General features: G+C 46.8%; 1 protein-coding gene and 2 pseudogenes across 1 annotated transcript; all 3 read right to left on the reverse strand.

The window, feature by feature from the left end:
• Positions 1 to 20,917: 20,917 nt before the first annotated feature.
• Positions 20,918 to 42,521, reverse strand: MATN1 (matrilin 1). The gene is made up of 8 exons (XM_066638789.1): positions 42,431 to 42,521; positions 36,563 to 36,909; positions 30,228 to 30,450; positions 26,361 to 26,486; positions 24,554 to 24,961; positions 23,175 to 23,327; positions 22,576 to 22,656; positions 20,918 to 20,970 (listed from the first exon to the last, which is right to left on the reverse strand). Exons 1-8 carry the CDS (start codon positions 42,519 to 42,521, stop codon positions 20,918 to 20,920), a joined length of 1,482 nt encoding a protein of 493 aa, XP_066494886.1.
• On the reverse strand, positions 22,119 to 22,232 carry LOC136662063 (5S ribosomal RNA; annotated as a pseudogene).
• Positions 42,522 to 65,914: 23,393 nt separating the features above from the next.
• LOC136661825 (5S ribosomal RNA) lies at positions 65,915 to 66,034 on the reverse strand (annotated as a pseudogene).
• Between the last annotated feature and the right edge of the window lie 6,055 nt (positions 66,035 to 72,089).

Consider the following 72,089-nt stretch of genomic DNA (forward strand, 5'->3'; position numbering starts at 1 on the left):
CTTAATAAAAAGCTGGGTCAGGAGCTGGGAGACTTCACTTCATTTCTCCCTTGATTTCATTCTTGCTCCTGCTTCCAGCACTTTCAACCTCTCTGAAACCTGTCTCTGTTGTCTAATTCTTGCCATGGCTTCTCTGCCACACCAACGCAGCATCTCAGGCTGCTCCTCAAGTAGCACCAAAATGCTACACCACCACTGGTCTTCTGGGGGCTCAAAGGAGCAAGGAGCTCAAAGGCAAAGGAGGCAGCCATTTTGGTGAACCTCTTCTGAATTGCTCCTGAATTGCTCCTGAAACATGAAGCAGAGATGAGAGGGGGGAGCAGAACCATCCTGGCGAAGTGCAGCAGATGTATTGCACACTGTTATTATTCGATGTGCGGGCAACAGGGCTGCTCTGTGTGGAAGGATTAACAAGTGATGTTTAGACACAATCTATCTGCAGAACTGTGCCCTTGTAAGGACCACCAGAGCTTGTCTTCCATGCAGGGCCAGCTGTAGGACCTGCAAAGCCCAACTGGAACCATTTTTTTTCATAGCCGAGGTCTGTAAGACTCTTACAGCGTAATCCTATCTTGCACTCGAACAGGCAAGGCTTGTGCTGCATCTAGCGTGAGATAGGGCTGCAAAGTGGCTCAGCCGAAGGTATTCTTCCCCTTACCCCCGGGTAAGCCACCGCAGCCCCTATAGATCTCCTCGGACTTGTGCCACCTCCTGAGGTCCAAGGAGAGCAGAGTGACTTGAAACTGCTCCATGCTGCTTGGGATTCATAACAGCCGGATCCCAGCCCCAGTGCCCAGGGGTACCTTCCCCCTCCCCTGGAATGCCTCCCTCCTGCCTCTTCCCTGCCTTCTCCCCACCCTTCAGAGTCTTGCATTGGCTGAGCTCAGCTGACGCAAAGCTCGCTTCCCTCCGTTGGCACGGCGGCTGAATTCAACCTCTGCAGGCTGGTGCACCTCCGAGCGCCGGCCTAGCCAACTCTCGAGGAGGTGCGATTGCGCCCTTAGAGATACAAATGTAATATAGGCTTTATACCTCTGTGATAGAATGGAAAGCAATTAAGATGTGCAATTAAAAAGTGCATGTAAGTACTCTTAAGAATTCAGAAGAAAATTACAGTTGTTGCTGTGTGCTATAAAACCTGCAACGTGGCGTTGCAATGTTTCATTGGGTGTATTTGACAAGATTGGTCCAATTGGCTTAAAGCAGGCCCTGCTTCCATGGACTCTATGGCTGGACACTCAACCCCATGTACCAAATGCAATGGCTTTGGAGTCGCCTGTCTCGCTCTGCTTTCAAAGCGAAGAAGGTGTTTGGTTCAAAACGCACGAGACAGCACAAGAATTGTCTTGCAATTCTGCTACAGACTCAGTTCCAGCAGCACATGAAATGTAAGTTGAGCACTCCCCTGTGGTGTAATTGGGCAAGTACAGGCAGATTTCCAGTTTGGGTGATCTCATGTTTTGTTTTGTTTAACTATAACTCTTGGATCCACTCACCAAAAGACCCATGAAGGTGACATGAGGAATGACCTGCTCCTATCTACTGCATCCCATGGCCAGGTGCTGCTTTCTGATGCTCTAGATCAGGGGTGCCCAAACCCCAGCCCGGGGGCCACTTGCGGCCCTCGGGAGCTTCTAATCTGGCCCTTGGGGAGCCCCCAGTCTCCAATGAGCCTCTGGCCCTCTGGAGACTTGCTGGAGCCTGTGCTGGCCCGATGCAACTGCTCTCAGCATGAGGACGACTGTTCAACCTCTCACCTGAGCTGTGGGATGAGGGCTCCTTCCACTACTTGCTATTTCACGTCTGTGATGCAGCAGTGGCAGCAAAGGAACGGCTAGCCTTGCTTTGTACAAGGCCTTAAGCTACTGCAAGACCTTCATTCATTCATATAAGTTCCATCTCTAATATATTCATTTATGTAAATTTATTCAAATTTGAAATGTAAATTAATTCATTCCCCCCCCCCGACACAGTGTCAGAGAGATGATGTGGCCCTCCTGCCAAAATGTTTGGACACCCCTGCTCTAGATCACCACCCTTTTCCTCACTTCCTACTCCCCTTCACCTCCTTTTCTTTTTCTAAACAGGAAGCAGAAAGTGAATAGAGGCAGGCACCCCCACATGCACAAAGGCCTCTGTCCCTACCAGTTTGAGTGAAGGACTGGCCCTGAGACCCTTCACATGCTGTCTAATTTAAGTTCGTGGAAGAAAAGAGCCAACGAAACAGAGTTTCTAAGGAGACTGTTTTATTCAGCTACTCATCTACGGAAGGAAAGAAGTGGGATTGTTAAAGCTGATGGGCGCACAACTCTGAGGGTTGTTCTCCTTATAGAACGTGTATGTACATGTTTATGGATCAACAACTGGTTCGCATCCAGCTAGCTCTGCAACACCGCCAAATCTGGGAAGAAGAAGTGAAGATTAAATAAGGTTTGTCTGAATTTGCGTGAAGCTCTTTCATGGCACATGAGTTTTACGTTTCCCAGCTCTGTTTTTGCCCAGGACTGCTAAATCACGTGGCAAAATGTGTGTCTTGCTGGCTGGTTGGAGGGTCTTGGTGGCTGGCTGGGGAAGTTGATGTTTCCTGATAAACTCCACAATTTATTTTCCAGGGAACTTCATTTTGGGAGTGAGAGGCGAGATCCTATTCTTTTTTGGGTAGGCAAAGTCCCAGCAGAGCTGCCACTTGAATGCCACAGAGCTGCACAGGCACTCTCTCCGCCAATTCAAACCCTATCTTTTTAAAGAAAATGCCTCCCCCTACCTTCGTGCATGTACACCCCACTAGCACTTGGGTTGCCTCCTCCCTGTCCCCACCCTCTGTCCTGCTGCCTCCATCCTTCCACCACTTCCTGTTCCTTGGATTTGTAAAGCAAGAGAGGAACGAAGGGGAAGTGTGCAGGAGAATAGAGAGGTGACCCAGAATGTCTCCAGCCCCAAAGCTATGCTCTCCTCCACACTTCCTCTTCTCACTCCAGGCCCCTATTCCCCTGTGTATCCAGCAGGAAGTTTTCCTTTCCACTCTTTTGCTTTGCCTGCCCCCCTCCCTCCCAGAGAAACTCTCATGTTGCATTTGACAAAGACATTTCTAAGGCTGCAATCCTATGCACATTTTCCAGGGAGTAAGTCTCATGGAACCCAATGGGTTCCAGTGTGACAGATTCATGTGCACAGTGCCACTTGGGCCTCTTGCCTACCCAGTGCAGCAACTCAGTCCACGTTCTGTACAGATACAGCGCATGCAATGTGCTGTATTCCACTCAGACTCAAAAGGATGCAGCTTCTTATCGAAAGGATCGGCGCACCCGACTGGCTTCTCCAATTTGCCTAGGGAAGAAAGTCCAAGATCAGTTTTATCCCTGGTAGTTCAGTTACAAAACATTCAGGAAAACCAGCACCTAAATTCAAGGGTTGATCAGCATGACTGCCATTCAGGAAGTGCAGTGATCGTACATAGAACCACATCATTAGAGTTGCTCTGTTGTCTAGTTGCCAGGTTTTTTTTTCTCAGCCTCCTCCTTTTCCTTTTGAGATACTGAAATGGAGCAGGTGAAGCTTTCCCTGGTATGGGAACCGTTTTGATCCTTGCAGCAGAAGTGAGACTGTAGGTGTAGGTGGACCAATCCAAACTTTTACATTCATTTTAATAGTGATGTACAATGAATGAAAAGGATAGATGAGCAATGATGAATAAAACAGGTCTCTAAGAGAAGATTCTCCTATCAGATTCTCTCCTGCAGTGGTTCCCAAACTTTTTCAACTGGTGGCTCCCTTGACCTACTGGCTCCCCACTTTGGGCTACAATCCTATACATTGCAGAGGGTGGCAAGTTTATCACGAGGTTAACCTGACTGGTTTCCACAGCTATCTAGGGAGCCATGGCTCACAGTTCCCACTGCTCTAGTGGAATAATAATAATAATAATAATAATAATAATAATAATAATAATAATACAGATATTTATATACCGCCTTTCTTGGTCTTTATTCAAGACTTTATTCAAGGCGGTTTACATAGGCAGGCTAATTTAAATCCCCGGAGAGATTTTTACAATTGAAAGAAGGCTCTATCTTTCAAGAGCCACAACAATTCAGATGTTTCATTCTGATCTGGCCTCCATCCTGGCCTCTATCCTCCCCCGCTCAGAGCAGATGGAAATAGCTCGGCTCAGCTTGTCAGCTGCTTCAAGGTCACACGGTGCCGGTGGCCTCGAACTGGCGACCTTGTGGATGTTATCTTCAGGCAAATGGAGGCTCTACCCTCTAGACCAGACCTCCTGCCCTCCTGGAAGGCATGATGACACATAAAACATAAATCAGTACCAGCCCATTGGAATACTGGCTGGCCTGATCTCAGAAGCTAAGCAGGGTCAGGCCTGGTTAGTACTTAGATGGGAGACCGCCTGGGAATACTGGGTGCTGTAGGCTTATACCACAGTTTTTCGAGACTGAAAGTTGCCAGCCAACCAGCAGAACTGATCAGAAATCAGTAGCACTGGACTTCAGTTTGGAAATTCCTTTTTCCCCAAGTAAGAAACAGCAGTTTTTAAAATGTAAATTATACATTTACATTAATACAGTACATCTATATATAATATAAATTACATACGACATGTAACCAATGGCAATCAGAACCTAAGGCTGCAATCCTAACCACACTTTCCTGAGAGTAAGCCCCATTGAACAAGATAGGGCTTACTTCTGAGTAGACCTGGTTAGGTGTGTGCCCTTTAGAAGCTATAAAATGAAATATTGAAGAACTAGAATTTGCTATACACAGAATAATTCTAGGCCCAAATTAGAAGCCATTTACCATCCTTCATTAGCGGTGTGGGTAGGGAATTAAAGCAGACTCCGTGAGCGAAGGCCAGGGTGAGGCACAGGACAGTCAGGCTGAGCAGAACTTTCTGGAATTAAAAAAAGGGAAGTAGGCAGAAGGAAAACAATCAGCACAAGATGTTCTATTCCTGTTTGTGAGAATCTCGCTCTATCCTGTGTAGTTGATGTATCCAAAATGTAGTTGATGTCGAAATTGGGTTTTGTGTGTTGTTTGCGTTTACGGTGCATGAAAAAAGCATTTGGTGTGTTACTGCAGGAATCCCTCTTCACATATAGCTCTATTGCCAGCTTCCTGGGGGCTTTTGGGAAAAGCCTGACCGGGGCACTCATGGCTCTTCCTGCTCACTCCCTGATTGGGCACAACCACCGACATTAATTAATGCTGAAGCTTCAGGGGCCATCCTGAATCTCTGTACCCTCTGATGGTCTTGACACCTCAGCCAGCATCTGATCCTACCAACCTCTGAAACCATCACTGTTGGCTACGAGAATGTGGTGGACTTCATTAACAGCCCAAACCTAACCTGCTCTGATGCAGCAGATTCATGCTGCATCTTATGCAAAGATCAAGCAGGCTGGAGGTCTCCTCCAGATAAGGAGATATTGCGATACAAGGACATCTGCAAGAGGGATCTGAAGGCCTTAGGAGTGGACCTCAACAGGTGGGAAACCCTGGCCTCTGAGCGGCCCGCTTGGAGGCAGGCTGTGCAGCATGGCCTTTCCCAGTTTGAAGAGACACTTGGCCAACAGTCTGAGGCTAAGAGGCAAAGAAGGAAGGCCCATAGCCAGGGAGACAGACCAGGGACAGGCTGCACTTGCTCCCAGTGTGGAAGGGATTGTCACTCCCGAATGGGCCTTTTCAGCCACACTAGACAATGTTCCAGAACCACCTTTCAGAGCGCGATACCAGAGTCTTTCGAGACTGAAGGTTGCCAACCTAACTTATTTTATTTTAGAGATTTGTAACCCGCCTTTCTTTCCAATGAAGGCCACTCAAGGCAGGTAAGGCCTGTGCTGATTCAGCGACAACCCTTTCCACAGTTTCCTGTGAGGAAGCTGTTAATTAGGTTTGCATGAAGCTCCATGCGTAGTTGTGATGTTTCAGACAGCCCAATGCTACAGGAAGAAGAGACGGAGAAGATTGCATGGGGTAGGCGTGAAAGAGGAGAGGGAACATGTGAAGTTCTTGTCCTCCTATGCTGAGCAACTCAGCATGTATGCCTTGCCAACTGACACAAATCCTGTTACAGCCTGCTCAGTGTGGCAACTCAGGTGTATGCCTTGCCAACTGACACAAATCCAAGCTGCCCTGTATCAGGTTTTCAGGCACAGGACAGGACAGGATTCGGTATGCACCTATACCACCAATCCTGCCCCCTCCTGGGACCGAACCACCCTTACTCCACCCTTCCCCCACCCAGTTACACCCATCCCTGCCACCCTCTGCTTTTCCCCAGCCCCTGCTCTCACTGCTCCAGTGTGAATTTCCTCCAGATCTGGCGCCAGTGGGATGGCACGGGCCTTCCTCCTGGCACTCCTAACTGCTAGGCCAGGACTTCTCATTGCCTGAGGGCCCTGGCCTCTGCCCCCTTAAGGGGCAGGGGGAGGCAGCAATGCGATCCCCAGGATCACGTCCCTAAGGGGGCTGCAGGGACTGGCATACACTTACCAGTCCCTGCAGCAGCCTCCCAGGAGCGCGGCGAGCCCTGCGCGACCCTCCACAGGGCTGCCAGCCTTCAGGAAGTGAAAGCGGAGCAATCGTGCTCCGCTTCCAGTTTTGCGAAGGTGGGGCACGATCGCCCCGCTTTCACTTTCTGAAGGCTGGGGAGCTCCGTGGACGGTTGTGCAGGGCTCCCCACACCCCCGGGAGGCTGCAGCAGGGACTGGTAAGTGCATGCCAGTCTTTGTAGCGACACGATACAGGGACTGGTAAGTGCAGCCCCCTTAGCGACACGATCCTGGGGACCCCTCCGCCCCCACAAAAACTTAGAGCGGCTCAAACCCTGCCCCAGAGCGTTTGAGAACCGCTGTCACAACCACGCTTTACAGCATGATTGTGGCAGCCTAGGTCAGTGCAGCACTTGCCACACCACAGCGACGCCAAAATAGGATTACGCCGTAACCAAGTCAAAGCATGATGTGCTAATTTGCAAAGGCATGGCCAATTGTCCACTCACCCCAGTGGCGTTTTAGAGCTCTGTATCCATTGGTTGCAGCTATCAGCTGAAGCTGTTAACTGCATTCTGATTAACTCCGAACTGGAGGGGCCCTGGAATATCTCCAAACTCTTCCAAAGTTAATGAAAAGGTTTGCCATCACACCTGGCCTAGGTCGTCTCTGTCCCCTTTCTGAATGAGGCACTCAGAAAGAAAGAATTGTGCTGATTCAGCTACAACCCTTTCCACAGTTTCCTATGAGGAAGCTGTTAATTATGTCTGCATGAAGCTCCATGCGTAGTTGTGATGTTTCAGACAGTCCAATGCTACAGGAAGAAGAGACGGAGAAGATTGCATGGGGTAGGAGTGAAAGAGGAGAGGGAACATGTGAAGTACTTGTCCTCCTATGCTGAGCAGCACTGCAGACATCTCCTGCACAATTACAGCCCTTCCAGCATCTTCATCCAACGCAGGTCAAAGAAAACATTGTCCTTAACGGGGCCCCAAAAGATTTTGCTTACCATCCTGCCGTTTTTCTGTGCAGGCAGCAAAACCGTCTTGGTGAGAACAGGTCCGACAGCAAGAGAGAGGTCTTTGCCAGTGAAGGCAAGAGAAGGGGCTGGCCAACTTTATGCAGGTGACAGGGGGGAGTGGCTAAAGACAAAACACCTCCCCTTGCCCAAATGCTCTGGGGGAAGTCACATTCTCTTCCTCGTAGCATGTTTGAATAATAATAATAATAATAATAATAATAATAATAATAATAATAATAATAATAATAATAATAATAATAATAATAATACAGGTATTTATATACCGCCTTTCTTGGTCTTTATTCAAGACTTTATTCAAGGCGGTTTACATAGGCAGGCTGATTAAATCCCCGTAGGGATTTTTACAATTGAAAGAAGGTTCTATCTTTCAAGAACCACAACAGTCCAGGTGTTTCACTCTGATCTGGTTTCACATTCTGGCCTCCATCCTCCCACGCTCAGAGCAGATGGAATCGCTCGGCTTCAGCTTGTCAGCTGCTCCAAGGTCGCACGGTGCCGGTGGCCTCGAACTGGCGACCTTGTGGATGTTATCATCAGGCAAATGGAGGCTCTACCCTCTAGACCAGACCTCCTGCCCATGACCCTCCTGAATGAGAAGCAAATACTTGCTTTAGGCTTAGATGGTGTTTGTATAGAAATACCTGTGGTAAAGGTGACTGGCTCTTAGTTTGGTCAGAGGTGTGCAGCAGGCAGATATGCAAAGCAGCTCAGTGATTCAAGCTTCAGGATGAAGGGATGGTTGTGAGTCCAGCGGGGGGCGACAGGCCATGATATGTGAGGACCATGTGCCCTTGGACAGGCAGAGCAGAATTGTAGGAGTCCGAATCAGGGGCAGGCCAAAGGGAGGCTATATGGTTGAAAGGAACAAGGACAGGATGACCAGATACAATGGTGGACACAGTGCCTATACCTTCAACCATTATACAGAAGAGGGAATCGTGGCAGGTGCAGCTCAACATGGAAGGTTTAAAAAGCTGCACCTGTCAAGGGTCCCTCTTCTATATAAGGGTTGAAGGTATAGCCACTCTGTCCACCACGGTATCCGGTCAGTGTGCCACAGCACAGTGGCTGAAACTGGCTACTCCAGAGCAACAGAGCACAAGCCCACTCTGTCTTCCACATAGCAGCCCTGGAGGTATCGTGGACACCTCTTCACAGAGTCCACAGAGATGGCTATCATGGACCCCCCTTCACAGAGTCCTGCTTACCATCCTGACTTCAGTTGGCAAACTCTTCCTGGTGAGGAGCAGCTGTGACGGTCAGCGAGTGTCCCTTGTTAATGTCCCTAGGGAGGGGTCCACTGCTAACATTTATACAGTCAGGAAGGGAGGAGAACAAGCCCAGGCAAACACTCCCTTGGACCTGCTGCTTGAAGCGAGTAAACGTGGCAAAAACTGGTTTGAGCGGAGGAAAGTCTGTGGTGCTGCAGAAACCGGAGCTTGCTCTGCAGGAAGAGTTTGCCAGAGTCCCTGACAGGTTCTGATCTCAGGAATTCAAGAGGACAAGGAAAAATCAGAACGTTCTCATTAATCACCAGACGAGCTGGATGGCGATGAGTGCCACAAAAGCATCGCAGCCATGTAGGCCAATCAAGGAAGATTGTAGCACATCTCCCTTGCCACAGAGAATGGGGGAGGGGAATGAAACACCCCTTCTTTGGAGGGGGTTGTGGAATGCAGATAGTCAGGTGTATATTACATAATTCGGTACTGTTTGTTGTTAGTTGGCAACCTTCAGTCTCGAAAGACTATGGTATCGCGCTCTGAAAGGTGGTTCTGGAACAGCGTCTAGTGTGGCTGAAAAGGCCGACTCGGGAGTGACAATCCCTTCCACACTGGGAGCAAGTGCAGTCTGTCCCTGGTCTGTCTCCCTGGCTATGGGCCTTCCTTCTTTGCCTCTTTGCCTCAGACTGTTGGCCAAGTGTCTCTTCAAACTGGGAAAGGCCATGCTGCACAGCCTGCCTCCAAGCGGGCCGCTCAGAGGCCAGTTTGTAGGTGCATGCAAAAGTCAGGAGGCTAAGAAGCTTCGTTGTAGATGTGGATTGTATTCCCAGTGCTCAGGAGAATAACCTCCTGGAATCTTGACTCATTCAGCTTCACCAATGAAGAGATTAACAAGAGTTACAGATAACAGTTATTGGGATTCCAGTTAACAAAATATAGACTCTCAACAAGTACAGGAATCACCTGTCATAAAAAAAAATCAGTTGGCTTTGATGATAAACATTCTTTTCCCACAACTGCCATGGTGCACTGGAGATTTATCCAGGCCACTGCCATCTTGGAAATGGGGACTGAATGCAGTTGGTGGGGTGAAAGAGTGGGTCGCTGTATCAGGGATGCTGATATTGTGGCCTGCCCGCACTGCAGGGGGCTGAATTCAATGATCTTGCAGATTCCTTTCAACCCAATTCTTCTAACAAGCAATGAGCTCTTGGTGGGGTCCAAGACATGCTGACCTGGATCAAAATGTCCTCCTGGACATAATTCCATGTGTATGTAGTGTCTATCTGATCAGTGTGGAGTCTGATTTTTACATAAACTACAGTAATCTTTGTGACTTCTGACAGCAAGATAAGAACCAACAATTTGAATCTACAGAGAAGCCGATTTTGGCTACATGTGATGAAGGAGATCTCCGGCACCAGAAGAATCTCTCTCCTGCAGAGGTGGGCTTTTCCTGGGTGCCAGTGATGAAATGTCTTGAATTATTTTGTGCCATTTCTGTGTGCCATGGACAATCTAGAGCCAGACCAGGCTGAACCTCTCCAGTCCCAGACTGCAGGACAACATCTATTCTTGTGTTTTGAGCTGCACCTTACGGGATAATCTGGACTATGTTTCTCCAGAGTTCAGATCAAACATATCAACCTCTGTTTGCTCTTCATACCCAGTTCATGCAAGTTACACACCTTGGGAACGGGACTGATTAAGTCATTTCTCCTGCTTGTGTTTGCCCAACATCCTTTCTGTGTTTCCACTCCGGACCACATGTGCCTTTCAGATCACCCCACTGAGCAGTGTCCCCTGTCTTTGTGTTTTGTCCCTGCTGAATGCCATTTTGACTGTGTGCTGACACATTTCTGATCTTAAGGCATGTAATCCACGTACCTCTTAAGCAAAGGCCGCCAATGCAGGCAGTATGAGGGAAGGACCAACCCTGAAAAGACCCCCTTCACATTTTATGCAATTTAGGCCCAAATCCTAACCAACTTACCAGCACAGGCATAATTGTGCCAATGGGACGTGTGCCCCATCCTGCAGTTGGGTGGTACTCATGGAGGTCTCCCCAAGGTAAGGGAATGTTTGTTCCCTTACCTTTGAGCTGCATTGCCTTTACGTTGGTGCTGGAAAGTGGGTAAGGATTGTGCCCTTAGGGTTCATGCAAGAAAAGAGCCAAAGTAATAGAGATGCACAAGAGATGGATTTGTTCAGCTACTCAAGGATGAACTGGGATTGTTTCAGTTAAGAAAAACATAGTCGTACACCTTCTGGTAGAAGTAGCCACACATTTCTGGATGAAGAACTGGTTTGCATCCAGGAATAATGGGAATATCCCCATACCTGGAAAGAAAGAAGTGAAGATTAGGTCTGAACTTACAAGTGCATCTGTGCACTTCTTACAAGAAGCCCTTTCATGGCACATGACTTCTATATTTCCCAGCTCTGCTTTCGCCCAGGACTGTGAAATTACCAGGCAAAATGTCTGTCATACAGCAGCCTGGCTGGCTGGCTGACTGGAGGGTCTTGGTGGCTAGCTTGAGAAATCTTCATTTCCTGATGAATCCCACAATTTATTTTCCCAGGGAACTTCATTTTGGAAGTGAAAGGTGAGTTCCTGAACTCTCTTGGGCAGGCAAAATCCCTGCAGGTCTGCAACTTGAATTTGGGCACAGGGGCTCTTCCTGCCAATTTGAACACCTTCTTTACCCTCACCTTCAAACACGCACACCCCACTAGCACTGTGGCTACCTCCTCCTCCTCCCCACCCTCTGTCCTGTTGCCTCCATCCTTTCACCTCCTCCTTCTCCTTGGATTTGAAAAGCGTGGAGGAGAGGCGAGTGGTGACCCAGAATGTCTCCATCCTCAAAAAGTTGGGGAAAAGTCCCAGCAGCTCCTTGGGACTACTCAGATTGCCACCAGAAAAATAGCTAGTGCAAAACCAAGTGGCCTCATAGTGGTGGTTTGGGACCAGAAGGGGAGAACGGATCCAGCAGGAACCTCTGCTGTCATCGCCCTCTTCTGGGCCCAATCCACGCATTCCCTGCAACCATGCCCTTCCCCTTTTCCAACCCCAAGCTCTCCCTGCCCTGGATTGCTGCCAGTAGGAGATGCCTGTATCGACTTACACAAGCCTGGCCGCAGGCACCTACTTCCACAAAGTGCCTTACAGAACTTTTGCGATGGCAACACATGCTAGATCAGTGTGCCTGCTATGGAGGCTTGTGCCCTCATGTAATCGGTAGCGGTTTAGGGCTCCTGCCTTACCTGGGACAGCAACTCATTTCTTTTTTACCACATTCACAACTCCATCAGTGTGCCTTATACCACTTGGACCCCAGCTGATACCAGCTTAGCAAGAATCGACACAATACTTCACACTCTGCCTAGGAAAGAAGCCCAACATCAGTTTCATCTCTATTAGTGCAGAAACTACAGTGCCAAACATCAAGGACAAGGAGAACTGCCATTCTGTAGAATGCAATGATCATACATACCACATCGTGAGAGCTGCTTTATACTATAATAGATTTTTTTTTTCCTCTGTGGTTTCCTGTTCCTTTGAGGCACTGAAATGGAGCAGGTGGGTTCCCGCATGGCTAACCAGCCAAGTTAGAGAGGCTGTAAAGGGCAAGGAAGCTTCCTTCCATAAATGGAAGTCTTGCCCTAATGAGGAGAATAAAAAGGAACATAAACGGTGCAAAAGAAATGTAAGAAGGTGATACGGGAGGCCAAGCAAGACTATGAGGAACGCATGGCCAGCAACATTAAGGGGAATAATAAAAGCTTCTTCAAATATGTTAGAAGCAGGAAACCCACCAGAGAAGCGTTTGGCCCTCTGGATGATGAGGGAGGGAAAGGGGAGATAAAAGGAGACTTAGAGATGGTAGAGAAATTGAATGAGTTCTTTGCATCTGTCTTCACGGCAGAAGACCTCGGGCAGATACCGCTGCCCGAATGGCCCCTCCTGACCGAGGAATTAAGTCAGATAGAGGTTAAAAGAGATGTTTCAGACCTCATTGATAAATTAAAGATCAATAAGTCACCAGGCCCTGATGGCATCCACCCAAGAGTTATTAAGGAATTGAAGAAGTTGCTGATCTCTTAACTAAAAACTTGTCCCTCAAAACGACAACGGTGCCAGAAAATTGGAGGATAGCAAATGTCACACCTATCTTTAAAAAGGGAAAGAGGGCGGACCTGGGAAACTATAGGCCAGTCAGCCTAACATCCAGACCGGGTAAGATGGTGGAATGCCTCATCAAAGATAGAATCTCAAAACACATAGATGAACAGGCCTTGCTGAGGGAGAATCAACATGGCTTCTGTAAGGGTAAGTCTTGCCTCACGAACCTTATAGAATTCTTTGAAAAGGTCAACAGGCATGTGGATGCGGGAGAACCCGTGGACATTATATATCTGGACTTTCAGAAGGCTTTTGACACGGTCCCTCACCAAAGGCTACTGAAAAAACTCCACAGTCAGGGAATTAGAGGACAGGTCCTCTCGTGGATTGAGAACTGGTTGGAGGCCAGGAAGCAGAGAGTGGGTGTCAATGGGCAATTTTCACATTGGAGAGAAGTGAAAAGTGGTGTGCCCCAAGGATCTGTCCTGGGACCGGTGCTTTTCAACCTCTTCATAAATGACCTGGAGACAGGGTTGAGCAGTGAAGTGGCTAAGTTTGCAGACGACACCAAACTTTTGAAGTGGTGAAGACCAGAAGTGATTGTGAGGAGCTCCAGAAGGATCTCTCCAGACTGGCAGAATGGGCAGCAAAATGGCAGATGCGCTTCAATGTCAGTAAGTGTGAAGTCATGCACATTGGGGCAAAAAATCAAAACTTTAGATATAGGCTGATGGGTTCTGAGCTGTCTGTGACAGATCAGGAGAGAGATCTTGGGGTGGTGGTGGACAGGTCAATGAAAGTGTCGACCCAATGTGTGGCGGCAGTGAAGAAGGCCAATTCTATGCTTGGGATCATTAGGAAGGGTATTGAGAACAAAACGGCTAGTATTATAATGCCGTTGTACAAATCTATGGTAAGGCCACACCTGGAGTGTTGTGTCCAGTTCTGGTCGCTGCATCTCAAAAAAGACATAGTGGAAATGAAAAAGGTGCAAAAGAGAGCGACTAAGATGATTACGGGGCAGGGGCACCTTCCTTATGAGGAAAGGCTACGGCGTTTGGGCCTCTTCAGCCTAGAAATGAGGCGCCTGAGGGGGGACATGATTGAGACATACAAAATTATGCACGGGAAGGATAACGTGGATAGAGAGATGCTCTTTACACTCTCACATAACACCAGAACCAGGGGACATCCACTAAAATTGAGTGTTGGAAGAGTTAGAATAGACAAGAGAAAATATTTCTTTACTCAGCGTGTGGTTGGTCTGTGGAACTCCTTACCACAGGATGTGGTGATGGCGTCTGGCCTGGATGCCTTTAAAAGGGGATTGGACAAGTTTCTGGAGGAAAAATCCATTACAGGTTACAAGCCATGAGGTGCATGCGCAACCTCCTGATTTTAGAAATGTCAGAATGCCAGGTGCAAGGGAGGGCACCAGGATGAGGTCTCTTGTTATCTGGTGTGCTCCCTGGGGCATTTGGTGGGCCGCTGTGAGATACAGGAAGCTGGACTAGATGGGCCTATGGCCTGATCCAGTGGGGCTGTTCTTATGTTCTTAACTACAATTCCCAGGAGGCCTTGCAGGTCTCTTGTTATCTGGTGTGTTCCCTGGGGCATTTGGTGGGCCGCTGTGAGATACAGGAAGCTGGACTAGATGGGCCTATGGCCTGATCCAGTGGGGCTGTTCTTATGTTCTTATGTAGGTGATTTTTTCCTGTCATGAAGGATAGCAAAAAGAAAAGCCTGGTCCTCTTAATTTCTGGTGGTCCTGTTAAAACCCATTTATTACCTTAGATGTGTTTACACAACACTTTCTGGCCAAGCCAGAGAGAAGGAAAAAAAAAAAGTGTGCCGTTTTGAAATTCCGAGCCGTTTGGCTGGGACTTGGCAGCATGACAAGATGTTCTTTGCACAACAGAACATTCTGATAAGAATATGCAGGCACAATCAATAGGCCTTTGTTCTCAAAGAAAAAAAAAAGATTTGTGGTTTTAAAAACTGTCTGTTTTGCTTTTTAACACACAGGATCATTGGTTCAAGCTCAGAGACCAGTGGTGGGATTCAGCCAGTTCTCACCGGTTCTGTAGAACCCCTACCTAACGTATGCAGGGGTTCTACGAACCGTTTGCTAATGAGCGCGGCGACTGCGCACCAGGCGGCCTCCTGCCAGCGCCCGATTGCCCGCAGCTGAGCACCTGGCGCCAGGAAAGTTCGCCACAGCTGCAGAGCGAGCGAGCGAAGGAGGAGCGCTTGGCGTGCGTCCGGGAAGCCAGCTCCAGCCGCAGCAGGTGCCAGCGCTCAGCCCCGGCCGGCCAGCCAGCCTGATCCCGGGTGAGCTCCCAGGGTAGGGGGTGTCCGGTGCTCCTCTGCGGCGCTGCGTTCCCACGAGCCTCTTCCCCGGCGGACGGATGCAGACTCCACATCCCTCCCTGGAGGCACTGCTGCGGGGTTTCAGCACAAGCCCATGCACATCTACTCAGAAGTAAGTCCCATTATAGTCAGTGGGGCTTGCTCCCGGGTAAATGTGGCTAGGATTGCAGCCTTGGGCTTCAATCCTATCCACACTTTCCTGGGAGTAAGCCCCATTGACTACAGTGGGATTTACTTCAGTGTAGATGTGCATAGGATTAGGGAGCACTCCTATTCCTATTCCTGGAAGTAAGCCCCACTGACTGCAATGGAATATACTTCTGAGTAGGCGTGCATAGGATTAGTGCTCTGAGGGTGCAATCCTATGCACACTTTCCTGGGAGTGAGCCCCATTTACTGCAATGGGATTTACTTCTGAGTAGACACGACTAGGCGTGGGCTCCCAGTTTCCGGAATGGAGCGAAGCAGTTCCAAGCGAGGCTGATATGGGCGACCCTGAGAGCAGCAGCTGCTCCCCCGGGTTACAACTTTGAGATCGGGGTCAGGCGAGGGGTTCCACACCCCAGCCGTCCTCGGAGCGTGCAATAGGAAGGGAAACCAGCAGAACAGGCAAACCCGCCCCGATCCTGGGAGGGAAGTTCGTTCTCTTCCCCAGGAGGAAAGCAGTGCCAAGGCGTCGCTGACATGCAAATCTTTCACTGGGGAGAAGCAACAGTAAGTATAAAGGATAAAGGCTTCCTATTCAGCCAGAATTGTTCATAGTACTCATTGTGCAAGTGTCACAATTCTGGAGAGAAGCCTGCAGGATCTGGCAATACACTTTGTCAGTCCATCATCTCCATAGCAAACACCCCTAATTCATTCATGTACAGTTGATGGCAGAAGCCAGTAGCATAATGGGATGGCGTTTTCACCCTCACATTTATCTTGTTTGTGAAAGAATAAAATAGCAGTGGAAACGCATGCTTGAATCCTCCCAGGATCCACTCTCTAATCCAAATCCAGGGCATCTTCTAGACAGCCAGGGTTGGTGTGATTCTAGCAGTGGAAGTTTCCACTTCTGGCTTCATCACCTCCCGTAAAGAAAAGCAAAGACATCTAAGAGGCACTGGGGTAAACAACAAAGACTGTTCCTTCCATGCTTGTGAGTTACCTGGATGCCTTTGATTAGTTGCTGTTGGAAATAGGATGCTAGGTTAGATGATCCCTTGGTCAGACTGAACAGCGCCGTTCCTTACTTTGCTATGTGCCAGTAAAATCTTCTCTCTAACCCAGTGATTTTTTTAAACTTTTTCATCTCAAAATGAAAGAGATGATAAGCACACTGATAGGCCGCTAAAATTGTCAATTGTCAAATTGTCAGATCCGTTTTTGGACAATTGACAAGGCACACCACACTGCCAGTGGGGGGCTCACATTCCCCAATAGCCCTACTAATAAATGACCCCCAAAATTCCCATGGCACACCTGTGGACCATTCGCAGAACACCAGTGTGCTATGGCACAGCGGTTGAAGATCGCTGCTCTAATCAGTTGTTTTCATTTAAGCTTTGCAGAGGGTGACACTACCCTCCACAGGCTGAAAGGAGTCTGTGTCAGTGGGCTTTGATAGTCTTGTTTCTTCCTTGTCCCATAAGTACCATGTCTAAAGTAGCCTATTTTCATGACTACCTGAGTGCATGATCACTGTCAGAAGAGTGTTGACTTCCAGCCACTCTCAGTTTCATGCAACCAAGGCCACGCACAGGAGTAGCTTGTGTTGGGGTTAGCTTGGGGGGGGAGGAGAGAACACCTATCAATACAAGTTGAAAGCTGAATCCTGTACAAGAAGGCAGGTGTAAATAAATGGCAAGCCAAAGATTCAGAGCCAACTTGGGCAGTTTTTAAAGGAGCCACCACAAGAATCTGTAACCAAAAGAATCTGAATCTGAATCATGATAGCCTTTTAGACAATAGATAAATGGTAATGGGCATTTCAGAACCCGGTGCTCTTTCTTATTAAAGTTTTTGTTTTGATACATCAACCTCTAGAATAATGTTAATCCATAATCATTTCCCCTCCCCATAATGCTTTAATCGTTATCCACCTCACCTACTCCCCCACCTACCCACCATTCTAAGGAGGACAACAACAAACAAAGCAAAGGAAGAATGTGTCTTAATCATTTGGCAAGACCTATAAAAAATAGAATACTGGCCCAGCACTGGAACCAGAATGAGCACATTTTCTGCATCCTGGCAGCCTTCAGATGTCAAATGAGCAAAGCAGTGGAAGATTGCCTACTTCTTTGTGTCTCTGAATTTAATAGAGAGGCACATGGACCTTCCCACAAGCAGCCCTGACCCCCATGCAGCCCTGACCCCCTCTCCCATGCAACCCTGACCCCCTCCCCTAAGCAGCCCTGACCCAAGCAGCCCTGACCCCATCCCACGTGCACCCATGGGTGTCTGGATAATTGATGGGAATACTGGGGGGGGGGGGCTACTGGACATGCAAGTGCAAGTGAGGATGCCAATCAAACGGCAATATGGAAATATCTTCAATAAGAGTTTGTCAGGTACTTAATATTTTTTCATTAATATTTTAAAACACTTTCTTGAAACATAATCTAGTTTTGTGTACCTCTTTTATTGTTCTTATTTGAGTATTTAATGCATGAATTATTAAACTACCTTTCGGTATATCTTTTGGTATACTTAAAATGGTCATTAGGACATAGAACCTGTTGTTAATTTATTTGAATCCCACCACTGGATACAACATACAGAGAACTAGGAGGTGGCAGGAAGCAGGTCACATGCAGCAATTAATCAGGGAAGCCGATATCTCTTGGCACTTGCAAATAATAAATTATTGCAAGCGAGAAATTATTGTGCATGGGTTAAAAAGATAGTACTAAAATTTTAATGAGGAACAAGCTAAGACAGTAAATCTGTTGTTAATTAAAATGGAGTTTGGCAGATGCAGACATCAGCAGAAACTAGCCAGACAGGAACAGATAGGCAGCTGGACAGGAAGAAGATAATGAAGTTGTCTATGAAAAAGCCCCTAATTGGCCCCTAATCTCTGGCAGAGATTCTGTCAGAGCCTCTAAGCTGACAAGAGAAAGCAGGATTTAATTAAAATAAGGAGAAAAGTCTCTTAAAATCTTCATTTACAAATAAGAAGTTAGTTTGTTTTGTATAGTTTTATACCCAAAGGTATAAATGGACATATGGAGAATCAGTACACATATGGAGAATCCCAACTAGAGAGGACTTGGTTTAAACAATGTTGGCGCACAGTTCCATAGTGTCTGGTACAGAGAATGTTGGATGGATAAGCAGGTGGCTGTTTGCAATTTGTCAAGGTCAGGGGATAATTGCAAAAGACAAATCAAACCTAGTATTGTAATAAAAGAGTAAACAGTGCCACCTAGTGGTTCTTGAAATATGTATGTATTTACCATATTTGGAACATGAAACTTGAAACTGACCAATCAAATGTTTGTAAAGTGATCTATCTCTGATGTCATAACCCCGGCCAATGACAGTGTGAGATTTTCAGACAAAGGAGCCAAAATGCTATATAAGCAAAAGGCTCCCAATGGAACTGGGCTTTTCTCCGGAGGCACTGAGCGTTCCCACATAGCCCTCATTGCTCTCCTCATTTGGACAGGAGTCCCTGAGAAGCCTGTTGCTGGCAACGAATAAAGCTTGCAGACGATCACCACTCTTGCCTACTGAGTTTGCTTTTGAACTTTGCTGCTGACCTTGCAACAGTGCGTTACCGTGTCCACCGCCTAGGGTATTGCGCCACGCACTGCAGGGAAGGATGGGGCATCATGGGGGATGCACTGGCCTCGCACACTGGATGACAGAAACCCTATTGACGCCACTGCATGCACTCACTCATGAACACACGTTTGTTTGTTTGTTTGTTTGTTTGTTTGTTTGTTTGTTTGTTTGTTTGTTTGTTTGTTTGTTTGTTTGCTGAAACATGGAGGAACTGAAGGAACTTTGAGCTGCACACCCAAGGGTCCTGACAAAATATGGGTCCATTTAACATGTTGAAGGGAGGTCTTTCTTTCCTGACCTTCCAGAAGTGGAGAGATTTTCATGAACTGAACGGATTATTGCTTTATTTACCTGGCTGAAGGAAGCTGTTGCTTTCATTACCTTTTGGAGCAGCACAGGCTCTAAATCTATGTAATACAGACCGTTTAAACCCATTTTGGGAACAGGATAACCACCAATAATTTTTTTTTTAAACAGACCGCCCAAAAAAATCCAACCTCAATTTTTCAGCAACCTTTAATTTCTTTCTCTATGCAAAAAAAAACAACTTCTATGATAACATTTCTGAATAATCTGTGTTATTCTGAAAAGCCGTTTACATACTCTCAAGTATAAATATTCAGATACAAACCCCTACAAAATTAACCAAAGCCCAACCACTTGTGCTCACATTTGGAGGGGTGCAGTGGTAATGTGTGTGTGTAACACAGCATGCCCTGGTGTAGCCTAATCACTTTCTTGACCCACGGAGACCCAGTTGCTACTAATAGGAAGCAACAGAAACCGTAGGGTCATATTGGCCTGTGACTGGACCATCAAGAGAGGGACATCATCCAGCTATGGGAACAGGAGAAAGCAAATCAGGTGATGTTGTAAAGATGATGAAAACTTCATCCCTCGGATCTTCTCCAATAGCAGTGGCCAGCACCGTTTACTTGGCTTGGTTACATATAAAGCCCAGATGGTTAGAGATGTGGCCATAGATCACATTACAGAATTGTCCCACCCTTGCGCAAATGTGAAAAAGTCCATGGATGAGTCTGTCGTACAAAGCCAGACTTGACCGTAGAAAGATTCGGATTATTCTTGAGGAGCAGAAATATGGACCAATTGTCTGAAGAACTAAACTTGGCTTCTTCCAGTCCTGACTATATTCTTGGGGAGCAGAAATAGGGACCAATTTTCTGAAGATCTAAACTTCTTCCAGTCCTGTACAAAAGCCATGAGTAGGAGCTTGCGGCAAGAAAATCATGCCCTGTACACCACACTGAATATCCTCTCATTCTTCCATCTAATTATAGATAAATGTTTTATGCATAAATTAGGCATTTTCCCCTTTTCAGAGTCACAGGAGTTGAAACCAATCCTTCAGTGACACAAGGGCTTACCCAGAATTTAGAACAAGTAGAAGTACCCAGTGAGCATTCACAGAACTCATAACAAGTATTTATGACACACATTATACATGTATATATTAAGCTTTAGATTAAAACAATATCTCCAGGTATTTTATTATACGCCTATTCTATGATGCAAGGCAGGTTTAACGTAGTTTGGTACACAAAGGCTGCAATCCTAACCGCACTTTCCAGAGAGTAAGCCCCATTGAGCAAATTAGGACTTACTTCTGAGTAGACCTGTTTAGGATTGTGCCCAAAAACTGAGAGTGCTTTATCACGAAGTTTACCTTTACATGTTTTGGTTTCTTTTCTCTGAAAGAAGACCATTAGAATGGTCATCTCATTAAAATAATTACAAAGCTCGACGGAGCACTGCAGAAAGAGCTGCCCATCTACGTCAGTAGAAGTCTTCTGGCATTTGATGTTCAGTAGGAGAAGAAAAGTGAGATTGCATTTGTTGTTGTTGTTGCTTTTATTTAGACAGTGATCCTGTTTTCCAGAGCAGCCAGTTTTTTCGACACTGCTTCCAGTGAGCCAGAATTAAGGAATAATCTTGGATCGCTTCCGAGAAGTATGAAAAGAAAGAGCAATCAAGGGTTCTGCTGGAACAGGCCAAAGGTCCATCTCATCCAGCATTCTGTTTCCTACAGTAGGGCTGGCTTTAAACCAATTGGACTGATTGATTGCTCCCAATTTGGCCCCATGCCTAAACTCCCCCCCCCCCACGCTAGGGTAATCTAGTCTTGTCAAATACTTACAACACTGCATTGCAATGGACACCTAACACCACACTGCAGGTTTTATAGAGAGCAGCAAAGATTTTAATTTTCTTCTGAATTCTTAAAGAGCGGCTTTGTACCTATTTACTTTTCAAAGGTAATCTGCACTGTTTCCTTGCAGGCTTCCATGGATGCAATTTTATATGAAGCCATTTTATGAACCAGCCCACAGCTGTTACACATTTGGTCCCTGCTGCATATATGCAACGTTGGGTAGAAGTGGCAGACTTCAGACACTGCCGCTGTGGTGTTAAATGTATACTCCCTAACACTTGATTTTCCAGAACAAGCAGAAATGGCTTAAAATGTACTCAGCTCCATTTGGTCCATTAGTTCACGGGCACTTTTTAAGCACACATTTTGATTGCTTTCCATTCTACCCTAGAGATAGAAAATATACTAAATGTGATTTATATCTCTACGATTCTACAGAACCTTGGCTTTGAACTTGGGGCCCCACAAAAAAGAATGTTTCCAATTGGGCCCTAGGGCCAGCCCTGCCCAGCACTGCCTCTAGAAAACCCACAAACAGGAGAGAAGGCATTCCTTACTCCCCTACAACTGGTCTTCAAGGGCATTCTGCCTCTGAATCTGGAGAAAGTATAGAGAAGATAACATTGCTCCCCATGGTCATAACGAATTAGATGGATCGAACTGAAAGCATGATGCCACAAAAGAAAATAAAAATGTACGAGAAGCCCAGTTGGATCATTCCAAAATTCCATCTAGGGTCAACATTCTCTCATGCTGCATCTTGCCATCTTATGTGATCCCAACAGCATCTGGTAGGTCACTATGAGGTGCAGGACACTGGACTAGAAGGGCCCTTGGTCTAATCCAGCAGAGCTCTTCTTATGTTCTTGGTTGGCAACCTTCAGTCTCCAAAGACTATGGTATAAGCCTACAGCACCTGGTATTCCCAGGTGGTCTCCCATCCAAGTACTAACCAGGCCTGACCCTGCTTAGCTTCCGAGATCAGACAAGATCAGGCATGTGCAGGGTATCTATCAACTCCCTTAGTTCTGCTAGGGGCGCCATTTCCTTCCACGTCTCTTAAAGAGACAAGGTTCATGAATGACAATGTTGGCAGGTGCAAAATGGAGAAATCCACCAATGTTAAACCATTTCCTACTACCCAAATCTTAAAGATTAAAAAAAATACCCATCCTCCTTTGAGAAGGAGAAGCATATGGATGATCACTCCAGCAGAAGCTGCCAGGAATACCTGTTGGTTTACAAGAATACCAAATGCCCAAGCGATCAAGATTCTTCCCCTCAACAGATCCACTTGAATGTATTCTACTCACTCCAGAAATAACTACCCCAATTCTCTCTAAATAGCTTTTAAAGGATATGCTTCCGTGTCAGGGCCTTTATGAGGTTGTCCACCTTTGTCTGGAACTTCACTATAGCTTCACACTCACATGGATCTTCTTCTGCAGGAGAGAAAACAAAGCTGTTGAACAAGGTAGCTACTGGCTAGTTGACTCCTCTCCCTGGTGGAGACACAATGGTTTGCAGGTGCGCCATGGAGGGAGGGTCATTGGGGGAGGGTCATTTATTAGTAGGGCCTTTGGAGGATGTGAGTCCCCCACCAGCAGTGAAGTGTGCCGTGTCAATTGTCCATGTGAATGTTGAGATGCTTTAATGAACAGATTTTTCAGAGGCCAACTGGAAAAAGAATACCCAAACCACCCTGTCCAAGTACTAGGCTGATTCTGATCTGTGTAGTCATACCTTCAGAAGATAACAGGTGAGTACCTCTGTGTTGTGTCTGAACTTTTCACAGTGACAAAGAATGAATTAAATTATAGCCTCATGCAGCCCATGTGATCCAGCAGCTGAATTGGGACTGTGCTGTACTGGTGCAATTGGTTACCATGTTCATCTAATTATTTTCCAGATTGCAAGATTGCTCTGTCAACAACAGACCACGTACTATCAGGCCACTCACCCACACAGATTTTGCTCTGTAGTTTCTTCCCAATTTGGTTGATGGTTTGGAAATCCGCGGTGTAGAAGTAGTGCTCTGACACGGGTTCCGAGGCAATCTCTTTCAGTTCGTCTTCAACTGCATTGCCTACCCCGACAGCAAACATCTTGTAGCCTGAAACAGACAACAAGAGCCCATCTCCCTGTTGTTATCTCTCTGTGCAACCAACCAAGAGTGTTGTTCTAAGCACCTTCAGGTTGAGAAGAGACAAGGAGCCCATGCGTGTCTACTCAGAAGTCAGTTCCATTAGAGTCAATAGGGTTTACTCCCAATTAAGTGTGCCTAGGATTGCAGCCAAGATCCTTGAAGCCCAAAGAAGCTAAACTGGCACAGTCAGATGAAAAGAGTACATGTAGCAGAAGGATTCTCTGACATACAAAGAACACGTCTGGATCAGATCAAGGGTCCATCTAAGCCAGATTTCTGCTTCAGTGATGGCCAAGAGATGCCAACAAGGGCTGACTGGCCCAAGCTCTCCCACATACACCCCTATGTTTGCTGAACCACCGTCTTCTTTCAATGTTCCATTTATGAGCTCTTTTTGCTGGTACAACCACTGCCTTCTCTGCCTGCTATTCAGTTGTACAAAATAAGAAGTGTGTGGGGTGAATGAGTGGTGGCCTAGAACAGCTTCCAGGAGGCATTCTAGGCCATAGCTCATTTGCCCCAATCACTTCCTCTTCCTGTGCGCCATCTTGGATGTGGGAAAAGGCAGCTTCAAAGATAGTAAGGGGGCAAAAGCCCGCACTTCCTGCTTTGTTCAGCTTAGTAGCAGGAAGAGGTGGCAGATGGTCAACTGGTGCCTCAGGGCAGAACACTGCAATGGGATGAACCCACCGTTCACCTCTGTGACTCTTCCTTCCACTCCCTGAATTCAAAAGAAAGGGGAGCAGAGTGGGGGAGGGAAGTATGGAGGGGAGGAGCATGGCGGATAATAAGAGCTTCTGCACCCCTGGACAAGGGTAGTGGTATTTGATGTGTCATATCTGATTGTGAGCATTCTTGGGCCTAGACAACCACACTCTCTTGCCTTGGACGTCCTCAGTAGAATTTAGTTCCTGGAACATGATAGCCTAAGAACAATACCAGCTGGTGACTGGGAAAGACCAAGGGTATGGGTGGGAAATTTGCTAATTTCTCTCCATTCCCTTTTTAAGAAGTGACCTGGGGGAATTTCTCAGGGTTGGTTTACATCTAGGACACCTGAAGCCTCTTCCGCCTCTATGAGTCTGTTTTGCTCTTCATGATGATGAAGAAGGTGATGATGCATCTATCATTCTGCCAAAGAAATGTACATTCCATTTATTTTAAGACAACCGTACTCATTTCTGAAAACCTACCTAGTTCCTTGGCTTTCTGTGTAGCGTCACTGATGTAATCTTGAGACCGGCCATCTGTAAATACTATTGCCACCTTGGGCACTCCGGGCCTCCCTCCACTAGAGATGGCAAAGGAATTGTCAACTAAGAATTTCAAAGCTTGTCCCGTCATTGTGCCTTTCTCCATGTAGGACATCCTCCTCACTGCTGCTTTGATATCCTTTCTGGTCTTGTATTGACCCAGTGGGAACTCTTGCCGGACGGAGCTGGAGTACTGGACCAGGCCCACATGGGCGTTTTTGTCTGACACATCCAGAGAGTCCACAATCTGGTTGATGAACTTCTTGACCAGTTCAAAGTTCTCAGGCCTGACGCTCTTCGACCCGTCGATCAGGAATACAAGATCCGTGGCAGCCCCTCCACTGCAAGCTGAGGAAAAGGGGGTTACAGTGAAAAAAGTCCTTAAATGCTGTGACAGTTCTTAACAGGGATGTGCCAGAGCCACAGCGCCACACCCCCTTGACTTGAGTCACCCACAAGTCATAATGGCAGCCATTGTGACTCATCCAGAGCTATTTTTCGAGTAATTTTTACTTGAGGCATATGCCTGATCTCGTCTGATCTCAGAAGCTAAGCAGGGTCAGGCCTGGTTAGTACTTGGATGGGAGACCACCTGGGAATATCGGGTGCTGTAGGCTTCTACCATAGTCTTTCGAAACTGAAGGTTGCCAACCAATAGAGTCTTTTTGAAAAGTGAATCAAGCCCAAGAAGCGGAGGAAAAAAGCAAGCACCCGCACAAAACAGAGTCACAATCACACATAAAAGCGAGTCTTGACTTGAGTCTATTCGAGTCATTTCATATTTAGGCTTAAATCCCTGAGTCCCGAGTCAGTGCCCAAGTTTTTGACACACGTGACTCAAGTCACTGTGAGTCACAAAAAAACATGCGCTATCATGACTCGAGTGTGAGTCATTCAAGCCTTGGCCCATCCCTGGTTCTTAACTTTAAATAACAAAACTTTAACTGTGGGCACAATCCTAACCAACTTTCCAGCACTGACTTAGCTGCAATGCAGACCCAAGGTAAGGTAACAAACAATACCCTTACCTTGAGGAGGCCTTTTGACTGCATCCCCACTGCAGGATGCACATTGGCACAGCTATGTCAGTGCTGGAAAGTTGGTTAGGATTGCGCCCTGTGTCTATCTGAGAGTCCCACAGTATTAAGAACATAAGAGCCCCGCTGGATCAGGCCAAAGGCCCATCTGCTCCAGCTTCTAGTATCTCACAGTGGCCCACCAAATGCTTCAGGGAACACACTAGACAACAGACACAACCTGCTTCCTGGTGCCTTCCCCTGCATCTGGCAATCAGAGGCAGTCTGCCTCTACCTTGCACATATCTACCATGACTTGTAACCTGTGATGAACTTTTCCTCCAGAAATTTGTCCAATCCCCTCTTAAAGGCAGGATGCCATCAGTACTTCCTGTGGCAAGGAGTTCCACAGACTAATTGCACGCTGGGTCAAGAAATATTTTCTTATTCTCTTGCTTAACACAGGATCATTTTCTTGCTTAATTGTGGAAAGTGACATGCAGGCAAGCAGACTGCATGCTAGAGGGTCACACCAGAATGTTAGCAGGAAGCAGAACTCTCCTGCTTCCTATTAGCATTTGGGAAGTGTCCTACCTCTAGCGTGCAGGCCACAGTTAAGCAAGAAACTGCTCCTGTGTTTCTCATTTGGATCCTCTGGTGTGGAATTTTGCACCCATTTACACAATTTGGAATGAACGTTGACCCGTAGTGTTCAAAACACAACTGTTTACCAGTGCAGCTTTTCCCATCGTTGTGAAGCGTGAACCCCTCTCGACAAGCGCATGTGTACGAGGGGCCTGCGCTGACACAGATCTGCTGGCAGTCGTGGTCACCAGTGGCACAGAGGTCTGACACAGCTGTAGAAGAATCACAGGCAAGGTGAATACAATCTTGTGTCCCAAAGACTGACGTATCTGTGTCTTTGGGGCTTCATGGTAGCCTATCAGTAGCCGATCATCTTCCATCTTGGACTTGATAACATCAGGGAAGGAAAAAGTGGGAATGGTCATAGCTTAAACCATTTCTGCCCAATATTGCCTATATGCAACAGGGATCAAATGTGTGCACCTGTGGACCAGGCAATAATGGGTTAAGCAAGGATTAAGCAGGGGTTCCCAAAGTATGCATTACAATGCCTTAGGCCAGTGGTACGCAAACTGGTGGGTCACAACCCCCCAGCCAGGGAAGCACTCATCCCTGGCCCCTTAAGGGGCAGAGCTGGGCAGGGGGTTGGCAGCAACACAATCCCCAGGAGCACATCACTACCAGGGACAGAAGTCTTTTTTAAAAACTTGCCTAAGGCAGCGCTGGCCTCTGGTTTTTGATGGCGAAACAGGAAGTGGGTTCCAATCACTATTTTTAGTCATTCTATTTTTAACCTGGGGAGCCCTGCGGAGGCATCCATGGGGCACCCCCTGGAGGCCAAAGCTGAATTAGGTAAGTTAAAAATAATTTTAAAAAAAAAAAACTTCTGTCCCTGGAGGCAGCATGATCCTAGGGGTTGCATCCCTGCCATCTCCCCACCCCACAATCATGTGGTTCCCGGCTTCTGAGAAGTTTGGGGACCACTGCCTTAGGCCATTGTGGCACACTCAAATGGGCACTGCAGGATGTCCCCAGTGGATGGGACATATTACCCTGCACATGTCTGATCTTGGAAGCTAAGCAGGGTCAGGCCTGGTTAGTACTTGGATGGGAGACCGCTTGGGAATACTGGGTGCTGTAGGCTTATACCATGATCTTGGAAGCTAAGCAGGGTCAGGCCTGGTTAGTACTTGGATGAGAGACCGCCTGGGAATACCGGGTGCTGTAGGCTTATACCATGATCTTGGAAGCTAAGCAGGGTCAGGCCTGGTTAGTACTTGGATGGGAGACCGCTTGGGAATACTGGGTGCTGTAGGCTTATACCATAGTCTTTCGAGACTGAAGGTTGCCAACCATCTCCCTATACTGAACACTGTCTCCTGATCTCGGAAGCTAAGCAGGGTCAGGCCTGGTTAGTACTTGGATGGGAGACCGCCTGGGATTACCGGGTGCTGTAGGCTTATACCATGGTCTTTCGAGACTGAAGGTTGCCAACCATAGTGATAGAAACAACATCAAGGGCTGATCTATCCATGAGGCCAACTGAAGCAGTCACCTCAGGCAGTGGTTTAGAGGGGGGGCAGGGCTCTTTTCTCTGTCCACCTTCTTGCCTCTATTGCTCCTCCTTCTCCTTCCAGTCCCCAGATTGGAAAAGGGAAGGAGAGGAAGAGAAAACGAGGAGGAGAGGAGCGTGCTGAGCTAAATAGGAGCTTGGAAGGAGCAGAGGCTGGCATATCATTGGGTCAGGGGGGCAGCTTTTGGTATACCACCTCAGGCATCAAGAGGTCTTGGACCAGCCCTGACAGTATGCTTAATTTGCAAGTCACGGCAGATCCTAAGGCACAATCAGTGGTGCCTTGCAAGACGAAATTAATTCGTTCAGCAAGTCGTTTCGTATTGCGAAATTTTCGTCTTGCGAAGTGCGATTTAAAACAAACCAAAAAAATGCAAAAAAAATTGTCTTGCGAAGCACGGCCATAGAAAAATTCGTCTTGCGAGTTACCAAAAAAATCACAAAACACTTTCGTCTTGCGAGTTTTCCGTTGTGCGAGGTATTCGTCTTGCGAGGCATCACTGTATTCTGTTAATGGGTTTTTTAAATGATTGCTATCCTGAGGAGTAGTATAGGATGACAGTATAAGCCACCCCTTGAGCTATGCCCCTAGTGAGGTTCTGATGCGACTTCTGATGCAAGGTTCTGATGCAACTTCACCCTTATGTCAGTGGAATGCAATCCCAACGTAGCTACAATGTTGACATGACTCCAGCCGACATAAATTCACAGCTGGGTCAGAGATATAGGTGTTTTGTGGTGAGACATGGGAGGAAGGAACTGCACCAAATCCTGTATGTACGTCAGGTGACAGAGGCCCCCAACATTGGCCTACTTCACAAGGATGCTGTGGGATGTCCCCACTGGCCCATCCTATCACCCCTCCCATGTGCTGCCAACTTGGATCAAGTGAAATCTGGTGTGATCCACGATGGTGGCACATCATCTCAAGAGATTGGTGTGCTGCCACCCTGGATCTTGAGAAATTTGGGCACTGCCATCTTGGATCGAGTTTTTTGTGCAATTCAAGATGGCGACACCTGCCTGAGCTGGGAAGAAGAGACTGTGGGATGCTGTGACCCTGGTAAGTTTGGCACCCACTCGCATAATGTTAAGCCGACGTCAGAGATGCTGTGACTCAAATTTCTCCCATAGGAAACATTGGAGACAAAAACTACATAGAAAATATTTAGTTCCCCCCCCCACCTCGCCCACTCTCTTGTGACAGATTCTAGGCATTCAATGGCTTCACATCACATAGAATTGATCATCCCCAACAGTTGTCAGGATCCCTTTTGGCATTTCTTAATTGCAGCCAGATTGGCGTACACTAAACAGTGGAAAAACCACTGTGAACCTCTGAGAATTGAATGATTAAAACAGGTGTGCAGATTTAATGAAGTTGGGGAAAATGCGTATTTCAGAGCTGACATGAATTTCAGAAGGGGGAAAAATCATGCTCGTATTGGAGACCTGTATCTTGTTTGGAAATGAGATGGATTGTAATGTGAGTTGCCAATACTCAAACTCAGTGTCAGTACATAAGAAGAGCTCTGTTGGATCAAGCCAAGGGCCCATCTAGTCCAGCTTCCTGTATCTCACAGTGGCCCACCAGATGCCTCAGAGAGCGTTCAAGGCAACAAGATACCTATATCCTGTTGCTGCTCCCTTACACCTGGCATTCAAAGATAGGCTACCTCTAAAACCTGGAAGCTGCATATAGTCTTCATGATTTGTAAGCTGTGATGGACATTTCCTCAATCGTATCAGAGGTGATAGGACAGAGGGAGTATTTTGTATTTGTTTATTATAACAAATGCAGCTTCAGATGGCTTCATGGATGGGCCGGTCCTGCTGGGAGTTGATTGAAGATTCTTTGGGAGCACAAAGATATCTCTTGGGGGGGGGGGGGGATATGAGGTAGAAGATAGCAGCAGGAGAGTTTGCTCACCTTATGCATTTGTAAATAAGTCTCCAGTGATCTCTCATCCAAAGGAAGCCAAGCCCACATAGCTCCACCCAGTGTCATCACTTGGGAGTGCAGGTGGTACAGCCTGCATTGGCTGACACCATTGGGGGGTGACACCATTGGGGGGGGGGGAGCCAGAACTTTCCTGGCTGGGCCGAGTGGGAAGCCAGGCTTTCCAGGCAGGTAGACCTGAACTCCACAACAGGAAGGACGCTTGACTGGGAGGCCACGTCTACTTGGTGGGTTGACTTTGGGCTCTGCATCAGGAAGCCTGGTAGCTCTGGGTTCAGATTTTTCTGGCCATTTTTCTGACACTTCCCCTGCCCCATTTTGCCCCCTTCCTACCCCTGTTCCACCTGCCCTTATCACCACCCTCCTATTCACACCGCACTGGGTGGCACCAACCCTAGCGATTCTACTTGCAGAACCTCCCGCCTCTCGGGAAACAAGTGAGAAGTGTGTGTAACATGCTATATATCTTTTGGGACTCACCACAAAAAGCTTCCTGAAACTTCTTCGTCAATTTCTCTATGACGCTGTAGCTCTCCACGTAGTCCACGTGCTCATCCAGAGGTTCGCTGGCCATCTGCCGCAAGGTGGCCCTGTCCACACGGCCCACGCCAATGGCAAAGATCTCAATCCCAAGGGCTCTCGCCCTCGCCGACACATCCTTGACCGCATCCTGGGGGCGCCCATCCGTCACTATGATGGCCACCTGCGGATGAGAGGGTAACGCTCAACAGACCATCCCACCGCACTCAGCATAAACAGCATGAACAAAGTACATGGGAAGAGTCCCATCTGCTACTCAACTAACTAAAGGCCCAAACCTATCCCATTTTCCAGTGCCAGTGCTGTTGTGTCAATGGGGTGTGCACTGCATCCTGTGGTGGAGGGACAGTCACTGGGGTCTTCTCAAGGTATGGGAACATTTGTTCCCTTACCACGGGGCTGCATTGTGGCTACACCGGAGCTGGAAAGTTGGATAGGATTGGGTCCCCCAACTGAGACCAAGAACCAAACTGGGCCGCACTGGGTGACATGCATGGGGGGGGGGGGCGTCATTAAATTCACTTTGAATGTGAATTTAAAGGATCCATGCGCATGAGAGAGCCAGGGTGGTGTAGTGGTTTGGGAGGTGGACTTAGACCTGGAAGATCCAGGTTCAAATCCCCCCTTAGCCACAAAGCTTCCTGGGTGACCTTGGGCCAGTCACTTTCTCTCAGCCTCACCTACCTCACAGGGTTGTTGTGAGGACAAAAAGGAGGGGAGCAGCGGGGTACACCGCCCTGAGCTCTTTGGAGAAAGGGCAGTATAAAAATGTGAAAAATAAATAAAGATAAATGAATGCTTGCAGGCGAGCCTACAGTGTAGCTTGCTTCTTAAAAGGGCAAGATTCATGCCATGCAATGTCCCCTTTTGGCCAGCAGAGGGAACCATTTATATAACCAATTTCGTGGGAGAGATCACTTTTCCTTAAATGTAAAAAAAAAACTTCCCTGATATATCGAAAGGTGTTCATATGTGGGGGTCTGGGGGGAGGTGTAGAAGTGATTATTATTTTTAATTATTATTAAAAGTATTTACATACCACTTTTCAACAAAAAGTGCACAAAGCAGTTTACCATCAAATAATAAAGTCAAATAATTAATCGCTCAAGGGTTGCAGTTAGGATTTGCTAGGCTGCCTCTGAGGACTGCTGGGAAATGTCAAGTGGCCCAACGTATAGCTGTCCATGTTCTGATTGGGGTGAGGTTCTTGGATACCTTCTCACCTTTATTTATAGAGATGCGTTGGTTACCGGTTCATTCCTGAGCATGTTGCAAAGCATTGGCTTAGGACCAATTTTCCTGAAAAACCACTTTCCTCCACATCAGGGCCAGGTCAAGAGCTCTGGGCACTTGAGGCAGCCTGCCAAATGCTGCCCACTCCTTATACCAAACTCTACTCTCCAAAGTTTCCACTTCATGCTCCTTGGTTGGTTGGCAACCTTCAGCCTCGAAAGACTATGGTATAGCCCTACAGCACCTGGTATTCCCAGGTGGTCTCCCATCCAAGTACTAACCAGGCCTGATGCTGCTTAGCTTCCAAGATCAGACGAGATCGGGCATGTGCATGGTAACAATTGCTCCTTCCCCTTCCACATTCCCTCCTCTCTGCCTCCTCACTCTATTCCAATCCAAGGAACCAGAAGGGTAAATAGGAGCAGTAGTGGTGATTAGGTGGACAGAGATGTGTGCCTCCCCCCTCCCACCAATTGGCCCCCCTGACGTGACTGCTTCAGTTGGCCTCATGAATGGACCAGCCCTGCTTCACATGTGTGAAGATCCCATAAGATCTGGGAAGGAGGCTCTCTAGCATGTCCCACTGCCTTTTGAGACTAGGCTGGCAGTGATATTTGACAGGGCCTTCTCAGGGGTGGTCCTCTGCCTGTGGAACTCCCTGCCCCTTAATGAACACTTATCATCCCTTTGCCAGCATTGTTGCAGAGGCAAAAGACCTGGCCTTTTTTAGCAGGCATTTTCTGGATAGTTTTGATTCCTCTGTTGTTATTCCCTCTGATTGTTGTGTTGATGTTTCACAGAGCTGGTTTTGTCATTGCTGTTGCTGAGCGTTCTGGGTGGGTTTTTAATTATTCTTTGAATTGTGTGGGTTGTTTTGACCTGGGTTTTGTAAGCAAGTTTTGTAAGGAGCAAAGCAGAGCATGCATGCTTAATAAACAAATATGCGCAAGCATGGCATTGCTTGGATCCCTGTGCGATCAGGTTCCCAGGGGCATTGTGCTGTGCTTGTTTTACTTTTTAAAAATAGATCTCCTGCTTTCTCTGCCACGTGACAGCACAAAGGGGTTCACAGGAAGTCTTTTCAAAGGTAGCACAAGCAAAGAAGGAGCAATGAAATGAAAAGTAGCGTCGCCGAAGTGTAACTGCAATCAGAGGAGGACTTAGCCACAGTACCCCAACATAGACTATCAAGTCTTCATGAAAGGACAGCAACGCGGGGGCCATTCTGCTGGACTTTCTGTGTGACTTTCTGCTGGATGGAAGTTCCAAAGTGTTGGGGCCAGTGCAGAAAAGGACCTGCTCCTGGTGAAGTGCCCACCTCGCTTCTGAAAGCAGCAGCACTGTCCCAGTGTATTGGTTAATCAGTGGAATGTCAAAAGAGGTACCTGCTACCAGTGAACATATGTGTTGTCTTCTACTGAGACCATCATGCTTAGCATTGTCTACATTGTCAGCAGCTGTCTTGCAAAGTGCAGGAGCTCAGCTCTTTGCAGAGTAATTAGCAGCTACCATATCTGATTATTGAATAGCCTCAGGGCTTGAGGCCACTAGTTATCTGCTCCTTCTACCACCCTTTGGAGACCCATCAAAAATCAGGTCCCAACCCACCAATGGGTCTCAACCCACAGTTTGGGAACCACTGATAGACTTTATATTATATAACCACATCGATGGTATGTGACTGCTTTTGGGGAAATGTTACAGATGTTACTTTTAACAGGCAACTATATATATGCTTTTAACAATGATAGTCAGTGGGGCGTACTCCTGGGTAACTGAGGATAGGATTGCAGCCTTTGGGATGTTTAGGGGATTTTTTTAAACAGATGAACAACTGCTTGGGAGGACTGGGAGGGTTCTTCATTATTTTAAATAATTTTTTTAACCTATACTTGTAAACATTTAATGTACTTAATTGATTTTATTTGATTTTGTCATAGGGGGGTGTTAAAAATTTTCCTGCTTGATGATGTCACTCCCAGCCATGACATCACTTCCAAGTTAATGACACCACTTCCAGCGGGTCCAGAGAGATTGTCATTCTAAAAAGTGGATCCTGGTGCTAAAACATTTGAGAACCACTGAGTTAGCCCCACAATTTCCACAAGGAAATGGACAGGCAAAGTCGCTTCTCCCTTTGAGGTCTTGGGAAATGGATGTTACTCCCCGAAAGGTACCAACAAGGTTGCATATTGTTCTTTCATAAAATAATTTTATTCTGACCGGATGGTTTGGAATGCAGCAAGCCCGGTGAAAAGCCGGTGATCACGGTGAAATTTAAACTGTGAGCAGCCAGCAAAATGCACACCTATCTTTGCCTGCAAGGGCAAAGACCTTACAGCTCACAAAGCCTCCTTTGCAAGGTAGTGCCTTGTATTTGTTTCTGCTCCTTTCCTACCCCCAGAAAAATCTGCCTAGGAATGTCATTTTTTATTTTTGCCCTGCTAGTCTGGCTGTCTGCATCAAGGCACCAATAACAGAGGCTGGAACAGGTTCTTAAGACTACTGAGATAGCGAAGATTGAACATCTAGTCTCCCATGCGCTGTGCGCTAGTGTGTTCACCATTCAGAACCACAGCTTTGAGGAGTTGGAAGGGATGGAGAAGGGAGGGGGTTCTGTTTTGGAAGCCCCAGTGGATTAAAAAAAGAAATCAGTGGATTCCAAAATAAGTGGAAAAATACCTTTAAACACCCACTTCCAAGTTTCTTGCTTCTCCATTGTCACCCCAGAATACATTGGTATAGTTGCTATACCACATTCAGCCACTAGATGGGGTGAATAATGGAATCTAGAGGAATGAAATTATAAATATATAACAGCACAAAGGTGGGAAATTGGCTTTTTTTTCCTTGTTACAAGGCATTTAAAGGTGGACCCCAGTATCAGTGGTGAGTCAAAACAGTGGATGCCAAATCAGTGCATACCAGGGTCCCACCTTTATGAAAAGGCCCTTTTTTTTAATCTTGTTTTTTCTGAGAATGATGTCATCATCACTGTCTCAGGCATGATGTCATCATCCTTCCTTATTGTCATGACGCCTAGGTACGTGTAACAGAGATGGCTGTACAGGTCGGACTTTGTCATCCGCAGGTTTTGCATCAATGATTTGACTCATCGCTGGTCCCCCAACCCACATTGAGACTTGCCCTGTATCCTCTGAACACGACCAGGGTTGTTCTCCGGTTGTGTCCGGAGGATGTTCTGAGGCCTCCAGAAGGCCTTAGAAAGGCACTTTCATTTTTTGTTTGTTTTTGAAAAAAGGAAGTGCCTTTCCAATGGCGCCTTCTGAGGCCCAGAGAGGCCACACGTGGTAGAAAATCCCCTGGCAGTGACATCGCTAGGGGGTGAGGGGTTCAGGCCTCACCGGGTGACGCACATGGGGGAGTGACACCGCTATTGGTCAAATTTTTAAAATCTTGATATTTTCAAATAATACCATCATGTTATGTATCATTCCGTGCACATTTTCATGTAGAATGCAATGAAATAAACTGCGTTTAAATATGTCTATGCTATCAAAAGTTACAGCAAAAAAACCCAGCAGGGATGAGGCAAAGGCGCATCACAATGCCCACAGCCTAGGGTATTGCACTGCCCGCTGCATGGGAAGAGGTCCATCGTGGGGGTGACGTTCTGGCTTCCTGCACTTGGTGACATAAACCCTAGTGATGCCACTGGCCTCCAAACATAACTGGAGCGCAGTTCTGGTCATGTCCTGAGGGTTTAGTGTGCCCTGAACCACGATTTGTTTATCAGCAGGTTTTGGTGGAATGGAACCCCTGCAGATGCTGAGAGGCACGACTGTATATCCATCCCATGCTTCTTGGCCATGAGCCTGTCCACCTGTCCGTACAAGGACGGCAAATCCACAGTCATCATCAAACTGAGAGAGGTGCAAAGGGAACGTGAGAGATTTAGGGCTCCGTCCTATCCAACTTTCCAGAGCTGATGCAGCCATACAAACAGGGTGTGCGCTGCACACTGTGGTGGAGAAGCAGTCACAGAGGCCTCCTCAAGGTCAGGGAAAATTTGTTCCCTTTTCCCAGGGCTGCACTGGTGCTGGAAAGTTGGATAAGATGGGCTCCTTAAATACTTGGGGGAATGCTAAATACGTTGCTTATATTTGCAGAGGGAGTGGGATACCGTGGCAGACCACATGTTTGGCATGCTACAGATTCCAGTTCACAGGAGTTGGATTCATAGGAGATTCATAGGAATTGGAAGGGACCCACAAAGTCATTTAGTCCAACTTCCTGCTTCGAGCAGGAGAACCTCCTAGAGTATCTCCAGCAGGTACTTGTCAAGCTTCTTGCTTGAAAATCTCCATATAAAGGATAAGGTAGCAGGCGACAAATACTATAGTCTTGTCTGTTAAGGAAAGGACCAGATCATGATCTGCGTAAAATTTGTGGAGATTACAGGCTGGGACTAATTGATTTAATTAAGCATCTCCTACTTTTCCTGTCCATAATTCCTGTCCATAATTCAAGCACTAGATTTTCCTTAGAGACTAACACTTTTTCTCCAGAGCCCTTAACAAACATTGCTGCCTAGAGCAGTTTTTCTCTAACTGTGGGTCGGGACCCACTAGGTGAGTCATGAGCCAATTTCAGGTGGGTTGCCATTCATTTCAATACTTTATTTTTAATATATTAGACTTAATGCTACCAAGATATGTGACTGCATTTGGGGAAATGTCACAGATCTGTATTTTTAACAGGCTACTATGAATATGCTTTTAACAATGATAGTCAGTGGGACTTACTCCTGGGCAAGTGTGGGTAGGATTGCAGCCTAGGATTGTTAAAATTTTCCTGCTTGATGATGTCACTTCCGGTCATGACATCACTTCTGGTGGGTACCGACAGATTCTTATTCTAAGAAATGGGTCTTTGTGCGAAATGAGTGTGAACGACTGGCCTAGAGGTTGCTGCTGCTATCCTTTAGTTCTATCTGCAGTTTAGTTTTTTTTTGCAAGAAAGGCAGGAAGTGACCAAGAGTAGAGGAGCAAAGGTTCTTTCAAACCTTGGCCTTTTCATACCTTGTTAATCTCTGGCGCTCGCACTCTGGCTCCCTCCACCTCACTGAAGGCCCTGTTGATGGCAAACTGGATGGCCAAGCCTGTCATGGTGCCAGTGGAGAGGGGTTCAATCCTGCGGACAGCTTGTAGGAGGCCAGCCTTGGTCCGGTGAGTCTTGAGAGAGAATTCATTCTTGACGGCGCTGGCATAGTTGATGACACCAACCCGGGTGGAATTTATTCCGACATCAAGCGACTCAATGACCTGGGACAGGAAAACCTTGACTTGCTCAAATTCATTGGGACGTACACTCCGAGAGCTGTCTACAATGAACACCAGATCTGTGGGTCTTGTCCTGCACTGGACACCTGGGTGAGAAAAAAAGAAGAGCACCAGATCCTTACTTGCTGTGTTTTCAAGAATCGAAAAGAGATTGACAGTGTAATCCTAGAAATCGCACTTGGAAGTACATTCCCTTGTGCTCAGTGGCACTGACTTTCATGAAATGTGTATAGCAGGTACATAAGAACATAAGAACAGCCCCACTGGATCAGGCCATAGGCCCATCTAGTCCAGCTTCCTGTATCTCACAGCGGCCCACCAAATGCCCCAGGGAGCACAACAGACAACAAGAGACCTCTTTCTGGTGCCCTCCCTTGCATCTGGCATTCTGACATAACCCATTTCTAAAATCAGGAGGTTGCGCATACACATCATGGCTTGTACCCCGTAATGGATTTTTCCTCCAGAAACTTGTCCAATCCCCTTTTGAAGCCATCCAGGCAAGACACCATCACTACATCCTGTGGCAAGGAGTTCCACAGACCAACCACACGCTGAGTAAAGAAATATTTTCTTTTGTCTGTCCTAACTCTCCTCCCAACACTCAATTTTAGTGGATGTCCCCTGGTTCTGGTGTTATGTGAGAGTGTAAAGAGCATCTCCCTATCCACTCTGTCCATCCCCTGCATAATTTTGTATGTCTCAAAGTGTGTGTTGTAATGCCTTAGGGTGTTGTGGCACACACACAGGGGTGCCATGGGATGTTCTCAGTGGCCATTCCTACCTGTTCCCCGGATGCCGTCATACTGATCTCGTGAAATTTCACAAGATCCGAGATGGTGGCTCCCAGATCTCACAAGATTTGAGCATTGCCATCTTGGATCTCCCAAAATCTCATGAGATTTGGGCACTGTTAACTTGGACCTCATGAGATTTCATGAGATTTAAGATGCTGGTGCCCAGCTGAGTTAGGAAGAAAAGGTTGCAGGGGCACTGTGAACCAGGTAAGTTGGTTCACAATCCTATACAACCACTGGTGTATAGGATTGCAGCCTGAAGCTTTCTCCAACAGATCTTAAAAAACCAAGCACCCCCCCCCCTTTTTATGTTGCACAATTGCCCAACAAGGAACTAAAGTCCATGGAAACTGCTTTCATTCACTCCTGGTCCTCCATGACTCACTAAGACGATCATCGGATAATATTTCAGTCTGAGATCATCAGGCATGACATCATCAGGCTGAGGGGAAAAGAAATTTGCAAGCTTGGCAGCCAACCTGGTTTGAAATTGAAATACGAGGCCTCTGAATTTAATTAAAAGGGCGACAAGTAACAGGACATACCCTTTGAAAAAATGTGGAAAAGGGAACATTATCTCTATCCTGCACATAAACCCATTAAAAACAGCATTTGAAGACAGCCTTGTCTGACTCTGCTAGTAACCTTAGAGTAAATTTTCCCCTTTTTTCCATGTAGTGAGGATGAATGTGTCAGATAATGGATTTCAATTAAAAAGTAGACATTTACCTTAAAGACAGTAGACATTATACCTTTCCATAACTGTAGCAGTTTATAAGCTCAGTCTTGCACATGGTAGCTAAAGCAACATCTTGGGCAAGGGACATTGGAAACCCCCTTGGGAAAGGGACACCCCCATCCTATGTGTCAACAGAACCCCCACCTTTGCATTTCAGGTTGACGTAGAGATACGCCTGTGTTAGGTGATCCAAGAAATCAGGTGAACCTGCCTTCCTCTCCACTTTTGACATACCATGAAATATCCCCTTACATGATGCTCTATTTTTGATACTGACAGTTATGATCCTAAGATATTGTAATGCATGGATTGGAGTCAAAGGTGTCCTTCTGCTCGCGGATGCAACTTTTAGTCATGGAAGCGCCGCTTTCCATCTCACGCTAGAACGTGGGGCGAGAAAAATGCACAAAAATCCAGAGATGCTCTTCCACCCACACAAAAGATGGTGCAAACTCCTGCACCAGCAAAATCACAAACACTGTGATAGATTCTGCCTATTATAAGTGTGTCCAAAGTCTTTTTTTTAAATAAAGCATTAAATGTTGACTTATATGCATACCCTCCCGAATTCAATGGAAGAATGGAATGGTGTCTCCAAACCATCAGCTCAATACATCACTCAACTATATTTTAAACCTTTGTGGTATAATCCTTCGATTTCCAATTCAAAAGCAATCAAGATCAATGAACAGAATTGCCCCAGGTCTGGTCAAATAATTGCCCCACGTCCAATCAAAGATCAGATAAAAGAATTGTTTCCATTTCAAAACACTCCGCCAGCTAGATGCTTCTGGAAGCTTCCAGGCAAAGGAAGATGGTGATTATAATCTCCACTCTCCAGCCCTTGATACTCAGAGGCATGCCTTTGTATGGGAAGACAAGGGGCAGGCCTGGTGCAGTGTCCAACATGTAGCAACTGGCACTCACCTCCCTGTTTCAATGTCACTCTTGGAACCGGTACTGTACTGGAGTGGGAGATGCTGCCAATCAGTGGTGTCGCTAAGGAGTATGGGGGTGCGGACCATCCCAGGAGATGTACACGAGGGAGGAGGGGGTGACACCACTACTGGCCAAAATTTCTAAAATCTTTGTATTTTTGAATAATACTATCATGTTACCTATCAATCAATGTGTAAATTCATGCTGAATGCAATAAAACAAACCACATTGAAATATCTCTATTCTATCAAAAGTTATAGCCAAAAACAAAAAACCAGCAGGGGCGGAGCAATGGTACATGACCACGCCCACCACTCAGGGTGTTGCCCCGCCCACTGCATGAGAGGAGGTCCATCCTAGGGGTGAGATGCTGGCCTCCTGCACCTGGTGACACAAACCCCTGTGACGCCACTGCTACCAACTCCCCAAGCTAGGGAGTTTCAGACAGAAGGAGGCCACTTTGGGAACACCTCCTCCCAGGTTAGCAGAGAGCCCCCATACCCAGGGGTTCCCTTAAAATCGGACAGTATTGCAAGTCAGATGGTCTGAGAAGGCATGGCAACCAGATCTCTCTTATGAACTGGTGGGAAATAGGGGGAAATCAGATCTTTCCACCACAACTCAACAGGGAGCTGCCATGGCTACCCACTGAACATAATAGGACTTGCTTCTAAGTAAACACGCAGAGGCTTCTGCTGTCAAAGAAAGACTCCAAAAATGTGTCACTAACTACAGTATTACATGCCTTCCCCATGCCTTACCCATGCCCACAATGCGCCACAGCAAACTTTTTGAAAAACGCTGCTCTAGAAGATCTGCATGGGCACTTCCTGCAACTGTGAGTTCCACAGATTAACAGCCAGCTCTTTTCCATTGCACAGTTCTCTGCCTTTCAGATTGACTCATTTCCTCAAGCTTGCAATTCTGCTCAATAAAAGCAGAGCTTTCCTGTGCTGTTTGCCACTGGATGTCACTTTAGAATGCTGATTCTATTTATTGGTTTCCCACATTCATTCATTGACTTCAAAGAACTCAGAGCAGTGTCTATTATTATCTCTTTCCCCCCCCCCCTTACTGCATGCCTTACCCAGGGGTCCCTGTGGGGCAGCCTACGCATTAGGAGCACATATCCTTATTTGGGGTGTTTGGTTCCTGTGAGTAAGATAGGATTACAGCCTTACTGAACACAATGGGCTTACTTCTGAGTAAAATATTGTTTTACTGTTTTCAAGCACCTCTACCTATAGATTTTCCATGTATAGGATCCATGGCCCCACATGAGCATATCACAGCAGCCCTGCTGAGCTGGCATCTTCTTACCTGCCTTGGCCAACCAGGCACCTACTAGAAGTAGGGCTCAAAGCCAATAGCCCTCCCCTTCTTGTATATCCTTAGCAGCCCATTCTCAAAGGTAGGCTGCTCCTCTATATGGAGGCTCTATTCCTATCATGGCTAAGAACAGGAACCCTGTTGGATCATCAGACTGAAGGTCCATCTCATCCAGCATCAACTTCATTGAGTAAGGAGATGCCTCCTGGAAGTCCATCCAGGCTGTTCTCTATTGCTGCTGTCCCTCTGCACTTAGCATTCTCTTTGGTAGGAAGCTACCTGGTCTGAGTCAGACCATTCATCTATTTAGGTGAGCATTGGCAGTTAAGAATGGCTAAGAACAGGCTGGGAGCCATTCTCCAGGATTTCAGGCAGGGATTTTTCTCGGTCCTATCTGGAAATGCAAGGGTGGCTCTTCTGATCTACTCTGTGCAAAGACTCTTCTAACACAGAACATCTGAACACAGATATTCTATCCAGGCATTGTTCTTAGCAGCCCTTGATATACTTCATCCCATGTGTCTTTCTGATGCTTCTGCGTTTTTCTAGAGGAGGAAAATGGGTCTAAATAAATCTGTATGAGAGGTTATTCCTTTACGGGAAGTAGTACTCAGACATGCACATTTTTCCTCTCCGAACTGGTATTTGGACACTGTCTAACTAGAAGAAGATCTGCAAGGGCACTTCCTGCAGCTGTGAGTTCCACAGATTAATGATCAGCTCTTTTCTATAGCACAACCCGCTACCTTCCAGATTGACTCATTTCTTCAAGCTTGCAATTCTACTCACTAAAAGCAGAGCTTTTCTGTGCGGTTTGCCACTGGATGTCACCTTTGAATGTTGATTCTATTTATTGATTTCCCCGCGTTCATTCATTGACTCCAAAGAACTCTGGGCAGTGTATATCATTCTCTCTCCCCCACCCCCAACATGCACACATTATTATCCTCACAACAGCCCTGTGGAGTGGGCTAAGCTGAGAGACAGCGACAGGCACAGCATCACCCCATGACCTCAGCTCTACTCCATCAGCGGTCCCCCCATCCTAGTCCAGCACATTAACCCCTACACCACACTGTTTTAGACTGCAGGCTTAGGTTGGCACTAAAAGGACAAAGCCAACTGAGAAATCCAGCTGTGGGGTTTGGAGTTAGTTTCATTTTAGGATGCCAGATCAACGGTTGGACTGCCCAGCGTAATAAGAGGTGGTAAGAAATGGGTTCTTGTTCAGCTGGACTTGTCACATCAAAATCTGGCACTTCTGATTGGCAACCCGAGTGAGTTTGCAGGCTCCAAGATGGGATCAAAGTGATCTCTAAACTCTAGGATAGGATGGGATCACCCCAGAGCTAATGAAGAATAGGGCAAGTGAGTGAGTGAGTGAGTGAGTGAGGATTTAAGCTGAGTAGATTAGTTTCTACAGAGGTGTTAATCCGCAGGAGTTCTTGACTCACTCCAAACCAAAACCTGGAGGAACTAAGGCTCCAGGCATAAAGTTGTTTATATTAGGGTGCTGATACAGGTAGAGAACACTTTTGCTGTGTGATGCTGCTCTATTAGATCGAAATGTGTGATTTCATCTCAGCTGTGACTGCAAAATCAAGAAGCAAGCAGATCTTGTGTTAGGGGAGAACCTGTCAAACCTATTTTTCCCCCTCCAAAATTACATACCTTTCTGCCTCTCCCCTCCCCACTCTTGAGGTTTAAATTCCCTTGCATGCCCTGTTATACTGGCATCTGTGGGGGGGGGCCACGGGGGGGACAAGGAGGTTTGCAAAAGAATGCATGCCCTTCTTGACTTACCTCTTAGTTGCGGAGAGACCCCCTGGACTCTCTGCTCCTGGGAGAGGATGAGCACTGAGAGCAGGAGGAGGCCAAAAAAAATCACAGACATGATTGCTCGGAAGGAGGCAGAGTGTCAAGTGGCCAGTGCTGGCTTTTGGTCCTCAGGTCTTAAGGGGCCACTCCTTAGAAAGGCAAGAAGCCAACCTATAACACAAGTGAATGACGGGGTGGGGATGAGAGGGAGGAGGGATGGAGTGGCTGTGTGGAAGGATGGATATTGACAAGGTGAGGTCCCCTGGCCAATCCCATCAGCCTGGATTCGCCACAACAGCCTCATTGCGGGGACTAGGAAGTGGGCTGTATGAAAAAGCTACCGGCAGTGGCCTGGAATGTAGGGAATTTGAGATGTGAACAGTGAAGGCAGTCAAATCAGCCCAAAGAAAGGGCTTGATCTGCCAGTCACCGGCTTTAATCTGGCCTGGGGTCTGCCACACTCAGCAGACTGTGGGTCCAGTGTGTTGGGCCAAAGGCCTTTTGGAGATCAGAGACCGCTAGGGACCAGGACAGGATGTGGCTCAGTGTGGGTTTCACAAACAGCCGTAGGGACCCATAAAATGTCAAAACGCAGGCATTCAGGAACAGTAGCTTTCTTATTGATACGTTTGCCAGTGGTCTAGGGGAGGGGTGTATTTTGGAGGGGGGGGCAGAGAGCTGAGGAAAAAAAGCAAGACTTTCAAGGCAAGGTCAAAGGAAAAGGATGCAGGAATTAGCAAAGGAACTCACGTCACGATCCTTTCTCCGGGCCAAATGGGACGTGTCATGGAAGCTCTGCGATGGGACCTGGTGGCTTCAAAAATCAGCCTACAGAGTGGGATGCAAAGTTGGGGGAAGGGGTGAAAGCTTTTCCCCCTCTGCCAATGTCTCAACTGAAGTACCCCTCCCAAACTTTGATGAGTCACCAAGAGGAGCAGAGTCCTAACTAGAAGCCTTGGCTCCCGGCCATGTGACATCATGACATCACTTCCGGGCTCTCCCCAGAGGAGGATGTGCTGGTGGCTTCATGCCCCCCCCCCTTAGTGTAGCACAGGGGTGTCCAAAGTTTTTGGCTGAAGGGCCACATCATCTCTCTGACACTGTGTTGAGGGGGGGGAAGAATTAATTTACATTTAAAATGTGAATAAATTTGCATAAGTTTATGTAAATGAATATATTAAAGATGAACTTATATGAATGAATGAAGGTCTTGCAATAGCTCGAGGCCTATAAAAGCCTTGCACAAAGCAAGGCCAGCCTTTCCTTTGCTGCCTCTGCTGCATCACGGACACGAAACAGCAAGCAGTGGAGGGAGCCTTCATCCCACAGCTCACATGAGAGGTCAAACAGTCGCCCTCACGCTGAGAGCAGTTGCGTTGGGCCAGTGCAGGCTCCAACAAATCTCCAGAGGGCCAGAGGCTCATTGGAGACTTGGGGCTCCCTAAGGGCCACATTGAGAAGCCTCAAGGGCCACATGTGGCCCCAGGGCCGGGGTTTGAGCACCCCTGGTATAGCACACAGAGCAGTTGCCCCTCAGGCTCCACCTCAGTTACACTTCTGCAGAGCAGAAGCGATGGATGCAATTTGTAACCTATTATCCCTGCTGGCTGGAAAAAGAGACACCTTCTTAAGTGTGGCTTTCTTATAATGAGTAGGGGGAACTATGTCCATTCCTACCAACACAGCATCATTTTCCAGTGGCCGTTTCAAAGATTGTGAGCCCTTTTGGGGACCGGGGACCATTTATTTAAATACCTTGCTCTGCAAACTGCTTGACTTTGGATGACAAGTGGCATATAAATCCATGTTAATCCTTATTGCTGACACTTCAGGAGTGATTCATATCAGAGCTACAAAGTGAGAAAAGGTTCAACCCACCCCCTCCCTGCAAGCCCAGCTAAATTTTGACTCTTCCCAAATCCCATTCTCTTGTCATACAGGCAGGGCCTCCAAGAGGAATCTTATCAGGGGGTACAAAGTTTCTCCCAAAGAGAGAGGGGGTGAAACTAGGACTGTGGGGAGGGGAACAGTGGAGGTGGGTATCACTTCTGCAGCAGCTGTAGCCCCACAGCTGTGTCCCTGAGCTCCCATCCACTCCTTCATGGCAAGCAGATCCACAAGCCAAAGAGCTCCTGGAGGAGGCCAGCTTCCTCCCAGCTGTGACACTGTTAAGGAACATATGCATTCCTGGGCCTGGTGCCAAGTGCATCCCATGTGGGCAATGAGTCTGGGTGAGATTGGAAAATGTAAGATCCCAGGAAATTTCTGGGCCCCATCCTTTGGCTCCTGGGCCCCTTTTCTGACCCTGGGCCCGGGTACAAATTATCCCGTTTACCCCCCTCTCCTAGGCCCTGCATACGGGACAACAACAGAGGGATGACCATGTTGCATGAAACCCATGGAAGGAATGAGTTAGTGAGGTGTCTCAACTACTGATGGTTCAGGGGTTGGTTGCAGTGTTCTACGATGTTGGGGGAAGGTGGGGCAGAACCTCACTAGGACTCCCAGACCACTCGAACCTGAGCTCCCAGACATGACCAAAGTTGTTTTCTGGCCATGTCCAGGAGCCTTTCTGAGGCCTGCAGGACCCCAAGTGGACTTGGGGGTGGGGGATCCAGACACACATTTTCCTTTAGCTAGACTGAAGGCAATGTCCTAGTTTGAATCTAACTCCTTGAAGACTGTGTACATACATGATGTTTTGCAAATGCAAGCCAAACATGCTTCTCCTCCCCCCCCTCCAAATATATAAATACAGGTGTTAAACCTGGCACAGGTAATGCCTCTTCTTCTCTCCCATCTGACCTTTCTTGTCATGTTCTAGTGTTTATTGTGTACCATAAACTCTGCTAGTGAAAATCGCCCCCCACGCAAATGTATTTATCGCAAATTGACAGAAAAATGACACTGTGAAAACTCAGATTTTTTCTTTTCTTTTCTCCCAAGAAGTACAGCCATAGAGACTTCATTTAGAGTGGGAGGTGAATGAACCCCATTCATGGCTTATGTACTGTCTTTGTGTGTTTGGGAGGGGGGCGGGAAACAAACCCCATTCATGCTGTACTGGAATAGGGGCATTCGTTCTGTACATTTCGAGTTCACTTTGTTCCCTTATAATGTTGATAGATCTTTACTGCTTGTGAATGAGTGCCATACCCATATATTCTTGGAAAAAGCATTTGACATCATGTGTGCACCAAGGGAAACAAATATGCTTTTTTTTTTTTTTTAGGGGTGGGTATAAAAGCACTGATTTATGGGTGCATAAAACATGCTCACATGGAAATGTTTCTGCTGGATTCTAGCCATGGGCTTTACAGACATGCATGAAACTACACTTAACACCCTCTTCCATTTTTGCCTTCTATGTACCAACTTAGGGATTTCCAAGTCTTAACTAGCATCAGAAGTACCATCTAAGTCAGCAATAGGTTTCTGGGGCCCTAGGAAAAAGTCCTCAACTGAACTCCCATGACACCCCCCACTTGCAGGTTTCTGGTACTCCCAACCGTACTGAGTGTTCAGGGGTCAGCATGACTGTGTGGGTCCTCTGAAGGGTGTGAACCCCTTGGCCCCTGACCAAGCCAAGCCCTGCTTTCCCCTGCCCCCATTCTCGTTCTCTACCACTGTTATCTGCTTACTGTCATTATGTAAATTGTAAGCCGCTTGGGGCAGAGCCCTGTCTCTCATTCTTCATAACAGGATGGAGTAATAATACAGGTATGTGCTGCTTTCCAATGGGGGCCTGTTCTGGAACCCCCATCATTAGGCACATGGGTTGTTGCACAGACAACTCATAATGGCTTCCCGCTCGCACCCCCAGAATGTCTTGTGGCAGCCCTTTAATGTCCTAAAAGCCTTGTGTACCTGGAGACAGGGTTGAGCAGTGAGGTTGCAAAGTTTGCAGACGACACCAAACTTTTCCGAGTGGTGAAGACCAGAAGTGATTGTGAGGAGCTCCAGAAGGATCTCTCCAGACTGGCAGATTGGGCAGCAAAATGGCAGATGCGCTTCAATGTCAGTAAGTGTAAAGTCATGCACATTGGGGGAAAAAATCAAAACTTTAGATATAGGCTGATGGGTTCTGAGCTGCCTGTGACAGATCAGGAGAGAGATCTTGGGGTGGTGGTGGACAGGTCGATGAAAGTGTCGACCCAATGTGCGGCGACAGTAAAGAAGGCCAATTCTATGCTTGGGGTCATTAGGAAGGGTATTGAGAACAAAACGGCTAGTATTATAATGCCGTTGTACAAATCGATGGTAAGGCCACACCTGGAGTATTGTGTCCAGTTCTGGTCGCCGCATCTCAAAAAGACATAGTGGAAATGGAAAAGGTGCAAAAGAGAGCGACTAAGATGATTACTGGGCTGGGGCACCTTCCTTATGAGGAAAGGCTACGGCGTTTGGGCCTCTTCAGCCTAGAAGAGAGACGCCTGAGGGGGGACATGATTGAGACATACAAAATTATGCAGGGGGTGGATAGGGAGATGCTTTTTACACTCTCACATAATACCAGAACCAGGGGACATCCACTAAAATTGAGTGTTGGGCGGGTTAGAACAGACAAAAGAAAATATTTCTTTACTCAGCGTGTGGTCGGTCTGTGGAACTCCTTGCCGCAGGATGTGGTGCTGGCGTCTAGCCTAGACGCCTTTAAAAGGGGATTGGACAAGTTTCTGGAGGAAAAATCCATTACGGGGTACAAGCCATGATGTGTATGCGCAACCTCCTGATTTTAGAAATGGGCTATGTCAGAAGGCCAGATGCAAGGGAGGGCACCAGGATGAGGTCTCTTGTTATCTGGTGTGCTCCCTGGGGCATTTGGTGGGCCGCTGTGAGATACAGGAAGCTGGACTAGATGGGCCTATGGCCTGATCCAGTGGGGCTGTTCTTATGTTCTTATGTTGTGGAGCCAGAAAACAGGAAGGAACACTGTTATCTGTGTTCCTTCATGTGAAAGCGCCAACACAAAGCACATGGAAACCATGTGAACATTTTTGAGCTGGGAGTGAAAGAATGGTTGAGCCGGCAAGGAAACTAGCCGAGTGAGCTTGGCGGGACCACAGTCGGATATGTGGTGGGTCGCTTGCCAGAACATCGCTACACCGGTGCATATTTGTCATTTAGAAGATACCTAACCTACCCTCAGTGGGCTGTAGTGAAGATCAAAGTGTTCACTTTGGCCCAGTCCTGTTTGAAAGCCATCCAAGCTCGCGGCCATGGCCACATCTGGTGACAACAAATTCCACAGGCTCAGGACGCACCATGTGAAGAAGTGCCTCCTTCTTACACAAATAAACCTTGTGGTCTCTTCCGAAGCTATGAACCTGGGCATCTATTTTGTGAGTGAATCGCTAAGCTTTGCAGCGTCACCGAACTGTGAGATTTCTCATAACCGCTCTCCGTCTTTGGCTGCGTACAAAGGTGCAACAAAAACAGGGACCATCACAGTGTCTAAACTCCGTGGAGAATGACTAAACTGGGGTTGGACGTTTCCTGTGCTTCCTTGGCCTGACAGTTGCCATTATACCATTCATCTTAAACTGGGTGTGCCTGTGTGCGGACCTCCCTGCGTGCACTTTTAACCCTTTTTTACTTATTTTGTGTGCAAAAACCTTTTAAAAATAAAGTTTTTATTTTTAATAACAAGCCACCCCTGCCCTTGTTCTACCCTCCCTTGCCCCCCAGGCCACACCCCCACCTGCCAGTCACACTTACCCCAGGTGGTGGTGCTTCCTCCTTCTCCTTGTGCTGCTCTCAGGGCCTGACTGTCACGGGCCCAGAGCCAGTGTTCCCTACTCACTCACTCATAGCTTCAAGGTTCATAGCTAGGGCTCAGCACTGGCGCTGGTCTGGTTTAGGATTGGGCCCTCATCCATCATTCAACAACCTGCATCATCCGTTTCTAGATAGCATCACGCTGTCCACCTTCCAGTATGTTGTGTGAACTGTACATTTAACAGTAAAGGCTTTCAGAGATCAAAGTGGCCGCGTAGAACCTGACTCTCTTTTTTCCTCCTTGACTTCTTTCTTCTTTCCCAAATGTCACCATCAGAGATGGGAGTGATTCGAGGTCTTTGAAGGTGGACTACGCTTTATGGCCCCCAACTCAATCCCAGCAGGACACACCAGGGCCTGTGTCTCCAACCTACCCAGATAAATACCTTCAGAGAGGAATGCAGCGATGTGGTTAAACTCATGCTAATTGACCACCGAGATGGAACAGAAAGAATGGTCAGCTTTTTGCAAAGCAGAGTCATCGGCGGTTGAATTCTTTATTTTTTCAGTCAGCCTAAATAAATAGTAAGCATAATTTGCCTTCCCTCAAACCAGGCAACATCTCAAGGTTTTGCATAACCCAACGCACTTTTTTCCTACTTAAAACGGAGGCTTGCTTTGAATCTCTTGCTTGATAACACCCCAGTGAGACCTGGGATGTTCTGCTTCAGATGTTCATGGATATTTCTTGATTTCTGTTGTCCGTAGATGTATTTATTATACCTGTGTGTATTTAAGGCATTCTCTTCCACCAACAAGGGTCCCCTTCCTTGAGCAGCCTACATAAACCCAAGCAATAGGAAATCATTTCAACTGATAGAAATGTATGAAACTGATAGTAAGTTATGCTTCATGGATTCCTTCTTCTGTTCATCCCTCTCCTCTCCATCTTTTCCTTCCAAGGTGTTTCTGCGGCATATATCAGGATGGCCATAAGAGCCACATATGATAAACATCAGATGTTTAAGGGGTGCAAGAGAGATGTTTGAGAGCCCCTTAAATATATTTACTCACCATGAACATTAAACTTGCATTTTAATCTAATGGACTTTCAGTTTATGCCTAATAATTATAAAACTTGAAAATTCTTTATTTATGTTTTATATTAATTGCGATGCATAAAGGAGCTTAACTGACATATTTCCACAAGAATTTCTCATGGACATTATATGTCCAAGAGCCGTATGTGACCCGTGAGTCAGAGTTTGGGGGTTTGGGGGTGACATAGTGATGTGATCACATTGTCCCTGACCTTCCGGACTATTGCATTTCTTTTAATATGAAAAGCCCACCTCCAGATCACCTCTGATGATCTAGGCCCAGTTGCTTAGTGTTCTCACTGGTGAGAACTGGCGAGAACTTTGTGTTCTCACTGGTAAGTGGCAAAAACATGATTGTTGTTGAGAGCATGAGGTGGCTGGTCCTGAAGCGGGCTGAAGACTGCCAAACAGAGGCTCAGGTGGTGTAATGTCACCCCCCTCAAGGGTGGCACCCTGTGCAGGCTACTCCTGCTGTACCCCCCTTGTGATACCACTGGTGGTTCTATAGCAGAGCTGGGCAGTTTCCATGGCTCATTGCTGTGCCTGCCGTACTTATCATTTTGACCCCCTCTAGCTACACTACTGGCAACAGTTTTCCAGAGTGACAGACAAAGGGGAGAATCACTCTCCATGTTCAGCATTTGGCACAACAGATCATAGGAAAGATGAGGTTTCAACAATGCATTACCAGCAAAGACTGGGGCTAGGTGGGGCAGCTATCAGGAAACCTTCAGGTTTGAGGGAACAGATTATAAGTTATGAATGTAGGGAGCTATCCTACCTTCAGTTAGTCCATTGGGCTATATAGCTCCATTTTTCCCCACATACAGGTCCAACCTTGTTATACACTGATTTTATTATACACGGATTTGACTCAACGGTCACTGCAAATGAGAAGGAATGTGCTGATCCCTGGAGAGGGGGAAAAATTCATCCCTTTAAAATCAGTTTAAAAAACTGCTTTTACTGTTGTAGAGAGATAATCATGCAAGTGATTACAGGTATAACTGAATTATCCACAGATTTTTCACAGGAGGGGAAATCCACAGATTTTGATGAGATGGGGTGATGAGAAGTACCCCTTTAAATTAAACAGTCCTTTAACAATAGCCTCATTAATGCAGGAGAGGGCAGCCAGCTGACAATCCATAAATCGTTCTCTCACCAAGCACAAGGCAAACCTCTCCCTTCCCCCTGAGCATTGAAGGAAGGCTAAATGGCAGTGATTATCACCTCCATTCTTTCCCCCTTGCTGGGGCTCCCGGTGAAGGGAGGGATTGCTTCCTCCTCCTGAAGCCTAAGCCCCTGGAGAGAGATTGCCTCTCTGTGCATTTCAAAAGGTCAGCAAGGCTGTTTTTAAATCACCTGAGCAAAAGGAGTTTGGCTACAATCCTAACTTTCCTGAGAGTAAGCCCCATTGAACAAAATAGGGGCTTACTTCTGAGTAGATCTGGTTAGGATTGTGCCCTGTTTTTTAAATTGATTTGCTTTAGTGTGTTTTTTTGCCATCCACGTGAGTTCTGGGAAAGGAACCCTCGTGAATAACGAGATTCAACCTGTACATACATAGGTATTTATATACTTCCTTTCTCTGTTTTTAGACAGCATTAAAATATGCTTTACACTATTGATGGGCAGCTGCTCAACAGGGTTTTGGAAAACAGTTTTTCCCACTCGTACACGGACATGCTAGTGATTGGGCATAGAACAGTCACCAAGCAAAGCACCTGCTCTAAAATTGGGCTTCATCATCCTCTAAAGCAGTGATTTTCAACCACTGTGCCATGGCATATTGGTGTGCTGCAAAAAGTCCACAGGTATGCCCTGGGAGTTTGGAGGACGGTCATTTAATAGTAAGAGGCGTTTGAGGGAGGGCAGAACCAGTGCCATTCTTCAGTCCGCTATTGTTTGGGCCCAGTGTGTCATCCCATGTAAGCTTGAGCAAATATATTTAGTTTGCTATATCTTAATACTCGGTTTTTAAATGATGAAATATGTCCTTTAAAAAAATGATGGTGTGCGTGGACAATTTTAGCGCCTTGTCAGTGTGCCGTGACATGAATAAAAAAAGGTTGAAAACCTTTGCTTGTAAAGCGAGATCCTTTTGCCCATCACCTAATCATCTATGAGACACAATGTTCCTGATCTGGAGAGAATTGGCAGCTGGTGGTACAGACACCCCTACCTGGCAGATTTCTCTCTCTCTCTCTCTCTCTCTCTCTCTCTCTCTCTCTCTCTGTGTGTGTGTGTGTGTGTGTGTGTGTGTGTGTGTGTGTGTGTGTGTGTGATGCAGCTGCAGATCAGTTGGCAAATTGTACAGGAGTCCTGGTTAAAACCTGCCAGTTCTTGTCCAACGTTGATATTGTGAGCCCTTTTGGGACAGGGAGCCATTAGTTATCTGTAAACCGCTTTGTGAACTTTTTGTTGAAAAGCGGTATATAAATACTGTTAATAATAATATTGCCAACCACAATTCAGCTGACCTTCTAGTGGAAAACTGAGCAGAGGTGAGAGGGAGGAGAGCAGGGGAGGGCGTAGGTGGAGGAGTGGGCTTGCATCAGCAAATCTAGATGATCGCTCTATTTACCTGGGAAGCATTTCACTCTCTGGCTTGCCCAGTTGCCTGACTTACGATGCTTCCAACTTGCTCACTGCCTGCTTGTTCTCGGCCCGTCGTCATTGTGCGCTCACAAAAGAGAAAAAGACTTTCACATAACCAGGCGTGTGTTCCTGACACCTTGGCAAAGGCCACTGCTGGCTACAGAGCCTTATTTGCAGAGATGAAATGAGCCAAGTCGTATGGCAGTCTAGGAACCATCCATTTGATCCCAAACAATTAGAGAAATTTCTTGGCTCCTTTCCAAGCTAACCTGAATTCGCCAACAACCTGCTCTGTGAGACCCCTGACTCTCTCCCAGCATTTTACTGGAATAATGGAGGATAGGTCTATCCATGACTATTAATTTCATATGGAACCAAGATATTCTGAGGCAATATGATACTGGATGCCAGTAGCTAGGGAGGCAATAAACGGGGGTGTATTGGCTCCATTTCCTGCTTGTTGCCTTTCCAAAAGTATCTAGTTAGCCACTGCGGGAAACAGGATGCTGGACTAGACTGGCAATTAGTCTGATCCAACAGAGCTTTTCTTATGTTCTTACTTTCTACACAGGCCTTACAAGGGCACACACACCCTTACCTGCAACAGATTCCATACAGCCTTTTTTCGCTATGTAGTCTTGAAAACCTTTTTCACGGTACCTAAAAAAAGACTAAAAAAAACCCTACCTACCTACCTACCTACCTCACACACACACAAACACACTCATGCTAAGAACATCCCTGCTGGATCAGGCCAAGGGCCCATCTAGTTCAGCTTCCTAACTTTCACAGGGACCCACCCCCAGACAACAAGAGCACTCAAGACAACAAGTCACCTGTGCCACCTGTGCTGGCATTCAGGGGTCAGCTACCTCTCAAACCACAGCGGTTCTATTTAGTCATCCTGATCTGTTAACGATGATGGACTTTCCCTCCATCAATCTGTCCACATCATCTTTAAAAGATCCCTTTTAAAGGTATTTAGGCTTTCAGGTGCCATCACCACATCCTGTGGCAAGGAGTTCCACAGGACCAAAGTCCTGCCTAGTGTGGACCTTTCACCACAGCTACATTCCATTCCATGCAATCAAGAAAATCCAAATTGTGAGTCTTAAAATTAACGCCAGGGAGCTGATTTGACCACACTGTTTCCCCGCTACCACTTCAGAAGCTCTTGGCCAACATTGGGAACAGGCTGCCCTCAGTCTGCAGGAAAGATAATAATCTCCTTCAAACTGATCATGTTGTTCTTTGCTGGTTCAAGTCACTTCCATGGAAATCCACAGGAAGAGAAGTCGTGGTATGATTTTATCCCCCACCCCCATGCCCAAGTTTAATGCAAAAGGTGCGATGGTATCCATTAGCATGTTTTGTTTTTCATTCGTTCTTTCTCGTTTCATAAGCTCAGTTCCCAGGCTCTGCTTCCAGCTGCCATTTCAGTAAATCAGATCAGAAAGGAAAACAGCAACACCGTAACACTCCCCAAAGAGCCCCTTTTATCAGACTCAAATAGGGCATTGATACCGCCATGGTATGACTTACCATTAGCCGATTTGTGTCAACTCCCATTTCATTTGGGTTGGCTGAGGCATCTAACCTTGCACAAAACCAAAATCATTTCCTGTCTAGCATCCAGCCCCTGACCTGACTGATGCTACACAATCAAGCCATACATTTTATCAGATTTCTCAAGACCCCTTTTGAGGCAAACTTTGTATGAGAAACTATTTTCGGTCCCGGGTCTAAAATAATATGGAGAGCAAAGCCATCACCGGGCTTTGTAAGCCCGTAGGAACATGGAGTCCATTTATAACGCCAAGTGCACACAAATGAACTTTTGAGTCATCTTAGGCCACAAGAACAGAACGAATCTTTATGCTCAGACTTGCTTGTTGATTCTGCATAGCACATCAATTTCTACACATGGGCTAGAGAAGCCTGCGGCCAAGGTACTGGTTAGTTAGTTCAAAGCAATACCTGAAATCAAGGCTGAGCTCCCCAATTCTTCTGGATTTTCACTATATCTTTAATGTTATAGAAGAACCTAAAAGAACCAGGGGACATCCACTAAAATTGAGTGTTGGGAGAGTTAGAACAAACAAAAGAAAATATTTCTTTACTCAGCGTGTGGTCGGTCTGTGGAACTCCTTGCCACAGGATGTGGTGATGGCGTCTGGCCTGGACGCCTTTAAAAGGGGATTGGACAAGTTTCTGGAGGAAAAATTCATTACGGGTTACAAGCCATGATGTGCATGTGCAACCTGCTGATTGTAGAAATGGGCTATGTCAGAATGCCAGATGCAAGGGAGGGCACCAGGATGAGGTCTCTTGTTATCTGGTGTGCTCCCTGGGGCATTTGGTGGGCCGCTGTGAGATACAGGAAGCTGGACTAGATGGGCCTATGGCCTGATCCAATGGGGCTGTTCTTATGTTCTTATGTTCTTAATGTTGCCAGGTCACAATACTCTTGTAAAATTTGTCGTTCGCTCTCATTAGGATTGTTTATTGCCTTCACTCCAGGGGCCTGCTCTCCCTTTCTTCAAGCTACCTTCTCCTCCATCTACCCACTCCACAAGTTCATGTTCAGTGGCATCACTAGGGAGGTGCAGGCCACACCAGGCCACAAGCGTGTGTGACATCACTACTGGCCACAATTTTTAAAATCTTGGTTCTTTCGAATACCACCATCATGCTGCATATCATTTGATGCGTAATTTCATGCAGAATGCAATGAAACAAAACTGTGTTGAAATCTCTCTATCTATCAAAAGTTATAGCCGAAAAAACAATGGGGCGGGGCAATGGTAAATCATCATGCCCACCACCTAGGGCATTGCCCTGCCCTCTGCATGGGAAGAGGTCCATCATGGGGGTGATGCGCTGGACTCCCGCACCAGGTGACGCTAGTGACACCACACATTTGTGTACTTAAGTTTGATTAAGGAGAGGGAAGACTTAAACGAAGAACAGCCCTAACTATATTCACATACTGATCTTTTCTTTCCGAGAGAGTCTTTCCGTGGTTACCACAACAGGAAGGAAGTTCTTTTACTGCCACAAGGACACCAGTTTGATTTGGGAGTCCTCCCACTTTTTTCCTGGAATCCCCTTGCATTTGAGAAGTTCTCCTCCATTGGCGTCGCAGTCATGTGTATCTGTTTGTGAGGCCCGCTGGTGCCAAAAGCTGGTGCCAAGGGATGTTATACCTTCCTGGATCCCAAAAATTGCATCCCTACTATTAGATGCAACCATTCCAGGTGTTATTTCGCAGCATGGAACTCCCCCACCATTGAAGCCCCCTGCAAACTGGTACATAGAATTATTATTATTTATTATTTTATTAATTTATATCCCGCCTTTTTGCCCCATGGGCACACAAGGCGGCCTACAACAATTAAAAATTAACAAAATTAACAATTAAAAACAATAATAAAAACAATTTTCAAATAATTAAAAAACTAAAAAACTAAAAAACCCCATAGATTCTAATATAAAAGGAGAAAGAAAAGCCAGCCAGCCTGTCAATAGTTAAAAGCTTTTTGAAATAAAAAGTTCTTCAGTCCATGCCGAAATATTAGCAACGAGGGAGCAGTTCTCAATTCTAAGGGGAGGGTATTCCAAAGTTCGGGGGCCACCACCGAGAAGGCCCTCTTCCTGGCCGCCGCCCCTCTCACATCTCTTGGTGGCGGCACAGTCAAAAGGGCCCTCCCAGGTGATCTAAGAGTACGGGCAGGTTTGTAAGGAAGGAGGCGGTCCCTCAAATACCCCAGACCCGAGCCATAAAGGGCTTGAAAAGTCAAAACTAGCACCTTGAATTGGGCCAGGAACAGAACCGGCAGCCAGTGTAGCCGCCGAAGCAACGGCTTTGATAGATAGCATTTAGCCCTCATGATCAGCTATAATGGATAGACTTGCCATCCAAATAAAAGGGCATCCTCAATTTATCAGATTTAAAAACATTTGTACATTTATTTATATATGTATTTAGCATAGGGCATATAATACATGGACTTATATAACAAACTTGATCAAGTATCAATATCCAGTTCATCCAGCCATTCAAGGACAGAGTTATCTTCCTTGAAAAAGTCATCTGAAGTCATTGAAAAGTCATTGAAAAATGTATACATTAATACAAGCATAGAAAAATGCAAAGCCATTGCCATCTTAAAAGAGGTACACCCCACATTTTTATACTGCCCTTTCTCCAGGAAGCTCAGGGTGGTGTACATGGTTCCTTCCTCCCCTCTTATTGTCCTCACCACCAGTGAGGTGTTGTTAGAGGGGGGCAGGGGATGTGGGCCGCACCGGATGACACATAGGGGAGTGACACCACTACTTGCCAAAATTTATAAAATCTTGGTATTTTCAAATAATACCTTCATGTTATATATCAATCGATGTGTAATTTCATGCACAATGCAATGCAACAAACCTACGCTGAAATATTCTATCAAAAGTTAGAGCCAAAAAGCCAGCAGGGGAGAGGTGATGGTATATGCCCACTGCCCAGGGAGTTGTCCTGCCCACTGCATGGGAGGGGGTCCATCATGGGGGTGACACACTGGCCTCCCGCACAAACCCTAGTGACATCACTGCTCACCACAATTCTGTGAGTTGGGTTAGTTCTGGGAGATCGTGACTGGCCCAAGGTCACCCAGGAAGTTTCATAGCTGATCAGGGATTTGAACCTGGCTCTTCCAGGTCTAACTCCCAAACCGCTACACCATCCTGGTTCTCTCAACGTATGATACTGGCTTTCTGCAAATGGTTGGCAACTTTCAGTCTCGAAAGACTATGGTATAAACTCACAGCACCTGGTATTCCCAGGCGGTCTCCCATCCAAATACTAACCAGGCTTGACCCTGCTTAGCTTCTGAGATCATGGTATAAGCCTACTGCACCCGGTATTCCCAGGCGGTCTCCCATCCAAGTACTAACCAGGCCTGACCCTGCTTAGCTTCCAAGATCAGACAAGATCAGGAATGTGCAGGGCAACAGTTGCTGCCAATATAATTTTGGATAACTACATAGTTTGAAGGCATTGTTATGCATCTTTCATTCCTGCCCTCTTTTGCTTTTGTGGCAACATCTCCCAGGTGAAACCCATCTGCCACCATACAACAAGCCATCGTTCCTCCCACCTGTGCTCCCGTTGGCTGCCAGAAAGCCTTGGCAGTCACTCAGAACTCAGCGCAAACTTTGAATCTCATGCCCAATGTAAATACCCCTCTTCTCTGCTCCGAGTCCTGCTGTAGCAAATCGCTCTCCCCCTCCAGGCTCTTGGGAGCGATGGCAGGGGGCCCCTTTCCCCAACAAGCATGTTTTCATTTCTAAACCTTCTTATCCTCCCCCCACACAGAAGACTGCTTGTGTTCTCCACGGAGCTCGGACATACCGTAACCAACCTTAGTGCACAATGTGTAAAAACAAATATATCGTGCGGTCTGAGATGGGCCATCACACCCAGAGCTGCCTGAAAGCCACCGAGTGTTTGCATAACCAGCGGGGAGAAGCAGCAACATTATTCTGAGTGACCCCTTTCACTGATCCACATTCCAGGGCCTTCAGACACCCATCTGGCCAAACAGAAGCCCTGTAGCTGAAGGACCACTGTGGCATGAAGCGAGGCCACATAGAGGAAGCTTCTGCTGTGTTTTTGTAGCTGCCGAGGGCATACATCTTATATATTCTTCCAGATCCTGGGAGAATTTCAGAGGAGTTGCTCTGTCACAGGAGCTGAATCAATGAAGCTTCGGCCTTTCATAATCTCTCCCAGTGTCTTTGTAGTTCATTAAGGATGAAAGGACTTTTTTTTTTCTTGAATGAATGAGCTGCTAACAGACAAGAGAAGAAGATGGAACAGCCATGTGTGTGATTGTTCTGTTGAGGCATTGTTCGTCTTAAAAAACATTCAAATTTTTTGCATTAATACATATGCCGATTTATGCATGGGGGAAAATACAGGAGGACCATGGAGGGATGAAGATTTCGTGTGAACCAGGATGGTGTAGTGCAGTTGGTTCCCAAACGTTTCAGTACCACGACCCACCTCCTCCTCCGTGGTGGGTCACAATGCAATCCTCCTGGTAGAGCCACAGTGCCTTATTCCGAGACCCCAGATGCCTCTTCTGGATTGCACAGGGCCTGTGACCCACATTATTGGCCTCCAAATTGACCCTGCGTATGCCTGATCTTGTCTGATCTTGGAAGCTAAGCAGGGTTAGGCCTGGCTAGTACTTGGATGGGAGACCGCCAAGGAATACCAGGTGCTATAGGCTTATACCATAGTCTTTCAAGACTGAAGGTTACCAAGCATGGGCCTCAGGAGGGCCTGCAGAAGTAAGTGGAAGCAAATTCTGGTCAAACCATTAGTCACTTCTGGGTGCTTCTGCGGGCCATTCTGAGGCCCGTGGAAGTCAATAAAGTGGGATGCAGGCCTGGTGCAACCCAAAAGAGGTCTCAGGGGCTTCCTAATAAGGCATTGTGGTGCTACCGGGAGCATTGAGGTAAGCCCAGCGTGAATGGGGTCATGACTCGCCGCACACGAACTTGTGACCCACCAGGGGGTCACAACCCACAGTTTGGGAAATGCTATTATACTGGTTTGGGAGTTGAACTTATACCTGAAATAGCCAGGTTCAAATCCCTGCTCAGCCCTGAAGCTTCCTGGGTGACCTTGGGCTAGTCACTCTTTCTCAGTCTCACCTATCTCACAGGGTTGTTGTGAGGACAAAAGGAGGGTAGCGATTTTGTATACCACCTTGAGCTCTTTGGAGGGAGGGAAGTATAAAAATGTGAAAAATACATACATACATACATACATACATACATACATACATACATACATACATACATACATGTTGTTGTTGTTGGCAACCTTCAGTATCGAAAGACTATGGTATCATGCTCTGAATGGTGGTTCTGGCACAGCGTCTAGTGTGGCTGAAAAGGCCGATTCCGGAGTGACAATTCCTTCCACACTGGGAGCAAGTGTATTGTGTCCCTGGTCTGACTCCCTGGCTATGGGCCTTCCTTCTTTGCCTCTTTGCCTCAGACTGTTGGCCAAGTGTCTCTTCAAACTGGGAAAGGCCATGCTGCACAGCCTGCCTCCAAGCGGGCCGCTCAGAGGCCAGGGTTTCCCACCTGTTGAGGTCCACTCCTAAGGCCTTCAGATCCCTCTTTCAGATGTCCTTGTATCGCAGCTGTGGTCTACCTGTAGGGCGCTTTCCTTGCATGAGTTCACCATAGGGGAGATCCTTTGGGATCCAGCCATCATCAATTATCACGACATGACCGAGCCAAAGCAGGCGTCTCTGTTTCAGCAGTGCATACATGCTAGGGATTCCAGCACATTCCAGGACTAAGCAAGTGTGACCATTAAACACCTTGGCTCAAAATGTGAGACTGGAGAGCCTCTCCAAGTACAAGCAGAAAATACTAGGTCTGGTGGCCCAATGGCTGACTCAACATCCAGCAACATCATATCTTCATGATGCATCGATCCGTGTCATCATTTGGTGCTCAGATTCCACATGTGAACCAAATGCCAAATGAAAAATCACCCTCCTGCATTACCATTTGGATATGTACCTTGTGGCTGAGACTAATTCGGGGTTTGCCTGACCAAGATGCTCTTCAGATGTGAGTTCTCCTCTATAATTAGTATGTTCAATGTTTTATCATCTCTCTGTATACTTTATGTAGCACTGAACCATCACAGGCATTCTGAAGAGAGCACAGCTTAGTGGTGGCACATAAGCTTTCCAGGAGGAAACCCTAAGTTTGGTCCCTGGCATCTCCAGATAGAGCTGGAAAAAACCTGTGTGAGAAACGCTGGAGAACTTCTGCCAGTTGGTTTTGAAGACACTGACCTAGATATCATCTTCTGTTTGAGTCTAAGAGCCCAATCCTAAACTGTGCACACCAGTTTACCGCACTATTGCAAACGTGCCGTAAAGTACGTTTGCGAGCCCTTCGCATCAGAGCTAGTCCAGCACCAGCCAGCTCTGGGCTAGCACTAGTAGAAAACCTGTGCTCCCCCTTTCAGCAGTCACCCCAACCAATGGGCGGTGGAGAGGTAGGTAGGAGTGTGGGGGAAGCAGAGAGGAGGTGTTGGAGGTGGGGGAGGCCAGGGAGAGGGTGGGGAGGAGGTGTGCCAGGGGAGGGAGCTGGATGAGAGGAGGGTGGGACCAGTGGAACTCAGCTCCACTGGATCCTGAACTCTGTGGTGGGCCTTGCAGCCCAACATGGAGGCTCTTGATTCTGCACCAACTCAAGGGCTGCTGCAGGGTCAAGTAACCCTGGGGGAAGGGGACAAATGTCCCCTTTTCCCAAAGAGCCACTGACGGCTGCCCAGTGTCCAGCAGCAGTCATTTTCAGCGCTGCGGTAGCCCCACATGCCAGGCAATTTAGGATTGGGCTGTAAGGCAGCTCCATACATTGGGCTGTATATCTTTAAAATAAGACCGTCTGCACTGTTTTGACACTTTACCATCTACAGCCATGGTCCCCAAACTTTTCAGCAGCGGGACCCACATTTTAAAACGACACACTATCAGGATCCACCTAGGTTTTCCAGACTTTTAAAAAATGAGATCTAGAAAGAAATAATCTGTTATATATTTATAAGCAACAATAACCAGAAAGAAAGTCCCTCAAACATTTATCTCCCTGTACTTACACATACTTGCAAACTGCAGGAGCTCAGCTCCTTTCAGGGTGATTACCAGCTATCCTGCAAACTGCAGGAGCTGAGCTCTTTGCCGGGTAATTAGCAGCAGCAGTATCTGATTTTTGACTACCTTCAGGGATTGAGGCAATTCGTTATCTGATCTTTCCATCACCCTTATCAGGTCACAACCCACCACTGGATCCTGACCCACAGTTTGGGAACCACTGGTCTATGGAGATGCTGTAAGTCCCGTTTTTATCCATCAGGAATGCACTGGAGGCTGGAGCTGCACCTTGTCCTCACCTCAACTGGGTGGGCAATCACTGACATATGCAAACGAGCCCCGAGAAGAGCGGAGGCTTTGATAGCCCTCTGCCAGACCAAACATTCTTTGCCATGTTTAACTGGGTCTGATGTGTCTTGCCCGCCGTCCAACCACAGGGGAAAACAACAACAACACTGAATTAATCTTAACACATCCCAGATGGTGCTTGAAGCAACATCAGGTTGTATCATACCCTGCGAACAGCAATGAAAATAAATCGAGACGAAGGCGCTGGCCACGGCCTTCATTCAGATGAATGAGTTGAGCAAGAGAATAATCTATTTCTTGTCTGGTGTTATACACTGGGATGTGGAAGGAAAACGGAACTTCAGGGAAGACCCATGATTATCTTGCTTTGTTCCACAATCTGGTAGGGCTGGTCTGTCCATGAAGCTGACTGAGAGAGACCACCTGAGGTCACAGATTAGTGTGGGGCAGGACCCACTACCTGCTTCTGTCTGCACATCCACCTCCTCTTCTGTCCCGTCAAAACCTTTCTCTAGAGATCTTGTGCCCACTTTAGACCAATTAGCTTCCCTTCTCCCCCCCCATAGCCCTAGTTCTGCAGAAAGCACTGCTGGACCCCATCACCAGGATACCTTGCCTGTTCAAACTGCAGAAGCCATCCTTCCTTCCTCTCTGCTCCAGTCAGTAGGTTCTCCACCTACAGCAGCCACACCTTAGCTTCTGCAGCTCCTGGGTGAGGTAGCCACACAGCAGTCTCCAGCAGTCTCCAGCCAGGCAGCCATTCCTCCTTTCATCTTCTCTCCCCTCCAACCTTTCTCCTCCCACACTCTCTGGTATGATTTTTTTCACTTTTATCTACAAGATCCTCATTATCCCTACTAGTCTGCAGTTGGGGGCCACACTCATTGCTGGTCAAAGTTTAAACCCTATACCATAGTCTCTTGAGACTGAAGGCTGCCAACCATACTGGTCTTCCTATGCTCAAAGCGGTGCACCACATAACCAGTAAAAGTTAATACTATTGATAAAAGCATTGAAATAAAAACGTTATAAAACAGCTGGAAGAGAGAGGGGAAATTTGGGAGACACTTTTTCTTCTCTTCCACCTGGCAACATTCTAGAAATACCATGAAAATCAACCAATTCCAAAGGTTTGAATTCTGCTCCAGAAAACATTTCCAATTCACTGAAATATCAGAATCAGGGAGAAGTGGATTCTTAAAGCATCTCTACTCCGAAGATGTTTATTAGACTGAATCAGGACTATTTGATTAGAGCCACCATCCTTCTCATGCCTGTTGACAGACTCACAGGCTTCTATATTATGAACTGGGTTCCGCTGCTTCTGGAATGACATTTATAAATCGACTTGGAAATCGATTCCAACATGGAATCTAGAGCCTGGCTCAAAAGACATCTGCAAACTGTTGCCAGCAAGCTGTTCACCACCTTGCCAGGGGAAGTGTCTCCACCTACTGGAGTAATTTAATTCTCTTAAGTAAGCCCTTTGATCGTACCAATTAACTAGTCCAGTGGCTCTCAAACTTTTTAACATGATCCACTTTTTAGAATGACAGTTAGGGCCCACTGAAAGTGATGTCATTAACCTGGAAGTGACGTCACAGCCGGAAATGACATCATCAAGTAGAGATTTTTAACACCCTCATACAACAAAATCAAATCAAAGTAAATTAATTAAATTTGCAATAAGTATATGTTTTACGAATTAAACAAATGAATTAAAAGTTTACAATAATTATATGTTTAAAAATTTATTTAAAATAATGAACCCTTCTAACCCTCCCAAGCAGTTGCTGATCCGTTCAAAAAAAAAAAATTCCCCAAACATCCCAAAGGCTGCAATCCTATCCACACTTACCCAGCAGTAAGTCCCATTGACTATTACGATTAAAAGCATGCATATATATATGCATTTAACATATATAACAAATGCACTAGCCATTTGTTAAGGGGAATGCATCCAGGTGTGACATTTCTCCAAGTTAAAGCCAACAAACTAAAGCTATGAGTAAGAGTTCAACAGGTGAGGATTAAGTCCATACTGGAAAGGGTCCTATGAAGTCATAAAGAAATACATCAACTACTGAGAGCCCAATCCTATGCATGTCTACTCAGAAGTATGTTCCATTATAATCAATGGGGCTTACTCCCAAGAAAGTGTGGATAGGATTGTAGCCTGAGTGATGCTGGCTCTCATGAGAACATAAGAACAGCCCCGCTGGATCAGGCCATAGGCCCATCTAGTCCAGCTTCCTGTATCTCACAGCGGCCCACCAAATGCCCCAGGGAGCACACCAGATAACAAGAGACCTCATCCTGGTGCCCTCCCTTGCATCTGGCATTCTGACATAGCCCATTTCTAAAATCAGGAGGTTGCACATACACATCATGCAAAGATTCTGTTGTGGGGTCATGGTAACCTCTTACAGGAATGAGAAAGGTTAAAGACCACTGGACTAGATCACCACCAGGTTAAGCGTTGGAGGCATCTGGTGCACACCTCCAGGTAGCTTGGTGAGGTTCAAACAGGAGTGAGGCACAGCTTGCTAAGAATATCACAAGAGCCCCACTAGATCGGGCCATAGGACATAAGAACATAAAAACAGCCCCACTGGATCAGGCCATAGGCCCATCTAGTCCAGCTTCCTGTATCTCACAGCGGCCCACCAAATGCCCCAGGGAGCACACCAGATAACAAGAGACCTGCATCCTGGTGCCCTCCCTTGCATCTGGCATTCTGACATAGCCCATTTCTAAAATCTCATGAATGAAGAGTTCTAATCTCTCGTGAATGAAAAAATTTAACCGCCCACATTTAACGCAATGCAATAGCACAGAAGGTTGGTGACGACATGATGGCGTCATTATGTCACCCCCGAACTTCCAGGACATGGAGCTCCTCCAGGCCTGGGCCTAGACTTTGCTGACATCACCCTTTTCCTCAGGAGCTTGGCATACTCAGGTGCTGAGGCATCCATAATGCACCTCATTCGTTGACCGAAACAGCCCAGGTGCCTCTTGTGAGCAAAAGCTGTTCTCTGTGATGGCGTCCTGAGACAGGCGAGCAACAGTTTGGGGCTGAGCCAGACCACAAGGCTCACGTTCATGCCTGCCCCTCAGTGAAGTCCGACCCCTGGTCCCAGGAGGTGTGAAACCAGTGGGGCTGGCCCACCCTCCGACATCCACCACAGCTATGTGGAAAATATTTAAAGCACATCAACGCTTCCTCCCTCCCTCCCCTCCCCATTCCACCCCCAACAGAAGCTACTGTGGCCATTGCTCCTGCCAGTGAATTAGAAGTTATTTGACAGGAAATCTTAAATAAAATTGGGTTGGGGGAGATCAATGGGGAAACCGCATGGAAAAACAGCATCATTCAATGCCTGGGCACTAGGAAGTGAAGATTAAATTGGGACATTAAGAGCTGGGCAGTGGAGAGGAATGGATTCTCAGAACAAATATCATACAAGAACTGTGTGCCAAAAATGTACTGTGACATGTTCATAAGAACATAAGAGCCCCACTGAATCAGGCCGAAGGCCCATCAGGTCCAGCTTCTTACATCGCACAGTGGCCCACCAGATGCCTCAGGGAGCACCCAAGACAACAAGAGACCTGCATCCTGGTGCCCTCCCTTGCACCTGGCATTCTGAGGTAGCCTACTTCTAAAACCAGGAGGTTGCACAGACCCATCACAGCTTTTAACCTCTAATGGACTTCTAGAAATCTATCCAATCACCTTTTGAAGGCATCTAGATGCCATCACCACATCCTGTGGCAAGGAGTTCTACAGACAAATTACATGCAGAGTGAAGAAATATTTTCTTGTCCCTGTGGGGGGGGGGGGTCTAAGAGGTCAGCCATGTCAAGCACTGGCCAAAGGCCCACACCTGTCAAAGGGTCCACCGTGCTGAATGTTCAGTCGTGGTGACCATGGTAGCAGCAAATTCACCATCAGGGGGCAAGTGAGGGGAGCCACCGGGAGCCCAGTGCAGGGCTTTGCTCCAGGGCCCCCAGCAACCTGGCACTCATCCCACTACCCCATGTGGTAAGAAGTTCCAGGGACACAGTTATATCCAGGTTCTGGATTCCATGGGAGGAGAGCTCACCGGAGTCATATGTTGTTGTCCTAATCGCAATTTGTTTCCTTGATAAATGTAAAGGTTGAGCATTGGATGGAGGCAGATATCAGAGCATTTCCACAAGCAACAACATCAGTTCCTCAGAGAGCACCCTTGAAGACTGCCTTCACCTCTAGCCTCCGTTCCCAACACAACACCACTCCCAGAAAGTCTGCAGCTGTGACACTACCAAAAACACACATGGAAGCTGGTGCGATTGAATTGAGACCTCTCTCACCCACTCACACCCTCCCCCTCTGTTGGTGGATAGACATTTCCAAAGCCACCCTGGCTCTCTATGCATCTTTGGATGGGAGTCAAAATGTTCATGAAAACCCCCTTTTGAACTCTAATAGGTCCCAGATTATGAACACAGAATACTGTTCATCGATGAGCGGATGCCGACACTGAATTATGATCATGGATGGTCTTGAACAATATTTACTCAGAAGGTGAGTGGTTAGTTCTGAAGCTAAGTTTAGGTACCATTTCTGCCTGACCAGAGAAGATAAGACAGAAAACATAATTTGGAAAATGAGTTTTTAAAGCAACGTATGGAAGACCCAAGAATGTGGGCAGATCGGTTCATGAAGTCCATAGCAGAATGAGCGATGGCTGTGTTGGATTCAGTAACCCACTTTTCACACCAGCCATTTCTCTTGTTCTGAATCATATCAGGTGATTACACAAATGATCCAAGTAAAACTTATCCATTCATTTAAATTTCATTCATTCATTTGTAAAACTGATTTTTTTTCGGCCCCCCAAAAATGTATAGAATATAAGATGCGGCCCTGGTATTGAAAAGTTTGGAGACCCCTGCTCTAACCCACCACTCTTCTCCCCTCCACACCTCCTTCCTGTTCTGTGGTTCTTTTTTAATCCAGGGTGGCAGAATGGTTGGTTGGTTGGCAACCTTCAGTCTCGAAAGACTATGGTATAAGCCTACAGCACCCGGTATTCCCAGGCGGTCTACCATCCAAGTACTAACCAGGCCTGACCCTGCTTAGCTTCTGAGATCAGATGAGATCGGACATGTGCAGGGTAACAGTTGCTGCAGAGGAGGGTAGGTTTGCAGGCAGAGGCCCCTGTCCCCATCGAGCATCGTCTGACATGATCAATCTGGCCAATGGCTGGGCCGGCCCCACATTAAATCCTTGCCTTATTCCCAAGTGAAGGATATTAAATATTGAAGCAATATGTATCAAGCACGTTCTGAAATCCCACAGCAATATTCCAGACCAACAAGAATGTCAATTAGTGGCCACCAGAAAACCGTTCTCTTTAAATGCCGGCTTATTTCCCATACTGTTCACTGTGTCTGAATGTTTTTTCACCTGCACATTTTAAAATGGAATGGCTTATTTTGGCCAACGATGGTAGTGTGTGGGGTGTAGAGGGGATTGCATGTGATGCTCTGTAAATAGTGCGGGGCACAAATCCCCAACCCTTCTAGCTTTTGAGTTTGAAACAAGAAACAGCAGTGCCCAAGTAGGCCAAAAGATTCTGCCTGCTTCTTGGTTGGAAGCTTACATTTGTAAAACACAAAATTAGATTGTCACACCTGATAATTATTAATATTTATTATTATTTTTTATTATTTTATTAATTTATACCCCGCCTTTTTGCCCAACGGGCACACAAGGCGGCTTACAAACAATTTAAAATACAACATTAAAAACAATCATTAAAACAATTTACAATAATTAGAAATCTAAAAACAAACAAACCCCGTGGATTCTCATATAAGAAGCAAGAACGCCAGCCAGCCTGTCAACAATTAAAAGCTTTTTGAAATAAAAAGGTCTTCAGTCCACGCCGAAATGTTAGCAATGAGGGAGCAGTTCTCAATTCTAAGGGGAGGGTATTCCACAGTTCGGGGGCCACCACCAAGAAGGACCTCTTCCTGGCCGCCGCCCCTCTCACATCTCTTAGTGGCGGCACAGTCAAAAGCCCATAAAGGCTTTAGTCCTCGTCAGAAGGTCCCTGATTCCCTCTTACGCCCAGCAAACACATAAGAAAGATATGGGAGTGTGCCGGTGAGCTATGCCACCCACACCAACATGCCCTCAGCATCTGAGTCAGTGATTTTCAACTAGTGTGCCATGGCTCATTGGTGGGTCACGAAAGGTCCACAGGTGTGTTTTGGGAGTTTGGAGCAGTGGTATCGTTAGGGGGGGTGCAGGCCACACTGGGTGACATGCACGGGGTGTGTGTGTGTGACACCACTACTTGCCAAAATTTTTCAAATATTGGTTGGTTGGTTGGCAACCTTCAGTCTCGAAAGACTATGGTATAAGCCTACAGGACCTGGTATTGCCAAGCGGTCTCCCATCCAAGTACTAACCAGGCCTGACCCTGCTTAGCTTCCGAGATCAGACAAGATCAGGCATGCGCAGGGTAACAGTATTTTCGAATAATACCATCATGTTATATATCAATATACCTGAAGGAATGCTTCCTGCAGTCAGCTCTTCCTTTTTCAGACAAACACCAAGTGCTCTGGGGGTGCAGTCAACAGACACTTTGGTCACATGGATGTGGCTAGCCGACATGTCTCCATTTCATTGTTTCGTCATAGCTGTGGTAGCTAGCATCTCTGAGACCAGAGGGTTGTTGGAGATCATAATTTCCAGGATATTCAAAAAGACCTGATGCTCTAGCTGTTAGTTTCACTTGGACTTGATCAGTTTTGAAATGAAATTGTAAGGTGACACCTTTTCAGGAGTCACCTAGACCAGGGGTGCCCAAACCCCGGCCCTGGGGCCACTTGCGGCCCTCGAGGCCTCTCAATGCGGCCCTCAGAGAGCCCCCAGTCTCCAATGAGCCTCTGGCCCTCCGGAGATTTGTTGGAGCCTGCACTGGCCCGACGCAACTGCTCTCAGCATGAGGGCAACTGTTTGACGTCTCACGTGAGCTGTGGATGAGGTTTCCCTCCACTGCTTGTTGTTTCACATCTGTGATGCAGTAGCAGCAGCAAAGGAAAGGCCAGCCTTGCTTTGTGCAAGGCCTTTTATAGGCCTTGAGCTGTTGCAAGACCTTCATTCATTCACATAAGTTCCATCTTTAATATATTCATTTATGTAAACTTATGTAAATTTATTCAAATTTTTAAATGTAAATTAGGTTTGTTTTTTTTTCCGCAGTCCCTGACACAGTGTCAGAGAGACGATGTGGCCCTCCTGCCAAAAACTTTGGACACCCCTGACCTAGACACATTTAAAATAAAGAAATAACTTCCTTTACAGGGGAGGATGAAAGGGTGGGAGAAATATGAAATGAGCCCTGGGTCTTTTTCAAAATCAGCTATACCCTGTTTGGGGGGGATGCACGTACAATGTATGTACAACCAATGTGATCACTCCATTTAAAGCAGAATGTAGAGTTAGAGTGTAGAGTTAGGGAGATGAAGAGAGGGATTGTAGGGGGAGAAATACAGCCCCCATTCTGGGAGACAAGAAATGAGGCAGCTGGAGGGTGGGTGGAGAGTCCCTTGGCAAGGATTTCAAGGAGAGGGAATGGGAGGGAGCCAAGTTGTAGTCTGTCAATTTTTCTGGCCCAAATTGTTTCCGAAGATTCAGGGCAAGTTCATTCCTCCACTCCATGATGCCTTCAGGATTTTCTTGGTTGACAGTTGTGTAAGCGGCTGAGCTATGTATCCAAAAGTCCCAGGTTCGAATCCTGCCCCACCATAAACTCACTTGATGGCCTTTGGCAAGTTGCGCCATCTGAGTCTTCCCACCTACAAAATAGGAATAAAGACCCAGGTCGTTGCAAATATCACAGCCATACATGTGACGCATTTTGCTATCTCACACGTTAACTGTGATGAAATCCTGCGGTCTCAAGTGGGAAACTTATTAGAGGAACCAATAGGGAGGTAGAGCTGGCACCCTAATTTCACATAAAGTGCACCCTAATTAGGGCTGGCGCTCTAATTTCACATGAAGTGGAATTCAAAGTGAATTATGGGGTACCTCCCAAGGTGAAAGACGGGCAAATGTTCAAAGGGAAGCTAAGCAAGTTTGGACAGGACAAATGAATTGGGAGGGGGAGGTTCTGCATGTAAACACATAAGTAGGAAGTTAATTTAAGATTATGATGAGATAGGTACATAAGGAAGGAAAGGATACTTCAAGGGTCATCCAATGGGTAGGAAGGCAGTGATAGTTGCCTATAGCTTTGTCTTAGCAGAGTTCAGGGATCCAGGCAGTGGCAGACACAGCACAACTGAATTTTGGGAAGAGCTTTACTGGAACAAAGAGAGAACTGCAGCTCTTGTTATGCACTAGCAAGAACAAGAAGACAGCAAAAAGAGCAGTAATTTTTTTCCCACATTTTTATACCGCCTTTCCTCCAAAGAGTTCAGAGCGGTGTACACAGCTGCTTTTCCTCCTTTTGTCCTTACAACAACCCTGTGAGGTAGGTGAGGCTGAGAGAAAGTGACTGGCCCAAGGTCACCCAGGAAGCTTCATGACTGAGAGAGGATTTGAACCTGGATCTTCCGGGTCTCAGTCCACCTCCCAAACCAGTCCAGCCAAAGCTGGAGAAAGCAACGCACAAGTTCTTAAACTAGGGGCCGTCTCAGCCTATTCTGAGAGGCATTTTATCAGGCGGGTACAAGGTTTCTTTTGGGCCCCTTCTCCGTGGGATCATAATTTCTACAAATTACGATCTATAAAATTAAGTAGGTTTACACAACGTGTGACAGCTCGTCTTCACACAATACGTGCAAACATTTTCTGAGATCTTAGGAAATCAAATTTTGTGACTCTGGGCCCAGGTATGATGTACCCCATGGGACCCTCTCTCATGTGCCCTGGTGAGATCAGAAAATGTAAGGAAATTTTTGAGTCCCCTCCTTTGCCTCCTGCCCCTCCCCCCCCCATTTTTTGAACCTGGGCCTGGGTGCTATTTACCCCCTGTACCCCACTCTTATGGGCTTTGGAGGCCAACATATGCACACACAGCATACACAGTGGGTAGCACAGCTCACATGCTGTCGGCTTTCCAATGCCTCGTGCTGTAGTAACCTCTCTCTGCCTTCGAATGCCACCCCAGTGTCACTTAAGCAGGTTGTTAGCAGGTTGTTCAAGGCACCTCCTCTCTTCCCACAAGCTTGTCATGCTCAGGAGCATTGAATCAGGCACTCCAGCTGGCATTCCCAGAGTGCAGCCTGCTACGTCTCCTGCACAAATGTTGTTGAACACTTTCCCATTCCCTCCCCGCCCTACACATTGTTCTTGGCAACATCATGCTTTCTAAAAGAGTGCGCAAGAGGGGGGGTTGAGTACCTTTGCATGAATTTATCACTTCTAGTTTGGATGTGGGTTTTTTTTCTGCAACTGTGAGATTCAGCAAGGGGCGGCCATAAATCAGGGCTTGGTGCACGCATCAATATTTGACAACGGAGTCAGGTATTCATACAGTGTGTTCAGCCAAATGGCCTGTACGAAATGTTCCCCTTTTTTCAGTGTCTCCTAATAAATTCAGGGGCTCTCTGAAAGCAGCAGCTGTTGGCCGCACCTTTCCTGCCCCTTGTGCAACTAAATAAATATGCAGCGCAACATGACATCAAGATACACACAGAGGCACAGGGCACAAGCTCAGTCTGCCTTCCTACATCGGAAGACTGATTAACTGTGCAGTGCCTTCCTATACCCAACAAAAATATGTCCTGTATGTTTGCATGAAAGGCCAAATCTAGGGTTTGCCTTTTCATTGAACGTAATTATGCAGGGTAGAAATTGACGTACAAAAATATGCAGGGGATGGATAGAGGGATGTTCTTTTCCTTCTCACACAAAACCAGAACCAGGGAACATCAAATCAAGTGTCGGGAGAGTCAGAACAGACAAAAGAAAATATTTCTTTAGTCGGCATGATCTGTGGAACTCCTTGCCACAGGATGTGGTGATGGCACCTGGCCTAGATGGGGAGGATTGGACAGATTAAAGTCCATCACAGGTTATAAGCCATGATGGGTCTATGCAACCCCCTGATTTTAGAAGTAGGCTAGCTCAGAATGCCGGGTGCAAGGGAGGCAGGTCTCTTGTTGTCTTGTTTACTCTCGGGGGCATTTGGTGGACCACTGTGAGATACAGGAAGCTGGACTAAATGGGTCTTTGCCCTGATCCAGCAGGGCTGTTCTTATGTTCTTATTGTACAAAATGCATTGGGGTTTGAACCAAGGTCTGCCAGTCCTTGAGGTGACATGCCACATTCTCCCTCTCTTACCTAGTGATGAGCCAGCCCTTCAACTGCCTGGATTGGGGGGAAAAAAGAGGGGGTGGAGAAGATGAGAAAGTAAGGAGCAGAGGAGCTCAATATTAAGAAAGGTGGAGCCCATCTGCTGGGGGGGGGGGACGGGGACTAGAGAACAGAGTCATTTTTGGCCAACCTGGAAATCCTAGCCATTAACATAGGAAGAGGATGTTCATATTTCAGTACCGGAGAGATACATCATGAATCGTTGCCTTAGTTCTGTTTGCTTTGATTCTCTTGGGCCAGGGTTAAATCAGGTCAAGGATGCTTTGACTTGGTTCCCTTTCCATAGTATTCGGGAAGCATTTGCTGCAAAAAGCAATTGAGCCAGGAAGAGGAGAGCGCAAAACCTCTTCATTTCTCAACCCCAGGCTTCCTGTGCTTCTTTTGAGTTTTTCTTTACCTCCCCCAAAGGCGCCTGGAAGTAGCCCCCAAATTTCTAATATAACACCTTGAGCGTTATAGCCTCAAGGTGTTATATAGCCTTGTATAGTGTTATATAGCCTTATATAGCTGTTATATAGCCTTATATAGTGTTATAGCCTCAAGGTGTTATATTAGTAGCCTCTAAGGCTACTAATGTCTGCGATGGAAGATGAACCCATCTAGGCTGCATGCCTAAATGCACTTACCTGGGAGTAAATGCCATGGCACACTTCTGAGTAGATGCACACAGGCTTGCACTGTTTGAACTAAGAAACCATAGATAGTTAAGTTGCAGACTGATCCAGCACAAACTCCCACGCAGGCCTTCAGCGGAGCGAGTGTAGGCTGCACTGCGCCACTGCTGCCAATCCTGCCCCCCTCCCATACTCTATCTACCCACCTCCTCCCCCATTGCCACCCTCCCCCT

Source organism: Tiliqua scincoides, chromosome 10 (assembly GCF_035046505.1).
Source record: "Tiliqua scincoides isolate rTilSci1 chromosome 10, rTilSci1.hap2, whole genome shotgun sequence".
Lineage (NCBI taxonomy): Eukaryota > Metazoa > Chordata > Lepidosauria > Squamata > Scincidae > Tiliqua > Tiliqua scincoides.

Excerpts from the sequence above, each read along its gene's own strand:
- MATN1 (XM_066638789.1), bottom strand. The coding sequence starts at position 42,521 with ATGTCTGTGATTTTTTTTGGCCTCCTCCTGCTCTCAGTGCTCATCCTC. Across the intron at positions 24,962-26,360 it reads CGATGGGAAAAGCTGCACTG|CTTGCAGTGGAGGGGCTGCC; the intron begins GTAAACAGTTGT and ends CCTTTTCCTCAG. Across the intron at positions 20,971-22,575 it reads AAAGGCCCTGACACGGAAGC|TGGAAGCAGTGTCGAAAAAA; the intron begins ATATCCTTTAAA and ends ATTCTGGCTCAC.